The sequence below is a fragment of the Gossypium hirsutum genome, chromosome A10 (genome assembly GCF_007990345.1).
Source record: "Gossypium hirsutum isolate 1008001.06 chromosome A10, Gossypium_hirsutum_v2.1, whole genome shotgun sequence".
Classification (NCBI taxonomy): domain Eukaryota; kingdom Viridiplantae; phylum Streptophyta; class Magnoliopsida; order Malvales; family Malvaceae; genus Gossypium; species Gossypium hirsutum.
Window position 1 is genome coordinate 66,409,885 of NC_053433.1, and position 72,089 is coordinate 66,481,973.

At 35.7% G+C, this 72,089-nt stretch overlaps 1 protein-coding gene across 1 annotated transcript; it reads right to left on the bottom strand.

Moving 5' to 3' along the window:
- Window positions 1-12,531: 12,531 nt before the first annotated feature.
- LOC107897033 (extensin) lies at window positions 12,532-16,342 on the bottom strand. The gene is made up of 3 exons (XM_016822364.2): window positions 16,087-16,342; window positions 12,953-13,729; window positions 12,532-12,810 (listed from the first exon to the last, which is right to left on the bottom strand). Exons 1-3 carry the CDS (start codon window positions 16,151-16,153, stop codon window positions 12,779-12,781), a joined length of 876 nt encoding a protein of 291 aa, XP_016677853.1. The 5' UTR covers window positions 16,154-16,342; the 3' UTR covers window positions 12,532-12,778.
- Between the last annotated feature and the right edge of the window lie 55,747 nt (window positions 16,343-72,089).

Genomic DNA, 72,089 nt, shown 5'->3' on the forward strand with positions numbered 1-72,089 from the left:
CTTCTTCATAGCTCAAGTCAGATTGAATTTCAACTTCTGAGGATTAATCACATGTGACGGATCGGATCTATAACGTCGAAGCATTGAAACATGAAAGACATCGTGAATCTTTTCAAGTTCATGGGGTAAAATCAATCGATACGCAACTGGACCGACTCGTTCGGATATTTCGTATGGCCCAATGAATCTCGGACTCAACTTGCCCTTTCGGCCAAATCTGAGTACTTTTTCCAAGGCGAAACTTTAAGAAACACTTTATCTCCGCTGATATTCAATGTATTTTCATTTCAAATCCGCATACGATTTCTGATGATCCGTGCTGCTTTAGACTTTCGCGATACTTTACTTTTTGTTCGGCATCTTTAATCAATCAACTCCGAAAATTTTACTTTCACCAGCTCGGTCCAAAACAATGGGTACGGCATTTACGACGTACAAGCCTCATAAGGTGCCATCTTAATACTTGATTGAAAACTATTGTTGTAAGCGAATTCAATCAAAGGTACATACCGTTCCCATGAACCACTAAACTCAAGGATGCAGCATCTCAGCATATCCTCGAGTATCTGAATTATCCGCTCGGATTGTCCATCGGTTTGGGGGTGAAAAGCGGTGCTAAAATGCAGCTTGGTACCCAAAGCTTCTTGCAATTTCTTCCAAAATCGTGAGGTGAATCTCGGATCTCTATCCGACACGATAGAAATAGGTACTCCATGTAATCTCACAATCTGAGAGACATACAATTCGGCTAGTTTATCCAATGAAAGATCCGTACGCACGGGGATAAAGTGAGCCGACTTAGTCAGCCTATCAACAACAACCCAAATCGCATCCTTCTTACTTGCGGACAATGGCAGTCCGGACACAAAGTCCATTGTGACTCGGTCCATTTCCACTCGGGTATCATGATCGGCTGAAGTAACCCTGAAGGCACTTGATGTTCCGCTTTCACTTGTTGACATATTAAACATCTCGAAACAAAGTCGGAGATGTCTCGTTTCATACCACGCCACCAAAACTGACGTTTCAAGTCGTTGTACATTTTCGTGCTCCCGGGGTGAATTGACATTCGGCTACAATGGGCTTCGTTCAGAATCATCGGAATGAGTTCCGAATTCCTTGGAACACACAAACGACTTCTAAACCTCAAACAACCATCATCATCAATCTGAAACTCCGATTCCTTGTTCGGAACACACTCAGCTCGTTTTGCAACCAATTCATCATCGACCTTCTGAGCTTCACGAATTTGATGAGTCAATAATGGTTTGGCTTTTAATTCAGCTACTAACACATTGTCAGGTAGAACAGACAAGTGTACATTCATCGCTCGCAAAGCAAACAGTGATTTTCGGCTTAAGGCGTCCGCAACCACATTAGCCTTTCCCGGGTGGTAATCAATGACAAGCTCGTAATCTTTCAACAACTCAAGCCAACGTCTTTGTCGCAGATTCAAGTCTCGTTGAGTCATCAAATATTTGAGACTTTTGTGATCCGAAAACACATGGCACTTCTCACCAAACAAATAATGTCGCCATATTTTCAATGCAAACACAATGGCGGCTAGTTCGAGATCATGGGTCGGATAATTTCTCTCGTGTGGCTTCAATTGTCTCGACGCATAGGCCACAAATCGACCTTCTTGCATCAATACGCAACCCAACCCAAGTAGGGATGCGTCACTATACATGACAAACTCTTTACCCGATTCGGGTTGCACCAAAATTGGAGCTTCAGTCAAATGAGTTTTCAGTTGATCGAAGCTTTTCTGACATTTCTCCGTCCATTCGAACTTAACATCCTTCTGAAGTAGCTTCGTCATTGGTGTGGCTATCATCGAGAAACCTTTGACAAATCGTCGGTAATAACCGGCGAGCCCTAGAAAGCTCCGGACTTCGGTAACATTTCTCGGAGGCTTCCAATTAAGTATGGCTGAAATTTTGCTCGGGTCAACTCGAATACCCGATGCGGATACCACATGACCCAAGAAGCTAACCTCTCTTAACCAGAACTCACACTTACTGAACTTAGCATATAACTGCTTATCCCACAAAATTTGCAACACTAGCCTCAGATGCTCAGCATGTTCGGTCTCATCTCTTGAATAGACCAAGATGTCATCAATAAACACAACTACGAACCGATCCAAATACGGCCTGAAGATCCGATTCATCAAATCCATAAACACCGCAGGGGCATTAGTGAGCCCAAACGGCATCACTAAGAACTCGTAGTGACCGTACCTCGTTCTGAAAGCAGTTTTGGGTACGTCCGAATCTCGAATCCGCAACTGATAATAACCCGATCTCAAATCTATCTTTGAAAACACCGATGCTCCCTTTAATTGATCGAACAGATCATCAATATGCGGTAACGGATACTTATTCTTTATCGTCACTTTATTCAGTTGACGATAGTCAATGCACAACCTCATGGTTCCGTCCTTCTTTTTCACGAACAATACTGGTGCACCCCAAGGTGAGAAACTCGGTCGAGCGAAACCTCTATCCGTCAATTCTTGCAACTGAGCTTTCAACTCTTTTAACTCGGTTAGTGCCATACGATACGGAGCGATTGAAATTGGCGTAGTTCCAGGTACAAGCTCAATACCAAACTCTACCTCCCGAACAGGTGGCAAACCCGGTAACTCTTCAGGAAAAACATCCGGGTATTCACAAACCACCGGCACCGATTCGGGTTTCTTTTCTAACTCCTTGTCATCAAGTACATACGCGAGGTATGCTTCGCACCCTTTCCTTACATATTTCTGGGCCAACATTGCTGATATTACAGCTGGCAACCCCCTTAAGTCCGCAGACTCAACTCGGATTATTTCGTTATTTGCGCACCTCAAATCGATAGTCTTGCTTTTGCAATTCACAACCGCATCATGCGCGGTTAACCAATCCAAACCAAGAATAACATCAAACTCATCGAACGGCAAAAGCATCAAATCGGCCGGAAAACAGGATTCTCGGATTATTAGAGGGCATCTCTTACACACTTTATCAACAAGTACGCATTGACCCAAAGGGTTTGATACTCGAATTACGAGCTCAGTAGACTCAACAGGTAGAGTCTTACTGGTTGCTAAGGTTTCGCATACATATGAATGAGTAGAACCAGGGTCAATCAATGCAATCACATTAGTATCAAAGAGAGTGAAGGTACCAGTGATGACGTCGGGGGAGGATGCCTCCTCTCGTGCGCGAATGGCATATGCTCTAGCAGGAGTACGGTTCTCGGCGCGATCGGCCGTATCAGAGGCCCCCCTCTGACTACCACCCCTGCCTCCTAAAATTCTCGGTGGTCTACCTCTAGATGTCACTCCACTAGGTCTTGCACCTTGAATCTTATTCTTCTCATCCAGCTCCGTGCAATCTCTAATGAAGTGGTCCTTCGAACCGCATCCGTAACAGGCCCTGCTAGTAGACTTGCCCCAACATTCACCTAGGTGTCGTCTTCCACATTGGGGACATTCAGGTTTCTCGTGACGATTATTGCCCACACTAGCTACCGAAGTAGCTCGGGAGTCCATCGATGGTCTTGCCCTGATGGAAATTCCCGCAGTCGCCCTCGACTTATTAATGTCCTCCCTGAACTTCTTTACAGCTGAGAACGGAGCTTTACCCGTCGATCTTTTACGATAGTCTCTAGCTTCAAATTCAGCCTTCCTCTTCTCCTTTCCAAGTTCTTCCGTCTTGCAGGCTCGTTCGACTAGTGTTACGAATTCTTTTATTTCCAAAATACCCATTAGTAGCTTTAAATCTTCATTCAATCCTTCCTCGAACCTTTTGCACATAGCAACCTCATCAGCTACACACTCCCGGGCATACCTACTGAGTCTTACGAATTCATGTTCGTATTCAGATACAGCCATACGGCCTTGCTTGAGTTCCAAGAACTCCTTACGCTTCTGATCAATGAACCGTTGGCTAATAAATTTCTTTCGAAATTCCGTTTGAAAGAAGTCCCAAGTTACTCGCTCGTTCGGGACTATGGAAATCAAGGTCCTCCACCAATAGTAGGCTGAGTCTCGCAACAGAGATACAGCACATTTTAGACATTCGTCAGGTGTGCATGACAATTCATCGAACACCCGAATGGTGTTATCAAGCCAGAACTCGGCCCTTTCGGCATCATCAGTTACTATGGCCTTGAACTTCTCGGCCCCACGCTTCCTAATCAAGTCTACAAGTGGCTTACTCAGCCTCACAGGATCAGCGACTGATGGCATTACAGGCTCTTGGGGTGGATTATTCAAATTTGGGAATTGTTGGACAGCCGGGTTGGTTCGGGCATATTGCGCGACCCACTCATTCATCATGGTAAAGAAGGCTTGTTTAGCCCCCTCACCTTGATTATTCGCAGATGACTGAGGTTCAACAGGCGGCGTCCCTTGTGCAGGAGCAGCCGCTACGCTCTCAACGTCATCCGCTAGGGTTCTTTCTACACCGGGATCCATTTACTAATCAAAACAAAAACATTTCAACCGTCAGAAGTCATCACCCTTTTAAACATTAACATTAAGGCATGTATAGCTAGACTCATACGTGCTATGGTAGTCCTAGAACCGACTAAACCATAGCTCTGATACCAATCAAATGTAACACCCCGAACCCGAAACCGACACCGGAGTCGAACACGAGGTGTTAACTGACTTTAACCCCTTATAAAATTTATTTTCCAGACACTGCCCAATCTGTGTACTAGTCGTTATAAAAATCATATCTTGAGTTTCGTAACTCGAAAATCAGTTTTGTAATTTTTCCCAGAAACTAGACTCATGTGCCCATCTATGTATTTTTTTCTAGAATTTTTGGTCGGGCCAATTAGTACAGTTTATTAGTCAAAGTCTCCCATGTTGCAGGGGTCGACTACACTGACCTTTGCCCATTACGACTTGAATATCTCCCTGCACGGGCTTCAATACTGATGCCGTTTGTTTCTATGAAAACTAGACTCAGAGAGCAATCTATACATATATGGTACGACCCCTAATTATCTCTGGTTAATTTATAATGAATTTCCAAAGTCGGAGCAGGGAATCTAGAAACCGTTCTGGCCCTGTCCCACAAAAATCTGATTATCTCTTAATATACTGCCCATATGATCTTTTCGTTACTTCCTCATGAAAACAGACTCATCGAGCTTCGATTACATAATTTATTCATCAATTAATTCCACTCCTACTATTTTTAGTGATTTTTCAATCTCATGACACTGCTGCTGCCAGCATCTGTTACGAAAGTAACTAGGTCCATTTCATGCCTACCCTTGATCCAACTCAATCGAACATTCGTGCCATTTTCGCATGGCTTAAAGTTTACATGCCAAAGTTCAAACACAACGTAATAGCTTATACATGCCAAAATGTTCTTCTAAGCCAACTAAGAAGAAAGTACCAAAACTTGCTATCCGGTGTGATGACTTCGATGACGACCTGACCCCGCAAAAATAGATGAGTCCAAGCAACCTATAATGGGTGACAAGGAAACACCGAGTGAGTTTATAACTCAGTAAGTCATAAGCAATGTACTACCATCCATCAATAACATTATCACAAGAGGAAACAAAATGGAACGAGACCATTTACTCCATCCATACCGAACCATACCATAGTTCCTCCCACCTATCGATTCAATTTCATATCAATTCATGCATTCACATTCCATATACTCATCAATAGGACATTGAAGCATTTTCATAAATCAATTTATTTTCGTTACAATCAAACGACTAAACGGCCTTTCACCCATCCTACGATAAATTTTATGTACGTGACTTCAAGTATATTTGTCACATAGGTTCAAACTTACCGGGCTCAACACCAAGTATAAGCATAGCACCTATTAGCCATGTACTCAGGACACTTACCCGATCCGCTGTCCGCGATCGACTCAATGGTGTCGCACACATAGTGTCCATAATGATTCACGAATGTATATTGAGTCCGCACACTCAGTGCTATATAATCAACTCGCACACTTAGTGCTACGTAATCAAATCGCACACTTAGTGCTACATAGTCAAACTCGCACACTTAGTGCCGCATGGTCAATTCGCACACTTAGTGCATCATATTCGTTTCGCACACTTAGTGCAACATAGTCAAATCGCACACTTAGTGCTGTACAATTTAATCCCGCGCACTTAGCGCCAATCTCATGGTCATAAATGGTTATACCCGCACGTTTAGTGCCGAGATCAACAACTCAGTACATCTTACCTCTTTTCTTTTCATTCAACAATTTCATCATCACATACGTACATGCATATATATATATATGTATATTTATTCATTCCATTCAGCATCAATACATAAACATTATGACCATTTGAAATAATACCAACTACATGCTTAACGACTTACCTCGTGTTGGGTAAGACGGTTCCAACTCGGCTACTCGATGACCTTTTCTTTGCCTTTGCTCGATTCACCTCCTTTAACTCCTTGAGCTAAATCAATAATTTAACTAGTTTAACCACTACGATTATCACCAAATAAATCACATTCAATTAACACTACCCATTTACATATACATCAACTATCAAATTCTCACTCCTTAGCTAATGTCGAATGCTTATATAAGCCCTAAGTCATATTTACACATTTATCAACTTTCCAATTCAACTTAATACCAAAAATTAATGTCATTTAAATAGCCAACTCAATTTCATCCTTAATATTTCTTATAACAAAATTTATCAAAATTCAATAAGAAATACATTAAATTCCATGACCGAATTTGCATTTCACCATAATAGCCACTTGCCCTAAAACAATTAAGCCACAATCATTTACTTTACCTAGCTTAGACTTAGATTAATAATTATCTAAATTATTTAAACATTCAACACAAACTCTTGTTTAATTAAGCACATATTCGGCAAGGAAAAATGGTAATTTAGCAAACCTTAGTTTAACATATAATTTGTTTATAACACATTTTAAGCCTTCTTTTCATGCCGTCAACTCAAAACACATACATTACTCAAATATAACCAAGTTCATATTCGGCAATAGCATCCAACATGATAGCCGATTCTTTCTACTTAGCATCTAATGCATACATATGATCATTTGTTTGGCTCAAACGCCCATCCACCATGATTCGTCCAAATTAATATGAAACAACAGCCATATTCTTTATTGACTACTATGGCCGAAAGCTTTATTCATTCCCAAAATCAAATTTTAACATGAACTTTTTACCTTAGTTTAAGCCTAGGATGACCGAGTGGTGTTTCTCCCCTATTCTTCCTTCACATTCGGCTTAGAAGAAACAAAGATGAACACTTAGTTTTCTTCACCCATCCCCCCCTTCTCAAGCTTCAAGTGACCGAATGTTTTTGCCCCAATTCTTTCTTTCAATCCGGCCAAGAAGAACCAAAAAAACACAACTTGTTTTTCTTTCTTCCTTAGAACATTCGGCCAAGGGGAAATGAAGAAAGATGGACACTTTTTTTTTGTTTTTCCTTCTTACTTTCACGGCAATGGGGAGGGGAAGAAACAATTACACACATCCTTTCCTTTTTCCATTTCTTTATTTCCCCATACTTCTTATTATATTTTATCCTACATACCTCACTAGGCCAACATGTTCCCAACATGTTTCCACCCATAGCATGGCCGGCCACTACTTATTAGGAGGGGGAATTTGACATGCAAGTCCCCCCTTTTTTCCCACATGCACTAATAGGTCCTTACGCATTGACCTATCACATTTTAAAATTTTCTCACATAAGTCCTATTGACTTAATTCACATGCAATCGACTAAATCGAAGCTTGAAATTTTCACACATTCATAGTTACATATTCTAGACAATAAATATCACATTCAAACATTTTGGTGACTCGGTTTAACGGTCCCGAAACCACTTCCCGACTAGGGTCAATTTTGGGCTGTCACACTCATGGCTATTCTTCTCAGTGGACTCAATTGCCATTAGTCCCGTTCGATAGAGGAAAGTCGAGTTCATTTGATTTTTCAGATTCGAGGACGAATCTTTTTGAGGAAGGGGGGAATGATACGAGTCACAAAAGCCCAAATTCTTGAAGGCGAGGCCCAATAAGAAAATTCCCAGCCCAATCAAGAAATCCATCCATACTTAGTTGAAAATCAGGCCAAATTGTCAAAGTGGCCCAAGTTGTAAAGTTTTATTTTTATTTTATTTATTTATTTATTTATTTACTTAGTTTAAATTTTTATGTCAATATTCAGTCCAAGAGTCCCAGATAAAATGACCTTTGACCGAATTTCCATATTAAAATAATTAGGAGTTTTTTTTATTTTAGTTTTCTAATTAGATTAGGACTAGTTATAAGGCCTATTTAAAGGCATGGCTGTCCACCTTGTTAAACACTTATCATTATTATTAAAATTTCAGATTTGTTGAGAGCAGAATTTTCTTTGAGTTTTCTCCAAGATTTCTCTCTTGAATTTTCTTTAGAAGTTGTTTTAACAATCTTGTGATTGTGGGAGCCATCTTCAACCTTCTTCTTGCCATTGATATTCTTTGGAGGGGAGATTAGAGCCGTTTGAAGGGAGTTGTGAGATCTTTCAAGATTTCAAGGCTTCTTAGGACTTATCTTTTAATTTCTTACTGTCAATTCTTTCTTTATTTCTACTTGTGCTGAATCATTATCTAATCTATTTTCTGTTCTTATTGTGTTTTCAGCCTTTTTCTATCTTAAGGAATCAGCCCAAAAATCCCCAATTTCTAGGGTTTTTCCATACTCTTTTTGGGTGAAATTAGATTGTCGAAATTTGGGGAAAACTATCTTGGTGTTCAATTGGGCAGAATCACAATCTCCTTGAGGGTTTCAAGAACCCTAACACTTATTTCTATTCTCAATTTGATTCTTTGCTGATTTGGGGATTTTATTTTAGATCTGAAAATTCAAAAATCTAATCTTTTAATTTTCTGTTTCGTTTCAGATCTAATTGTTTAGGGTTTTCGTAGGAGTTTCTCGTGACTTGGCAACTCGATCTTGGTCCGCGCGCAACCCCGTATCAAGAGGCGTCCAACAAGGGGAAATCGAAGGTCATCGGGTAGCCGACTCGGAATTATTTTACCCAACATAAAGTAAGTCATTAAGCATATAGTTGGTATTAATTCAAATGGTCATAACGTTTATGTAATGATGCTGAATGGAATGAATAAATATATATATATGCATGTACGTATGTGATGATGAAAGTGTTGAATGAAAAGAAAAGAGGTGAGATGTATTGAGTTGTTGATCTCGGCACTAAATGTGCGGGTATAAACATTTATGACCATGAGATTGGCGCTACGTGTGCGGGTTTAAATTGTGCAGCACTAAGTGTGCGAATTGACTATGTAGCACTAAGTGTGCGAGTTTGACTATGTAGCACTAAGTGTGCGAGTTGACTATGTAGCACTAAGTGTGCGAGTTTGATTATGTAGCACTAAGTGTGCGAGTTGATTATATAGCACTGAGTGTGCGGACTTAATATATATTCTTGAATCATTATGGACACTAAGTGTGCGACGCTATTGAGTCGATCACGGACAGCGGATCGGGTAAGTATCTTGAGTTCATGGCTAATAGGTGCTATGTTTATAGTTGGAGTTGAGCTTGGTAAGTTGAACCTATGTGACAAATATACTTGAAGTCACGTACATAAGATTTATCGTGGAATGGGTGAAAGGCCGTTTAGTTGTATGATTGTAACGAAAATGAAATGATTTATGAAAATGCCTCGAATATTCTATTGATGAGTATATGGAATGTGAATGCATGATTTGGTATGAGATTGAACCGATAGGTCGGAGGAACTATGGTATGGTTCGGTATGGATGGAGTAACTAGCCTCGTTCCATTTTGTTTCCTCTTGTGATAATGTTATTAATGGATGGTAGTGTATTGCTTATGACTTACTGAGTTATAAACTCACTCGGTGTTTCCTTGTCACCCATACTAGGTTTCTTGGACTCGTCTCTTTTTGCGTGGTCGGGTCGTCATCGAAGTCATCACACCGGATAGCAAGTTTTGGTACTTTCTTCTTAGTTGGCTTAGGAGAACATTTCGGCATGTATAGGCTATTATGTTGTGTTTGAACTTTGGTATGTAATCTTTTAGCCATGCGAAAATGGCATAAATGTTCGGTTGGGTTTGGATTCATAACGTTAGGTCGCAAATCTTGATAATTCGACCTTTTTATGCCATACGTCATGGTTGATTATTTTGGTGTTAAAATTCATGATATGGCAATAGTGTAGTAGGGGGAAGTTTGACAATGATTAGCCTTTGGCATGGTTAGTCATGATCATAATTTGTGATATGCATGATGAATTATTAGTTAGATCAAGGAGTAAACACGAAGTGGGCATAGTTGCTTTCGTAACAGATGCTGGCAGCAGCAGTGACATGAGATTGAAAAATCACTAAAAATAGTAGGAGTGGAATTAATTGATGAATAAATTATGTAATCGAAGTTCGATGAGTCTATTTTCATATAGAAGTAACGAAAGGATCATATGGACAGTATGTTAAGAGATAATCAGGTTCTCGTGTGACAGGGCCAGAACGGTTTCTGGATTCCCTGCTCCGACTTTGGAAATTCATTATAAATTAACCAGAGATAATTTGGAGTCATACCATATATGTATAGATTCCTCTCTGAGTCTAGTTTCTATAGAAACAAACGGCATCAGTATGGAAGTTCTGTACAGGGAGATATCCAGGTCGTAATGCGCAAAGGTCAGTGTAGTCGACCCCAGTAACATGGGAGACTTTGACTAATAAACTGTACTAATTGGCCCAACCAAAAATTCTAGAAAAAAATATGTAAATGGGAATATGAGTCTAGTTTCAGGGAAAATTCACGGAACTGGATTTTGAGTTCCAGAGCTCAAGATATGATTTTTAAAGAGACTAGTATGCAGATTGACAGCTTGTCTGGAAAAATTTTAATAAGTGGTTTGAAGTCTGTTAACACCTCGTGTTCGACTCCGGTGACGGCCTCGGGTTCGGGGTGTTACAGAAAATCAATTCAACCGGTCTTTAGGTTAGTTCAACTCGGTTCAACTAGCTTACTGATCAATTAGTCCTATCCCTTATTCAGGACCAATACCTTGATCGATTCTTAATCCAATCAATTCAACTGCCTAGTCTAATTCAAAGAATAGTGCTTTTTATCTTATTAATCTTTTACATAATTTATTTTATAAAAAGGGATAGGAAACAAACTTTTATAATCATTTTATTTACTTTCTACAATTTAACAAAATTAAAGTTATAATTATTTCTAAACTTTACTAATTTTAATTAAGCAAACAATATATATATATTTCCATTAATCTTCCTTCCTTCATTTTCTTTTACTTTCATTTCCTTTATAATTATTTATAAAAACATAAGAGACATTTGGTACATGTTTAATGCAATAAAGTTGTGATACATTCCTTGGAATATAATATTCCCTTAAGAATTATTTCCGTAAAACAATTGAAGATAATTCTCATGATTATATGTGTGAAAGTAACTTTACGGACAATAAAAACAATTGCTAAAATAAAAATAACCATTATTTTATTCTAGTTTAAATTATTAACTTATTTATCATAAAATCTGATCCATTTGATTTTTCTAAAAAAAAACATATTTTAATATCTACATTTGTAAAGCAAAATTTGAAAGGGCTGCTAAAAGAATAAAATAATTGTTAGAATTTTTAATCGGCCATACACATATGTAGCTTCAAGTAAATGAAAATTATTTAATATATATATTGGAGAGTTTTTTAAACTTCACAAACGAGTAAATTTAACTAATGTATTATAAAATGGTGTAAAAAATAAAAAAAATTAATTATATAAATAAATGTGACACTTATCACACCTTCAACATGCTTATAAAATAAAAAAAAGATTCTACTAATATTCTATCAAAAGTAAATATTTATATTTTCTTTTCTAGTGATTTTTTTGGATATATTTTTTATGGTTGTCAATTGTTAGTATTAAAATAATTTCAAACTTTATATGTAATATGTGAATACATTTGAACTTAAAATTAGCTGCCTTTCAGTATACTCTCATGTATGCTATTTGATTAACAAAATGTGAGACAATCATAACTTGTAAATTAATTTGAGTGTTTATTAATAATAAATATTATTGAAAATATTATTAAATATTTAATTGAAATACTTATTAAATATAAAAAATTTAAAAATATATATATTTTATTTTATAAAGACAATTTTGTCAAGCATCATTACATTCATAAGAAAATATATTTTTTATCAGAATTTATTAGAAAGTGCCTAGTGAATCAAATATGTTAATATAAATTTTTTTTGATATTTTAATTAATATTTTTCTTTGTAAACTAATTTTTTTATCAAACACATTTTAAAAATCGTATTCTATTAAGATTTCAAACATGAGATAATATCTAACATTACGGAGTAAGCGCCTCGAAAAAAAATTAAATCTCAATTAAATCAAGCCCTTTGTCGTTTTTACATATTTTTAAGAGTTAATAAATAAATAAATAATCCAATTCCTTTTTATTCCAATAGTTTTGCAATGCATTGTACAATTTTCACGAGGGCAGGAACTATTATAAACCCAAAAAAACATCCTATATCCAAATAGGATTGCCTAAGAAAATTTATACTTACAAAATTTATGATTGGGTCAGGTAACGTGAAGGAAAATTTACTTTCTTTATTGAAAAAAGAAAAATAAGAAGGGAAAAAAAATTTCTAGCTGTCAAGGAGAGATCCCTATCTTCATCAATCAGTCGTACTCAAAATGGCAACTATCATAGCCTGTCGGTACAACAAAAGCAATTAATACAGAAACAAAAATGTCCAATTAAATAGCAATTCAATTCGTAATGTCTTCGCTGATTTCAAATTTTCATACTTAAAAAATAAATGATAATAATAAAAAAAAACAAAAGAAACTCACTTGGATCAACTGTGACAAGTATGGCAGTGCCTCCAAATTCACATGTACCACCAGAATACTTTGTTCTTTGCCAATAACTATTAAAAGCATAAGAAGCATGTGCATACAAAGTGTCAGGGTGAAAGCATGACCCACTAGGCTGAATGGAATTACAATCTGCTCCAGACCCACATGCATAGTTCATAGCTTCTTGAATTATTGGGTCAGGCACCGATGGCTTAGCCACGCACCATAAGGCTGTGCTTGGAGCCACGTTGGGAGGTGGTGGACCCGTTGGTGGAGGGTACACTATTGGTGGTAAAAACACTGGTGGGCTTGGATTAAACCCAATTGGAGATGGGACATAGAATGGTGGGCTAATCACAATGGCTGGTGGACTGGGCTCATAAATTGTCGGTGTTGGTATCGCTTGCGGTGTGTTCGGGGTGGCCGAGAATTCAGGCGGGCTTGGACTGGTCCCAGTGGTGCTTGGTGGTGGGCTTAGGCCCGGAAGAGTAGGAGGGAAGCTAGGAGTGGACATTCCGATGGGAGTTGGAAGGGTTGAAGCAGGGGCATTAGGGGGACTACAATAAGGAGGATAATTTACAGGAGGTAGAGAATCAAAAGGTGGCAAAGAAAATGGTGAGCTTACTCTATATGGTTGAGTATTGGATACATCAGTAGGTTCAATCACTAGACTCATGAGCTTACTCATTAGTTGCAATTTGTTTGTGTGCTTTGTCATTGAACTTCTTCCATGTTTTAGATCTTTGACTAGTCCCATTGGTTTTCTTGCATCTAACCAAAGCAAAAACAAAGATATTTACAATTAATATCTCAAACTTAGGATAATAAAAGAGTTATAAATATTAAGATTCGAATATTGAATTTATTAGATACATCTTATAAAAGTGATTATATGAACCAACTGGATTAAAGTTCGGGTTTCATTTAAAAAATATAAAATGATGCCCATAATAAAATTTTTGTTAATTAAAAAAAGATTTAGATTACAGGTAAAAGTATTATGGAGACTCTTGTGCTAAGAGTTAGATTGTATTTTTTCATCTCTACTCAAAAAATAGGCAAATTAGTCATTGTACGTTAGATCAAAGAGCAAATTAATCATTTCTGTTAAAACTTTCATTTATTTGTAATGTTAGAAACTAGTGTGGCTAACTGAATAACCAGACAGTAACACATGGCGTGCCATGTATATTTTATGATGACATAAAGAAACCAATTTTTAACCGTAGAAATTGATGAAATTTTTAACAAAAAGACTGGATTACTCTTTGATCTAATGTACATGGACTAATTTACCTTTTTCTTAGTAGAGGAGGCAAAATGCAATCTAACTCCGAGTACTTGGGTTTCCATGGTTCTTTTAGTGCAAATCACATGAAATTGAATGCAAGACTCAATCTTGATAGGCTAATTTTGGTAAAAGTATCAAGGAAGCTCATGTACTTAGGGGTAGATTGTATTTTGGTCACTCTATTGAAAAAATAGACAAATTATCCCTTATACATTTTGAAATAAGCAAATTAGCCCGTCCGTTAAAATTTTTTTTTGTGGACATGCTGAAAATTATTTTTTATGGGTAAAATAAAAACAGTCACTAAACTATGCTTTTCTTTCTATTTTAGTCACCAAACTATTAATTTTTTTGATTTAGTAACTAAACTTTTCAGAATTAAATATTTTTGTCACCCTAATGTGGGCTTTTTTATTGGTCTAGTAACAAACTTAGCCCTCTAATGTTTACACATTCTATCAATTTGATCCTAAATATAAAAAAAATCAGAAAATTTAGCCTCAATGTTTACAAAATTTGTCATTTAGTTCTAATTCTAAAAAATAATAAATTTGGCCCCAAACATTTAGAAAATTTGTCAATTTAGTCACAACTCTAAAAATTTAAAAATATTTTTAAAAAATCATTTTTAAACTTGTATAACCTATTGGCTAACCTACGTGAGATATTAACATAAGAAAAAAGGGTACCCTCTTTCAAGTCACTTGCAAAAAAAAAAAAAAAACTCCAAAAAGTTGCGATAAAACACAAAAAAATTAAGATCCAAAAGAAAATAAATGCATTAAAAATGTTAATAGTTCGGTTGTAATGCAGCCAAATATTTTAGATAAGTTCCAGATCAATTGGTTTGGTCTAGTGTGAATCATAAATTATAGTAAAATAAATTATTGCAAGTGACTTGGAAGAGAATACTCTTTTTCTTATTTTAATATCTCACATGGGTTAGCTGATAAATTATAAAGGGCTAAAAATGATTGTTTTTCAAAAATATATATTTTAAAATTTTAGAGTTTGGACTGAATTGTCAGGTTTTGTAAATATTGAAGCCCAAATTTATTGAATTTTTTAGAATTAGAACTAAAATGACAAATTTTGTAAACATTAAGGGCTAAAGTTGTTAATTTTTTTTACATTTAGGATTAAATCGATAGAATGTGTAAACATTAGAAGTTTAATTTTGTTACTAGAAAAATAAAAAAAGTTTACATCAACTCAGATGATTAAAATATTTAATTTTAAAAAGTTTGATGATTAAATTGAAAAAATTAATGGTTGAGTGATTAAAATAGAATGAAATGTATAGCTGAATGACTGACTATTTTTATAATTAATCCTTAAAAATTAATTTTTAACTTATTCATGTCATTCTTTTAATAGATAAAAGAGGGAATGCAATTTAGGCTTATCTATACTTTCACAGCTAATTTTCAATTGAAACACAAACTTAATGGCAAAGTAAGCTAGTATATTCCAAGTAACCCTTTTTGACATGTCAACCGACTAAAGAAAGTTGATGGCACATCAGCGAAAACGATTGATTTGTTAACTAAATAAAATATGATAGCTACACAACTCTTCGTGTTGAAGGAAGTTCAAGCTTCCATTCCATTCCATGGAATCGAGTTTACATTGAAAACATGGAAATTTTGAAATGGAAACTATCAAAAATCAAGATGACAATCTTACATAGTTGATTCAAAAATATAGATATTTGGGTGTAAATCTAACACAAAAATCTACATAGATCATCACAGTCTGCACAGTGAAGAAGTGGAAGAAAAACCCACAAAAACTATACATTTAACATTGAAGGATACTATAGTAGAGATGGGCTTACCGCAATGAATGAGCAAAGTGGCTGCCATTGTTGAATAAAGAAGGAATATCCAAATCCTGTGTTCCATGATTCAGTTTCAGCAATGGCGAAGCAAATATTAAAGAGGCGGAGGGGGGAGGGGGTAGGGGGGGAGGAAGTTCAAATTTCGGACCACTAAAAGGGCAGAAGACAAATATATAAAGACAAGGAAAATAGACAAGTAGCTTGGTTGGTCATTAAAGATTTGATTCTTGAGGAGCTTCACTTTGCTTGCAAATGTAAATCTGAATAGTATTAAAACTTTAAAATAAAAATTTATATATTTTTTATTGCTGTTCATGCAAAATTTTGGCATATATTCTTGCTTCATATCCGAAAATTTTATCAAAGCATGTTTTTGGTTTCCCTTTTGTATTGCTTGCTTTCTACTCAAAGCTCTCACTTTCTCTTTTCTTTCTCACTATCTTTAATGAGTATTTTTGCAAGGTTGGGGAAACACTTGAGCCACCTTAAATTAAAATAAACCTCATCTTTTTGTTTGGTAGTGTTGATTCAATGCATAACAAGGGAAGAAGACAAGGTAGTGTAGTGGAGATCGATTCATCTATAGAGGTTGAGAGCCAGAGCAAGAACAAGAGGACAGGCTGATTGAAAAGATAAATGCTTAGAGTAACTCTAGGGTATAAAAAGGATCGAGCCCTTGCCTATAGTTTTTCAGGGTATTTATAGGAAAAAAGTCTCATTGTCCACTGGTATGATATTGGCTATATAAGCGTTTAATCCCGTTAAATGCGTAATGGATGATCATGGACACATATTATAGGATTCTATCAGTATGAGGTAATTAAGCCTAAATAGGCTCCTTATTATCTTGGAAGTGTGTTTACCTTAAGATAACATTCTCCTATGAACACGGGTGGTAGGTTCCGTTTGAAGTGGGTTGGATGGTTATGCTTAAAGGGTCAATGTAGAATCAACAATACCTTTTGGGCTTGACACTTCTCTTTATTGCGAAAGGGTATTATTATAGCCCCCCAATAGAGTGGGAGATTAAAAAGTGGCCTTTTGAGAGACATGCTCCGAAAGTCTCTTAAAGGTTTATCTAGCCAGAGAAGAAGAGACGCCATCAGACAATTTTCATAAATGCGATGTTCTTTTAGGGAGTGGCAGTCATGGTGAGGAGCATCTGACATTGTTTAGGTGACCAGATGTTATTAGTCATGGCCTCTAGTCCCCAAAATGACATGTTTGTGAAGGATAACTAAGAAGTCTATAAATGGCTCTTCTGTTGTGCTTGAGACTACTTTTTTGTTTCAAAATATTATGCCTGAGATTCTTGTTCAGTTTTCTGGCTATTTTAAATTTTTTTAATGTTTTCCATTTTTGCATTTTTTAGTAAGGAGAGGGAGGAGAACTAATAGGTCTTCAACGAAGAGGGGTAGAAGTAGGTCTTCTACCACTGATAATAGGATGGAGATGACGATTAATAGGCCAACTATAGTTGATTCTAGGAGGCATTCGACGACGAGAGCCACAAGGGACAAATCCTAAAACATTTGAGGGATTACGATGAGCCGATGGTTGTCGTCGAATGTAAGTGCATGACAACAAAGTAGGAAATGAGATGGGCATTAAGATATAGGGGCCTTCTTACTAGGCATCCCAAGTATGAGTTTAGTTTCCCCAAGGGGAAGCATAGTTTAAGCTCTGTGTTTGGGCCATGTTTTAGCGAAGGGAGACCAGGATTTTACTTGTCGCTATTCTTGTTGGAAGCGAGGTTTCACCTGCTGCCTCACCAATTTGAAACGAATTTTTTGAATTCGTACTCTTTGACACCTGGGTAACTGATTGGGAGTTCTTGGTGGTTAATAATTAGATATATGATCAAATGTGGTCAGAGGAAGATATGGCCTTTTATGCCTCAGTTCCAATATATGTATACCCTGCAGGAGAAGGTAAGATACGATGGGGTGTACCTTATAGTGTGAAGGGAGGAGACTGAATAGCTTATTTATGGAGGAGTGGGGAGGTTGATGTAACACTCCTAACCCGTATCCGTTGCCGGAATAAGGTTATGAGATATTACTTGACTGAACAAAACTTCTATAAGATCAAAGATACTTACCAGACATAAATTATCAACAATACAAACATGTCTCATTGATTTTCCATAAGAGTTCTTATAAATTTTCAAAATGACTCGCTATCAAAACATAACCGAATATCTAATAACAATTTAACTACTATCAAGTTATAACTAAAACACTTCACCACATTAGTTCAATTATAAGGCTTCTCTAAACAAAATGAGCAAGCCATCTTCGCATGGCTATAATGTATACAAAGTCGAAATATCATTCTACTAATAGTCTATCCTATACATGCCTTAAACCATGATGATATACAATCTTCTCAACTCACATAATGACTTAATAGTGTGATGATATCTCCGGCACTTCCAACTCGAGCTAAAGTATAAACCTATTAAAAAAAAAGGGAAAAGAGAACACGGAGTAAGCTTCAATGCTTAGTAAGTTTTAAGCAATGCAAACAATTAATTTACTCATAGATCGATTATTTCAAATTCTCAAGAAATCATTCCTAGATAATTGCCATTTTGGCCAAGTATCCATGAACATAATGCATATTTAGCAAATTCACCTCACTTGAATCTGAACTCAATTAAAACCAAATATTGAAATCACAAATAAGATCATAAGAACTCGAAAAGCATCTCATTACAAGTTTTAACCATGTTTGCAACAAAATCACAAATTCACTACAAGCTGTTTTCCTGAGCAGCAGTCACTAAATTATTTATAACTGAAGCTAAGAAACTCCAAATCAAGTGCCGTTAATTTTTACTGAAAATAGACTCATATATCTTCCATTCATAAAATTTTCAGAATTTTTGGTTTGACCAATAAATACCAGATTTTTATTGAAGTTTCCCCTGTTTCACTGTTTAACTATTCTGACCACTCTTCACTACGAATCAATTTTCTCATTATACAGAACTCGAAATATGTTATCGTTTATTTCATTTGAAACTAGACTCATTAAGGAGTCTAAGAATATAAATTTTATCTTATAACCATTTTTTTACCATTTATATTGATTTTCTGAAAACAGAACAGGGGACCTCGAAGTCATTTTGACTCTGTTCCACGCCACTTCAAATATCTCATTATTGGAAATTCTTTTGCTTACACAGGTTCTTTTATAAGAAACTAGACTCATTAAGATTTCATGGAATAATTTATTCAGCCTCTAACTCAACTCCCACAATTTATGGTGATTTTCCTAAATCATGTTACTGCTGCTGTCCCAAGCAGATTTATTACCCATTCTTTGCATACATATTATTTAACATGTATATCACCAAATCAATCTCATATAACCTTCCACCATAACCGAATACACACATACACATATGAGATTTTCACATATACTTCTCATTTCGCATTCACAATTCAATTCCGATCTATCTAACATATAAAAGTATATTATACATACCAAGTATATAATACATACCTGACCAACTTAATGCATTGAACAAATTCAATGGTAGTTTACTACGAACATTCGAAATCATAATCTTACTCCAATCATCGGCATTAAGTTTGCTAGGTTTGAAACCCAAATCCAATCACCACCAGAAAGCATGCGGGACTTTAAGCCCGGATATAATACCAGCATAAAGCCTGCGGGACTTTAGCCCGGATATAATACCAGCATAAAGCCTGCGGGACTTTAGCCCGGATATAACACCAGCACAAATGCCTTCGGGACTTAGCCCGGATATAATACCAGCATAAAGCCTGCGGACCTCATGTCCGGATATATTTCTAGTCTCCTACATACTTGGTCATATTATAACACATCTCAACCATCTTATCACTTAATAGTCATATATTACATTCGAATATAAACTCAATATGCACATCATCATTCACATTTCAGCTCAAGAGTTATATCTCATATCACTCATTCTTTTCACCATTTAATCTTAAACTCAAAATGACCATCAGACTATAAGTCATATACATGCATTATCTGTTATTCAACTTTATTCAAGTGCAAACCAAAGATCGCAATTCACCTAATATACTCTTATAAAGACATTGTCAATTATATACTAGAGGAGACTACTTAAAACTTACCTCGGATATTTTGAACAGTTGTGGATAATCTACTCGACTGCTTTCTCCTTTCCCCTATCTGATTTAGACTTCCATTGCTCTTAAGCTTGATTAAAACAAATAGATTTATTTAAATTACTTACTCAACTTTACTTCTTAGTAGTCGCATTTGACAATCATATAAAACTCCAATACATATTATATTTTATAAAATATGTCATGAATCGATTTCATACTTATTTAATCAATATCTAATTCGCATACATAAACAAAGATTCATATAACTTATCATGCTCTCATATGCATGAATTTAATCATACATCTGATTGTCACTATAAGTATATGGTACATACATAAGACATATATATATTCATACCTATATATGATTATCATCACTTAATCATTTATTCATAATTATGCACAACCGCATATACACATGCACATATATATATAATGCATACTTTAATATTATACACTTTTATTTTCAAATTACAGTATAGTTCCAAAACATATAGCTAACTCCGAATGTCATCTTATGAACATTTACCACAATACCAATTTCCATTTAGCTTTAATGCTGCACACACAAATACCTACACACTCATATGCATACAATCCATTTAAGATCATTATATGACCCATTTAACCCTAACTACTCAAGCTTAAATTTTCATATACAAATTCCATCTCATGATCAAATGTAGCAAATTACACATAGGTTATATCATTGCCAACAATGACGAATATGCATATCAAATAATTAGGTTACTTAACACCTAACTCACATAGCCAAAGTATATATAACCTTAATGTCCAAATATGAATACCACCCAAAATTCTTATGACTTAACCCTTAAGCCCATTTTGCCGAATATTCATTAAATATTTAGTTCACATACTCATGCATAAACGATTGAAAATTTCCTTTAACCAAACATACATTCGGCAATAGCCACAACGACTTAACAAGTCTTAGAAACATTCTTTATCATTTTAACTTCATCTATTTACTCCCAAAGACCGAATGCACATATATATAAATGAAGAATAATGCCGAACGCCATTAACTAATAAAGCCACACATACATACACAACTTATATACAAATTTTATCTTTACATAGCCTATAGCTCATTCGGCCATTCATCCCTCAACCTATCAAAACTTCAAATCGAATTCATTTGGCCGAATACACATATACTTATATAATGCACATATAACATTTTTCTTCATGATACATTCGGCTTTGGCAAAATTTCATTATAGAACCCGAATAGCCACTTCACAATCTTATGTATCATCTACTTAATGCTTCACAATTAGCATGCTAATGACATCAAAGCAATCCACCATAATTTTTTTTTAAAACACCTTAGCCGAATCTTAACTCGTTCAAAACCTACCTTCAAACCATAAAATAGGTAGAATTTAAACTAATCATCCAAATGATGCTTAAGTTTCCAAGAATAACATTGAACTTACCTTAATTTAGCCAACCACCATAGCCGAATTTTCCCAAAGATTTTCTTCTTCTTCTTCTTCTTCTAGTTACGGCAATGGAGGAGCAAACATGGACTAACTTTGGTTTCTCCTCCCACTAATCAATATTTTATTTTTCTTTATTCATTATTTCCTTTTGTAATATAAAATATTAACATATAATAAATATAATATGTTTTAATCAACAACATGGCCGGCCACTATCTAAAAGAATTGGCTAATTTGACATGCAAGTCCAACCTTTTTGACAACATGTACTATTAGATCACTTTTACATTTGCCTAACACATTTCACAATTTTCTCACTTAAGTCCCAACTAATAAATTTCACATACAAATGACCAAAGTAAAGTATGAAACTTTCACACATGCATATTCACATATAATAAATATAGAATATGACGGTTAATTATTTTTATGATTCGGTTTTGTGGTCCCGAAACCACTTTCCAACTAGGGTCAAATTAGGGCTGTCATAGTTGAAGCCAGATCTTAAGAAATATATTTGGTAGAGTTGAAGTTAGGGGAGCCTTTCGGGTTTCTTATTGAATTGAAAAGACCAATGCCTTTTCGTTATCTTCATTGTCCAGTGTTGGAGGATATTCTTGATGGGGGGATACTTATAATCTTTTAAATCATACCAGTGTTTTGGTTATTCCTCATGACACCTCCCTTTGTAGGCTATTTCCCTATTGTCTTCAAATTAAGGGGGCTATGAGGTTGATTTTCCGTAATTTGATATGTCAAATTAGGTTATCCAAGAACATCACCTGAAAAGGGTTATCACGACATCGAAGCATGGAAGTCATGATACCCCTGACAGTGTTGAAAACAAGGAAGATGGAGCAATCAACAGTGGTATCACAATACTAGCCCTAAGTTAATGTGATACCTAAACTCCCGAAGGACCCCCATGTCAAGACTAATGAGGATACCACGATACCTAGCCACGGTACCATGATGTCACTGTCGAGGGAGAGAGAAAATGATGGTAGGGGTAATGTAACACCCCTAACTTGTATCTGTCACTAAAATAGGGTTACGGAGCATTACCATAGAAACAAAACATTTAAACATACATTTTATACATTAAACACATTATAAAACAATCATTTACGTACATATCGACCCTTAGTCGAGCCCTTGAGGCCCTACAAATAGCTTAGAAATGATTTGGGACTAAATCAAAAACATTTGGAAAGTGTAGGAAAAAGTTGCAAAATTTTGACTACAAGGGTCATACGGCTGAGACACATGCTTGTGTCTCAGGCCGTGTAAACTTCGAACTAGGGGCATATGGTCGTGTCCCAGCCTGTGTCCTCACCCGTGTAACTTTCGAAATAGCGCCACACGCCTATGTACTAGGCCATGTGCTAGGCCGTGTAACAGCTTGACTTGCATGCAAAATAACCTATAGGAGACACACGGCTGTGCCGTCAAGCCGTGTGTGTCATACCTTCGTGTCTCGGGATGTGTGGACATGAATTTGCCTAAAATCAAGTCATTTCAAACACCATACCATGCATACACCTTAAGGAATTTTGTGCACATAATCAAGACATAAAAACCTTACCATAACATACATATAATGACCAATTTAATAGCCTTAAATCAATCAACCAATATGCCATTTCAAGGCACCTCACAAGCAACATCAAAACTTACCTACACATGCACATTTGTTCACATTTCCATCATGAAACATAATTCAACTTCTAACAAAACATGCCACAATTATGACCATTAACACTTCCATCACAAAACATGCCATTTGAGCCATTCAAAACATGCAAGATGATATAGTCACATGGACAGAAATCAACAAGGTATCAAATGTACCAATATAGTTAACTTACCAATATAGTTAACTTACATAACATATACATACCAAATCACCTTTAAACCATTTTTAAACATAATAACCTAGTTCAAATATGAACTAAAACATGTCACAAGTAACGATTTTCTAATTATCATAAACATGCCAAGTGACTTATATCAACAAGCACTTTAAAGTAATCAACATCACATAACTTGGAAAGGTATCAAAATGTACCAAACCAATATATCTTTCCAAAGCTTACACATAGCAAAACATCATTAACACATGCTCTATAATACCAATACAATCGTTCTATACATGCCATTATAAACCATAACCAAAATACTCATCGACTACCGAATTGTCCACTGGATAGTGTGATAGATCTTCGGCGAACTTCCAACCAATTGAGCTTCCGATAATCTGTAAAGTAAAGGGAAAATTAATTACGTAAGCAATGACTGCTTAGTAAGCTCGTATAAATTTTAAACATAATATTCCATTTCAATAATGAACTTTATAGGATAAATATAAACCTATACCAATGCCATAAGATTTATAAAACCATATAACCATCAACTCACATACATTTTTCATTCATAACATAATAGGATTTTATAAAACATATTACACCATCATCAACCTTTTTTTAAGATTATGAACCATTCCATTTACTTACTCTCTATTCCATTCCAAATACTTAGATTAAGCCTAAACAACTTTATCAATTCACGAGTTAGTGCATACAAACATAATTCACTTGAACTAAACATATGATGATCCATTTCCATGTGAACATATTTCATTTGAATCATTTAACCTTTCCATGAACATATGCATATTGCCAAATGTTCAATCCTTTTCATAAATACATGATATAGTTCATTTGAACATCTACCGTTCCTTTCCTTTTCATGCCCGTTGAACTAGTTAGAATATCATCGAATACTTGGGAAAGCTCACACGAAGTGTACTTAAACATATAGCCATAACCTTTCCTTTATATCGTTGCTCACATAAGCTGTGGAGTATCCGAAACAAATTCCAAATATAGGACCTCAGCCATCGGTAGGACATTCAAGACTAGCACCCGAAATATGAAAACCCTAATGACATGTCATTTGTATCCTATGAATTTCTAAGGTTCAACCGGGACTCGATAACTGTCAATTCGTCATAATATGGACACATTCATATATATATTGATTCATTTACATTAAAAACAACATAATAAACATTTAATTTAATTAACATTATAATAATTATAGTTCATACGAACTTACTTGGCTAAATTGCAACAATGACTAAGTACATGGGCTATTTGGTAATTTTCTCTTCTCCTCGATTTCCACTCGTTCTTGATCTAAATTAAAAATTTCATTCAATTCATGAATTCAAACAGTAAAACCAATTCATTTTATGCAATTTAGCCTTTTTTAACATTTTTACAAAATTACCCTCAACTTTTAATTTGTATTCAGTTTAGCCCCTGTGCCCTAATCATGCAAATAAACCAATTTTATTGAAAATCTCATACCACCTGAATTTTAATAGCATCCATTACAGCCCACATTTGTAATAATTTCACATCAAGTCATTGAATTATTATTACTTTAGCAATTTAATCCCTAAACATTTAAATCATTAAAAATTACTTAACAAAATACTTATAAATAACAACTAATACTTCAAATTCATCATTTAACATCTAAAATCATAAATATTCATCAATGGCAACATTGAAAATCTTTAACAATTTCAAAAATAAAGGTACAAGCTAACTAGACCTAGTTGCAACGATCCCAAAAATATAAAAATTATTAAAAAAGGGTGAAAAATAGCTTACCATGCAAGAATATAACCATGGCTGAACCTTGAAAGCCTTTAAAAAAGGCTTCTCATGTTATGTTTTCTTATTTTGGTGGAAGATGGTGAATAAAAACAACATTTGGTTTTTATTTTACTTAATTTAACATATTAAATTAATTAAAATTATTTTAACATAAAAAAATTCATTTAACACAAGCATTATTGTCCACTACATTACACTAGGTTATAATTTCCATTTAGATCCCTATACCAACATTAATTATGCAATTTAGCTAATAAACATCAATAGCGATTAACTTTTACATCTTTACAATTTAGTCCTTTTCAATTAATTAACTATCTAAGCATTAAAATTTCTTAACGAAACTTTAATATGACCTTAATTATACCCCATAAATATTTATTAAAGTATTTACGGCTCGGTATATAGAAACGAAGTCTCGATATCTCATTTTCTAAAACCACTTAACTTTACGGTCATACCACTTGAACCTAATTATTCACTCAATTAGCATAAATTGCCAAATTAAAATTTATTTTAATACCATATTTGACTCGTTTATATTAAATAAATAACATTTACGAACTTACTCGTCAGATTTGTGGTCCCTAAACCATTATTTCTGATACCATTGATAAATGGGTTGTTACAGGTAGTCCTTGTCCAACATGTTTGCCAACCAAAATTAGATGATCAAGGGCAAATTGGTCACCTTTTTGGGTTGTAATCAGTTCAAAAAGCCTTCTTTTGGTTGAGAGAAAAAGGAGACCTTTTAGTTATTCATCTTTTTAGCTTAAGGTTTAATGTTTTTATCATTTTTTTAGGATTCAAACAGCTTCTTTTCTAGTTTAATGCTAAGTTAGTTAATTAAGTTTTATATTTCAACTTTCCTTGTAGTTACATGAAAGAAATTATTTATAATAGGTGAAATGCAAGAAAGCTGAATAAGATTAAATTAATGCCATTTGAGATTGATTATCTGCTAATAATGTGTTTAGATATAAGCATAAGTAGTTAAACCGTAGGTGGTTGGTTGATGGAAATATGGGGAAGTTGATTTTTGGGTTTAGGGACTAAATTGTAAAATTTGACTAAATTGAATAGACTTCAAAACTTAGTATTGATGCTCCTAAGGGAAAACTAAGGTAAGTGAAATTGAGATGAGATCTTATTGGGCACTAATTTGATAGCCTCAAGTTATCTTGGTGTGATCGAGAGATAAATTAGTCTAATTATTTTAAATCGATAAAATTGAGATCGAGAGGTACAATTGTACCAATTTAGGAGTATTAGAGATTTAAATCCCTAATTGAAAGGTTAACCAACCACACAGAAGTCAACCAACCCTTATTTGTTATCGTATTTGTTAGTTTTATACTTTGCTCAATTTACAATTTAGTCATTTTCTATTCTTACATAGTTAATTAGTGTAATTAACCCCTTGTATGACATGTCGTAATATAATTTCTTAGTGATTAGTCATCTAACTCTTTTAATTGCATGTTCGTAGGTTAGAAATCACTTAATCACCAACGCCTTTGGGTTTGACCCTTGGAATACTCCGGTGTTCCATTGGACACTATAAATATTACAACTGACACTGTACGTTTGAGGTTAAAACTGCACTTTCAAAATTGTTCTATAAAAAATATTTTTTTCTGTGCACGTGTGCAAGTGGTCAAGTTGTTGGCTCTGTTGCCATGGAACTTGTAACACCCCTATCCCGTAACTGTCGTCGGAATAGAAAAGGGGAGTCACTGGACAGACATAGCATTTTGGGCTAACACAGATTCACAGATATCATATAATATCAATGCATAAATATTCATCCACAATTCATCCATTAAGCTGGTCTACAAGACCTAAAACGTACATTTAGGGAAGGTTAGAACTAAACCGAACCCTTTCAGAAATTTCAGAACTTAATCAATATTTTCAAATGTGACCAAGTCACACGCCCGTGTGACTCACACGGGCACAAGACATGTCCATGTGGTCCAACAGTGCCAAAAAGAGGTCCTATACTGACTTTTTAACACGGCCAACAGACACGGCCGTGTGCCATGACCGTGTAAAATTTAGCTAGCTACTTTCTCACACGGCCACAAGGCACGCCTGTGTTCCTTGGCCGTGTGGCACAATGCAGGCTAGGTTTAAGCCAATTTGCCACCCTATATGGTTCCAATCCTACAAACATTAATATGCAACAATTATACCAACATTTCCAACCAATTCCATACTCAATTATGACCAAAACACATTAGAACATGGCACATTACCATATACACCAAAACAATACACAAACACATCATTTGCTAGCCAATTCAAATGGCATAACTTTTATACAATTCAAAACTTAATACATAGACATTCTAGCCTATACATGCCATACTTAGCAATATTTACAATTCAAAAGTACCAAAATAAGTTTGATGGTGTGGTGACGATCCTCGACTATCCCCGAGCCTTCAGTAGCTACGCCAACTGAAATACAGATAGAAATCACACAGAGTAAGCTACGAAGAGCTTAGTAAGCCAAACACAAATGGTCTAATTACTAAAGCATATATATGTAGTTCAAAATAACAATAAGAATTCATAGCCATTTCTCCGAGTTGTTCAAAAACTTAACCATGCTTATTTGCTTGTAAGAATATCATATTCATTTCCATGATTCCGAACCTACTTCGCAGAAACAGAGTCTTTCACATTCAAAAATTAAGTACAATACGAACGTACTTGTATGAATTATACATTTCATATCTCATACTTTATCATCGGACAATCTAGAAACGGAATAGATAATCATAGACAAGTACAATGCCGACGTCCCAGACGTGGTCTTACATGTAATTTAGTATTGATGCCTCTGTCCCAGACAGGGTCTTATACGAAAACAGATACGATGTCGATGTCCCAAACATGGTCTTACACGTAAATTTCAAATCGAGGCCTGTGTCCCAGACACGGTCTTACACGCTATCTCAGATCAATTTCGACATTCCTTCAGAATCATACAGAACTTCTCATACACCAGCATAATATCAGAATTTATTCATTAGGCTCTCAAGGCCATCCAATGCAGATAATAGTTGAACATAACACGCAAGTGTAGTTTGACTTACCTCATACGGATTTCAGACGAAAATGAGTCGACTATTCGACTACTTGAGACTTCCCTCGATCTAATTCAGATTTTATTTGTTCTTGATCTAATACAATATAAATTCAACCATTTAATCATTCATTTCATTCAATTTAATCTATATACACATATTTAGGGCACTTTACATTTTAGCCCTTACATTTTCACACTTTGACAATTTAGTCCATTTTTCACAAAATCACCAATATGTAAAATTTCTTTACAAAAAGGGCTAGCTGAATTTTCATGGCTTCTATATAAGCCCATACAACATGTTAAATTCACAAATTAGTCCTTCAAAACCTCATTTTTCACAAATTAGCCCAAATCGCTCATTTCATCAAAAATTCAAGAACAAAACATATAACTCATCTAACAAGCCTTCATAATTCATCCAAAAACATCACAAAACTCATGATATCAACAATGGCATTTGATGAAATATTTAACAAAAACAGAAATTCAGACATAGGCTTTGAAGAACACGAAGCAATGATCACAGAAACGTAGAAATTATCAAAAACAGACAAAAATTCGTACCTTAATCATAGATATTCATGGCCGAATGAAATAAAGCTTAAAACCCTTTCTTCTTTTCTAATTTCGGTAGAGAAAGATGAACAAAATGGCCACATTTTGTTTTTTATTAATATTAACATGTTAATCATTTTCCCATTTTGCCCTTGTTATTAAAACATAAATTTCCATCCACTAATGCCCATAATTGTCCACCATTTAAAAAAGGTACAATTGACATGCAAGGACCTTTATTTTAAAAGCCAAGCCAAAAAGGTTCTTTATCATTTAGCACTCAAGTTTTACACTTTTCACGATTTAATCCTTTTTCATAATTAAGCACAGAAACAGACAAATTAAATCATAGAAATTTTACAGATATAAATTCACATATCACAGACATAGAAAATAATATTAAAATATTTTTTTCAGACTCAAATTTGTGGTCCCGAAACCACTATTCTGACTAGGGTCAAAATCGGACTGTTACAGAACTGATGCTTGATTAAGTGATTTTTGTTTATGTGCATGCTTTTTAAGATAATTGAAAACTAAGTTTACAGATACGCCACTTGTTTTCTTTTGTGTTTATTTGTTATTTTGTATGGAAGATATTTGTTTGTTTATATTCTTTTTGTTTGCAAGGTGTAGTGTATGACTCGGATCAATAACGAGATTGTACCATATGAACCAAAATTGGAAAGAATCTTAACACATGCTTGAAGGGGTCAACCACCTAGAGGAGCCCCACTTCCACCAAAAAGTCCACCATTTGTCGGGCCTCTTATTGACAATCCTAAGAGAGGAGAGTAACCTTTTGAGAGATCGATGGGGGAACGTACATTACGAGACTACACCATGCCCAACCTAGATGTCATCCGGGGTAGTATTAATTGCCCCACTATTAATGTTAACAACTTCGAGATAAAGCTGGTCATGATCCAAATGATACAATGAAATCTTCAATTTGGAGGGTTGATGAATGAAGCCCCGAATCAACACCTTAAGCTATTTCTAACCCTTTTGTGATGCATTTTATTATAATAGGGTAACCGATGATGCCATACGTCTTCGATTAACACATGTTTTTGCGATAGAGATTAAAAACTTCCACTACCTTGAGGGAGAATCACTTTATGAAGTGTGGGAGTGCTTCAAATTAATGTTACGTAAGTACCCTTATCATGGTCTACACGATTGGTTGCAACTACAAACTTTTTATAATGGGCTCGATAGGAACTTAAGGTCGAGTCTTGATGAGTGTTTACGGGGGTATTCATGTCGAAGACTTACGTAGAGGGATGCCGATTAATTGAGGAAAGATAAAAAACCAATCATGAATGTCGTTGGTAACAAGAAAAATTCCAACAAAACCTTGAGAGGTTGAACAACCTTTAAGTTTGCTCCACTCGATCACAAGGTTCCAACTAGGCCTTTCTAATGAACTCAAATGTAGGGTACAATCATGATGGTGCTAATTAGGGGAGCCATCAAGAGAATACTCATGCTGAGGTAAATTACTTAGGGAATAGGAGGTATAATCCCTACTCTAACACCTACAATCTAGGGTGGCGAGATCACCCCAACCTTAGATGGGGAGGGAACTAAGGGGGACCCTCCAATCAAGGAGTAATGAAATACAACCAAACTCGGTTATCAACCTCTGCAATCTAATAGGCCACCCCAAGAGGACGAGAGAAAACCCATGTAACACCCTAGATTTTAAGGGTTAAGAGTTTTGTGGTATGTGTTTAGGGTCAGAGCATATCTTGACCAATTGTGCGTGTTTCTACATTCTTGTATCAGAATGGTCCCGCTGGTTTGGTGGTTGGTTGTGTGTTAGTTTAGTTTGGGGTCCCAGCTTCGAGCTCTCGTGTGGGTTTGAGTGATTGATTTTATTTTAGTTTGGCTTTTGTTAAGTTGCTAAAATCTCCATTTATTTTTATTTTTTTATTTTATGGAAAATCTCAAAATCAAAGTGGCACGTTTTTTTATTCTTCCACTTTCCCAAGATCACTTGTTTTCTCTTCACTCTGTTAGTTGGAACTCTGTTCTTTGCTTCCATTCTATTTATATTGTTTTGTTTGCAACTTCATCGATAGAGGTTTCGGAGTCTGTGGTTTTGAGGCGATTCGAACAATTTTGGGTGCTTAAATCATCTATTAAGGTATGGGTTTGGAACTCTTCTTTTTCATTATTGAAATTCTGAGTTGATTCTGTGAAACTTAACATATCTTGTATGTTTCAGAAACTGTGTGAATTCAGTAGCATAATGTTGAGGTATTTTGGGGAAACCAACAAATTTGGGAGGTGGTTTGGGCGTGTTTGGAAACCCTACAATTTTGATATTGAACTCTCAATTTGATTCTGTAAAATTTGACAATTACTGTATGTTTTGCAATTGTTTAAATTGGCGCATGCTCTTCTGTATAGTTTGATATATTTCTGAGTTATTAGGAGGTTGGGAATTATTTTGACATCAATTCATAATTTTTCAGCTATTTTTGGGTGGTTTCGTGACCATATTGGTGGCCATATAGGTGTGTGCTGGTTCACATGGGGTTTTTGGGACAAATTTGGTGCCACACAATAGTGTGGCTGATCTGGGGATTTTTTTCATTTTGCACATGGGTGTGTGTTTTAGACACAGGATCGTGTCCCATGGGCACACGAGTGTGTGAGACTTCCATACAATCGTGTCTGCCCGGTACCATAATTTAGTACAAATGGACAGAGAGTTACACGACTTGTTCACATGGCTATGTTCTTAGGTCACACGGGCGTGTGCCTCCTCACACGGGCATGTGCCTCCTTTCACATGGGCGTGTTTCCTTCCTTATGGGCATGTTAACCGTCACATGGCCTAGGCATTTCCACATGTTCGTGTGTCCTTGTTTCACCATTTTTGTTCTATGTCAATCTTTGTCACGTTCGAGTTTCTGTGTGTTTTGATTCTTAGTTATGCCTTAGTAAAATTGTTAGAGACTACATTAACTCGAATTAGTTCATCTGTGTGTAATTAGAGTGTGAATTTAAGTGTTTTGATTATGTGTCATATGATGTTTCTAGTAAATAGCTACTAACATAATTGATTTTGAATCTGGTCAATTAGATACGTGTATCTCTAATTCTGTGTATCTGTTTGGAAATTGTGTACATGATTCTGTAACTGATTGACTGAATATGAGTTTCTGGGTCTTTGTGACTGATAGTGTTGGTTTTCATTTTTGCACTTGCATTAAAATTTTGGGATTGGTTGCGAAGAGAGGGAAGTTTGATCTATTCTGTTTTGGCAGTTTTAACTGTAACTCATCGGTATAGCGGTTTACCTTACTATACGACACATATGTCAGCTCTGCTGCATATTATCATTTAAGTGACCTAGTCCACATACGTAGTGTGTAGGGTTGGATAGGCCTTTCGAGGTTTTATGTGGTGTGCATGGTTGGTTGAGCTTGATTAGCTCATATATGGGGTCGGAGAGGTGCTTGGCTGGATGGGTGGGTTCCATATTGATGCTTTCTTTTCACATTCTTTCTGTCTTTCTGATTGTGAGACTAACTGTCTATAGATTGATGTGTTCCTATACTGATACATTTGCTTGATTTTGTGGCTAATCATATATAGGATTGCCATTGAGATATTTTTATTGTGACTCTTGACTTTCGTTCTTCTATCGTATTCGGACTCACGCTGAGCTCTGTAGCTCACCCCTTTAGTTTTTGTCCTTTTCAGGTACTCACATTTTATGAAGCTTGGACTCAGCATGCCGGAGGTCTTAGACAGTTACATTTAAAAATTCTTTCAGTTCCTATTTTCATTAATTGTTTTGAACTATAAGAACTGTGGCTTAAGTTTAACTTCGAACTTTTACAAATTTTAACCTTAGATTATTTTTTTAAAGTACCATTTTAACTAAACTTTGGCAACTATAGAATTATAACTTTAAACATTTTTATTGTAATATGAAGTTTTATGTTTTAATCCAAAAATATTTAAATGGTTTAGCTGGAATCAAGCTAAACCATGTTGAAATGGATTTTCGACAACGTGTTTTGTAAAATAGTTTCCAGATCACTTTGATGATTAATGTAGCCTCCGAGATTCGGTATAAACTTCTAGGCTGGGTTTTGGGGTGTTACAACTCACTTTTAGTAGTGACCCTCCCATGCCTATCTAGGTTAGCAAGCTCGAGGAAGGTATGCATTTGGTGTAAGTGAATATACGCCAAATGCAAGGTCAACTAGACCAAATCCTTCATGTGTTGCAATCTAATGCCGCATCAAGTATCCCGCGCAACATCAAGAAAAACCAAAAGAGAGGGTAAATAACATGCAAAGGCTATCATTCTCCAGTCCAGAGTTGTGATAAAGGATCCTGAGACTGGTAAGTGGGGATGAGGTAGAGAAGGACCCGAACACCCGCACTCTTAGTGTTAGAGATGGGGAGTGAAAGTATTGAGAGAGAGAATGACCAAAACCCAGCTTAGCCTATAGAGAGGCCATCCCAAAACTCGAGCCAAACACCTGTTCCTTCCCCAACTTATTTAGATAAGAGAAAAAAGAAGGACAACAAAGAATTCTTAAATTTCTTAAATATTTTTAAAAGTCTGAATGTCAACCTACGTTTGCTGGAACTTTTGGAAAAAATGCCAAAGTACACTAAGTTCCTTTAGGAAATTACGTCCAGGCATAAACGGATAGGGAAAGGAGAGCAAATATCTTTAAACACCGAGTGTAGTGCAATGATAACTAGGAAGGTTCCCCCAAAGCTCAAGGACTTTTGTAGTTTACTAATCCTATAGAAATATGAGGGGTATATTTTGGCAAGGCCTTGTGTGACCTTGGATCGAGTATAAAATTAATTCCCTTGTTTATCTACCATAGGTTAGGCTTAAAAGACCTCTAGGAAACCACATTCACCCTGTAACTTGCTAATAGGTCTTTAGTTCACGCTAAAGGTGTTCTAGAGGACGTTCTAGTGAGGGTTACACAATTCATCCTACCTACTGATTTCATAAGTGTTGGACTTTGAGGAAGATGTTGAGATCCCTATCTTATTTGTAAGGCCATTTTTAGTAACCTCTAGGGCCACTCTTGATGTGGGAAAAGGGGATTGAACTATGGAAATTGACTAGGAGGTGGAGGTTTTCAAGTATGTTGATGCTTTTCCTAATTCTAAGGAACTACCACATTCTCAGTTTAAGATTATCGGTTGATTGATTCGGTATCTCGCCATGTTGCTAATCTTTAATCTTGCTTTGAGTGATTAAAATTTGAAGGATCACATTTTTTACCGAGAGGCATTAAGGTCTGGAAGAAGGTGACCATTTCAAGGTGTCCCTTAGACTACCTTAATCAATTGGAGAACAAATGGCGTGTTTGTGGGTCAAGGACACCTTGCAAGTACCATTTCGGGGGTGTAACCAATCGCCTCGAAATGCATTTGTAATTTTCCTTTGGGAAATTTGAGCAAAATTTGTAAATAATTGAATGATTTAAGCATAGACTCCCTTGAATTTCTATCTTTGTTTAGGTTTAGATTTGTTGCATGTTTAATTTTTGGACTTGGTAGGGATAAATTTTGTATAAATAGGAGTTAGAATGAAATTTGGGCATTTTTTGGGTACCACACAATGGAATCACGATACCCTGGGTAGACTCGAGGGTAGGCTAAAAATTCGATGGATATCGTGATATCGGTCTCATGGTATTGTGATATCCTAGCAGTTTTAAAATTTAAAATTTTAGCCAACACACTAAGGGTGTTAATTAGCCGAGTCGAGACTGAGCCTCGGGTCAAAAACCTAAAGGTCGAGCTCAAAACTCATCGAGCTTTAGAAGTTGAACTCAGCTTGAGCTCAAGACATTCAAGTGTTGGATTGGCTTGGCTTGAGCTCCACTTAGGTTAAGGCTTAAAGCGATATTTACACTTTGTTTTTACTAGCGTTACTATTTATCTATTCTAACGTCATTTGCTCCCTGTTTCCAACTATTGGAAGTAGGAAAGATGATCAATGAGCTTAAAAACTTGAAAAGAACAAATTAACATTTAAACTACTATGTTCAAAGTCAAATGTCTCACAATCCAAAAAAGTTATATTCAAAGTTTATACATAAAACAAAACAAATGCAAACACCATTAAAAAGTCTCAAAGTTATAGCAAATAGATTTTCACAAGTTCATAACTACTACAAAATAAACAACGAAGTAGTCTTTTTGAACCATTTTCCTATTCCCTGATATGCCCTTCTCTAAAAGTTTTTTTTATTCCAAAACTGCCATAAAACATTTCGAACACAATCATTATAATTATCAAAGTAAAAACTTTGAAAATCCATAAGCATTTCTTTTGGAAGGTCTTCATCAATAAATTGGAAATATGACTATATTACATTGTAATTGGATAAAATATATTCAAAATGATAAGAGAAATATAAAAATATAAAAATATAAAATATAAGATAATTATCCTTACTTTGTTCATTCTCTTCACTCCATAAGTGGACCTACACCATTCTCTTGTGAAAATCAACATTTGTACTGTTTCTAGAAGTAATGAAGCTCTATATGGATCGATCATGTGACTCTTTATACTAAATGTAGCCTCAGAAGTAAAGGTTGTAATAGGAATAGAGAAGACATCAATGGGCACTTTAGACAAAATGTCACATCCCAAGTTTGGTGGATCCGAGATTAAGCTATATAGTTGTGAAGTTATCTATTTCGCATAGTTGACATCCTCCGGGCATACTAACATCTAGAGTGTGAATACTGCAGTAAAAGATATAGATAAATGAGGTAGTATCTGCAAGTATACGGCTCCAGTTGTAATATAGTTACAACGGAGTAAGTGAGTACTCTGAGGATTGTACCTAAAGGAGGTGAGTGCTAGATTAATTTTAACCTAAACACCAAAAGATCTAATTAGTACTTTAATTTAGTTATAGTACGAAAGTAAAATAAAAGTGTTTTTAATATTTTTATAATAATAAAATAACATAAAGAAATAAAATTCAAGGGATCAAAGAATAGAATAAATCAAATTTGATTATAGGTGATTAGGTCGTTTTAGGAATCCCAATCATCTGTCACTTCGGGTTCCTTGTGAATCAACTAGTCGCTATCCCAGCAGGATATTTCAATCTTCCACTCAAATAATGAGTCATTAAGGACTATCTTCTGACCTTACATTCCATACCGGTTTCGGGTAAAGGTGTTCATGGATAGGCCATACCAATTTCGGGTTAATTCCTACTTTGATGACTTCCTAGGGTTCTTAGGCCTAGGATTTAGGTTTTCTTTCCCAAACAGTTGATCCATTGAGTAACCCTATAAAATAGTTAATATATTATACCTCCACTCATTAATCCCCCATAGAGGGATTAGTTCCTCATGGTTTTCAAAAGCAATATTGAATTGATTTAAAGAGAAAACATGAAAAATGAATTGAAGTGTAGAGTTTAGGAAAACGCTTGATTTGTATTAAAGATGAATATGGATCCAAAAATTTTGATTATCTTCACAAATTTGATCTCTTGATAAAACAAGAACAACTTGAAAATAAATCTAAAAACCTAAAAGAAGGAAAATCTAAACTAGAATTTAAAAGTAGAAAACTAAACTAAGGGATGGGGTCCCCACAATATATGAAAAAAGAGCTTATTTATAGATTTTAGGTGGTCGTTGTCCTTAAACCTAGGTTAGCTAATGATTTCGAGCTTTAAGTTTGATTGTGTGTACCAAAACGCCCCTTGGATTGCATTTAATTCTATCCAAAGTCAATGCTGCAACACACTAGGACCTATGTCGCGACAAAGGAGTCTGTATACTTCTCTTCAGTTATCTCCAGAGGTATGTCATGACACCTGTAACACCCAAACCCGGCCTAGAAGTTAGGCCCGAATCTGGCGTGTCACATTGAAGTGTTTTTCGAAAACCATGTTCTCATTGAAAACCCTTCTTACTACTCAAAACCTCTGGCTATTTTAAAACTTGTGAAACGTTAATTCCCTTAAAACCTCACTTGCTGCGGAAGCTTACTTTTAAACAGTTGCGGAAACGAGATATTTTGAAAACCAATTGTTGTTTTGGAAAACCGTGCCCTACTTCTAACAGATATTAAGCATACTAAATAAATTTCCCAAATAAAAGGTTAAGAAAATAAAGAGGCCTTAATACAACCCAAATCAAAAACCAAAGTGCTTAACTAAATAAACGAAATAGAAAAACATATGTAGTTGTGTGGTCGTCTCTGAGTTCTTCTGTGACATTGATCCACCTAACGCTGGGGATTACCTGCACAGTTAATAAACGAGGTGAGTTTACGAAAACTCAGTGTGTAATCCTCTTACTAGAGTAACAGTCAGTAAATAGACAGAATTCAGAATTAGTTTGGGCCAGAGCCCATTACAGTAACAGTATAGTCCAGTTCAGAGCATACGTGGGCCAAAGCCCGTTACAGTATCATTTGGGTCATAGCCCATAACAGAATCAATTGTGCCTAGCCCATCTTAGCCTCAGTTGGGCTGAAGCCCACATCACAATAATATCATACATGCAATGCTGTGCAACCCACCCCAATAATCCAACCGCTACACACCAACTCCGTCCCCCGGTACACATTATGTGGGGATATAAATATCGACCCACCCATCCGATACACATCAATGGTAGCCCGGTTGCAGTACTACCTTCATTGCAGCAAAGCTGTTAATCATATATTGGGCTTAAAAAGCCTTCAGTAGCGGTATTATAATTAGCACAAAGCCATTGGTAACTGTATTATGTTTGGCACATAGCCATCAGTGACGGTAATATAATCGACACACAGCCTTCGGTAAATATGATCGACATAGAGTCATCAATAAATATGTTAGGCACATAGCCACAGGTAAATACGATTAGCACAAAGCCATAATCAAGATGGCACAAAGCCATATTTAGGTTGGCACAGAGCCATAATCAGAATAATTGGCTTTAAGCCATCGATAGTTGTATCATGTCAGGCACATAGCCATCAGCGACGGTAATATAGTCGGCACACAGCCTAGGGTAAATATGATCGACACAAAGTCGTCAATAATCATACATTGGGCTTAAAAGCCACCGGTGGATCCATGATCGTTAAGCAACCATGCGATCCTCATATACTTCCTCCGTTCCATAATTCCAACCCCATGCAATATGTCGTGTATGTCATGCTCAATCATCACACGTGTATGCAAAATGGCCATGCTTAGTAACAATAATTTAAACATATATTAAAGCATACCTGTTTTACAACCACAGTCAAGTCAGTTAAAACACAGTCATACATTCAAAGTCAATTAGTCAAATTCATAATCCAAGTCAGTCATTTACCCACAAGGGCAAAACATTCATTTTACCCTACAAGGGTATTTCAGTAATTTTACACTACAAGGGTAATCCGGTAATTTTACAAACTGGGGGTATTTCGATAATTTTACACATTGGGGGTATTTTTATAATTTCAAAAATTGAGGGTATTTTAGTAATTTTACAAATCGGGAGTATTTCAGAAATTTTACAAACCGGGGGTATTTCAATAATTTTACAAATTGAGGGTATTTCAGTAATTTTACAAAATGGGGGTATTTAGATAATCTTACAAATTAGGGTATTTCAGTAATTTTTCAAATCGGGGGTCTTAACGACCTAACAGAAGGTCCACCGTCGCCTCGAGCGACTTAAGTAACCTAAACAGACCTAACGTTGAAAATGGGCTTAAGGCCCATTACTCGGTCCAAGACGGCCCACACGCTAGTGTGGCCCATTTAGCCCAACTACTTTCCAGCTAACAATTAGATTTACACAAGTAGGCCCACGGGCCCATTGGACCCATTTGGCCCATCAAGGCCCAGTACACGAGAATGCTTGTAGCGGCCTCTACAGGCTATTACCGATGGTTTGTGGGTTCGGTTACCACATGAGCGATTGCACACTTGTGAAGCCTCAAATGCCGAAGTTTCAGCTTTTCGACTTTTGTCGACTTCTAACAAAGAAGGGCGTGAATACACACCTGTTTATGAGAACGCGCCAAAGTCCACGATCACCAACTTTGGCACATCGTGCATTCAGTCTTCCTCCCCAACTCATCTGGTTTTCTCTATTTAAAGCCAGCTTCTCACCAATTCTCATGTTAGCTTCTCGATGTGGGATTGCTTTCAACCATTGGGTTGAAAAATCCTCATTCTTATGACCACTTCAACCACAGAGTTCCAGTCCAACTCCACCTCCTACACAGCTCAAATAGAAAAATAAATACTCCACTGCGCATCCCAAGACTTGAACCTCAGACCTCAAAATTGCACAACACGCCACCTTGCCACTCCACCACAGGCTCTTTTTGTGTTAAAAGCGTCATAATTAACTTTAAGACATATGTGCCAGTATCTAGATTCACTTAAGAAAAAAACCAAAATGAATTGTAAGAGCTAAGATTTGAACCCAGGCTCCCTTGCAACCTTAATGACGCCACAACCACTAGATCACATGCTTCCTTGTGTCATTTATTTAACACAATAATTTAAAAGGCCATCCTCCAAGCATCCAGGGTTTTATTCACTTAATACCAAATTTTTTTCTAAAGCCTAAGTTTGGACCTAAGATTTCTCCAACACTTCTCAAGGCCATTAACCACCAAAGTAGACATTTAATTGTGTCATTTCCTTGCACAATTAAATACTTATATTCAACCTCCTTACGGACCCATACTCAAGGCCCAACACTTCTAGGCCTAAATTTGGGGCGTTACAACATCCTTAGGTTGTATCGCGACATCGAAGGTAGTCTCGTGATTTCTCCATTTTGCTCTCTTTGTTGTTACATTGATCATTCTGTGTTACGACATAGCGACTAATATCTATTTATTACATATTCTAATGGTCTCCTGCACATTTACAAAGTTCATTAGCTCACCCTTAGGCCTCATTCGGCCCCTAAGGTCAATAAAAGACTCAATTTGCATATTTTATTAACTTAATGAAGACTTAAAAAAATATAACTAAAACCTAATAGAAATGCTTGCTTTCAAGCTCCTAAAATGCGGAAATTAGTTTAATCCACTACATTGAATTACGACAGATCAAACTCTTGCACACTTAAGTCACTGCTTGTCCTCAGGCAACACAAATGAAAACAAGTAAAATAAAAGACATCCCTTGAGAAAATATCATACAAGTATTGCCTTTGGAGCACATGACTAGGTATTTCATATTCACGAACAACTTTAGGATGAAGAATAATTGACTTACCACTTTTGACGAAAAACATCTAAGTTCAGTATAATACAAAGTATACAAACATTAAGGGTCTCATCTATAGGATCCATAAATAAATCATAAAAGTAATTTGATTATCTGAGCAGAATACAAATAGTAGTTTATGCGATTATTTAATATGATATTCATTCACGCATATAGATATTTAGGCCACATAGGACTTTTCAACTTGTAATGTTCTGAAGCTTAGAACATGAATGAAATTCAAAAATAGTAAACATCAAAAGGGTTATAAACACAAAAATAGTTTGACACATCATATGAATCCCTATTCTTCCCCCTTATTGTTCCTTACCCACTCACCACCTTATTTCTCCTTCTCTCACCTTCGTTGATTCTCCACAGAGGAAATCATAGCATAACATAGTAACGACAACTAGCCTATGAGTTTTTGTGTACTAATGAATGAGTTTTTCTTATTCTTGTGACTTTGTCACTTTTTTTTCAATTTATCTCACTCATGAATTTTTTTGAAGAACTTTTTCTACTCGTATTACTTTTTTTTTGAATTTTTCTTTTGTTTTCCACTTGCAGGCTAACCTATAGTTACCATATCACACCACTCTTTCCTATTCCACTATGTTTTTACAAACTCAGCTGTGATGTATCTATTTAACCCTCAATATGTATGGCTAGATGTCTATAGTTGTGAAGTTCAGGACCAAAAAAAAGAAAAAAAAAAGAAAATACAAATTAATGTTTTAGGCTTAGGTTTTGTAATAAGGTTCATCAAGAAGTGTTACCAGCTCAAAAATTGGTACTAAAGGTGGATGAATATAGGTCAGCTTTTTGGATCTGGGTATGTTCCAAACAATGCCTTAGGTTATCCCTTAATATCTCAACATGCGTAAATTTAATCAACCAAACAAACTCAAATTCAACCATTTATCATTCATACTAGCATGCTCTTTTCCTTGTATTTTTTTATATCATTTGGTACAATTGATTGCTTAAAGCCTATTTACAGTGTAACATATAGAACTTAGTAGTCTAATGATCAATAATTTAAAATCACCTATCATCATGCCAAATTTATGTGTAAACATGGACAACCTATGTACATGTTCCTAACAAATCACTTGTATTTTTATAAGCTTAAGCACACATAAGACAAGAAAAATCAAAGAAAAGCGTAAAAAAAATTTTCTATGTTACCCCTCAGACTTTATTTAACACATTGTCCTCAATGTGTAGCTCATAAAAAGATAAGAAAAGAAATTACTCGATTGATCATGGTCGTTCCAATTGCTAATGGTGGGTGCTTTCTCCTTTGTTTGTTAATAGCTCAAATTGTTGTGTCTTATCTGCATTGGGTTTCTACATAGAAAGTTTGAGCAAACTACAAGACAACTATAAATTTATATTCATTCTTAATCCTAAAAACAAATTTAAATCTTCTTTAAGGAGATTAGTACAATCCATTAAAGAAACATTCAATTCAACAATTAAAAATACAAATCCCTAATAATAAGAAACACATTTAATTTTCCTAAATTCGTCTACTCCTAAAAATTAAAACCCTACTGTCATGTCTGAATGTGTAATGCAAATGTACAAGTATACATATCGAATCAAGTAATAAAGTGATAAGTGACTATCGTCTCCACAGGGATCAAAACTGATTAAAATAATTGGTTATGCTATTACTTATGAAATTTACTAATTAAACTGTGTAAAAGAAACAGATGAAAAATTGATGAAGAGATTTAATGAATGGATTAATAAAATCAATTATGAATGAAAAAAATACTAGGGCAATTGAAATGCTGTGGCAGTTCTCAAAGAATAAGTAGGGAGGATTCGTACTGTTAATGATAAAGGTTGGAATTAATCAGGCTTTATTCTTATACCATAATAATGCCATGGAAAAATCTTGACCATTCTACTACTTAGGGATTCACTATTGCAGTCAACTTCTTTTGAAAGCCAGACGTTGAGCTACCATTCTGAGTTTTTTTTTTGTATATCTACATAACTCAAGAATGATATCAAGACTACTATTCCTTTCCCTGTATAGATCGTAACTTCTATGTCTAGTGTCTTTCGAATACTTTTCTGTATCAATCGATAATAATCGAATCTATTTAATCTTTTTAGAATTAAATCAGATCTACTAACATACCATACAATCATCTACGTCTAGAGCTTGCATGCATGTATTTAAAATAATCACAAAGTGAATTAAACAGTAATCTACTCAAAATCATACCATGGGCATTAAAGATAATAAAAATTCACCCAAATAATTCCAAACCAATGAGATTTAGCTCATGGATTGGGCTTTCAAATCCAAAGCAAAACCATTCCACATCATCATTTAAGTTCACGAATCAAAAAGTTTAAATAAAAAAAAGGTAGAACTGCATGAAGCTCTCACTACTCCAGCTTTTACTTTAATAATGAGATTTGATGGAAAACCTAGGCAGATTTCACTTTCTAATTCCTCTCTCTTCAAAAATCCTTTCTTCTTTTCTTTTCTCTTTCCTTCTTTATAGGGTATATCCTTCCCTCTCAGCACACACCTTTTGCTTTCTCTTTTTCAGGGTGGTTTATCTGGTACAAGTACAACCGGTTGAGAGTGACGTGGATTGAGTGCTGCGTCATCTTCTTGGAATTTCTATGGCATTCTTGTTGGTAACCTGCCAGCATTTTTCAATGGAAATACTTCACTTCCTTCATTTTCCTACTCTTTTCTTTCTTCTCTTATTCATCTTGCACCTGCTGCCAACCACAACCAACACTTTTCTTCTCCATTAATAAAAGTAACAAATAATAGCATTTATAGCACAATCCAAGCTTTGTTATGCAATGTTCTAAAAATATCCTAAAAATGCAAACATATTTACTTAATTTAAAACAATTAATTCACTCTAGAGGCTTGAAATATTTTCAAGAGTTATCACTTACTGAATTAACTCTAAATATTATTCATCATCTTCTTGAAAGCCTCTTTTTCTCCTTTCCTCTTTCTATTTTCTCCGCTGAAGAATAAATTGCTTGAATATGTCATCAACGAGTAGTTTTCTTAGGGGATTCATTGTTTTATCCATCCGCTCGATAGGGACTCCTGATCTCTTACACAATCCTGTAATCAAATGAGGGAAAAATATTCCCTTTCCTAAATTCCTTGCGTAGTCAACCATATATTTGTATATCCATGTACGGATATATATTTGTTTATTTTTGAGGATCTTATATCTTATGATAGCTTGAATTGGGCCAATATCGGACATCTTTATTATAAGCCATATTCTCGAACTAACAAATTTCATCCACATCTTGGCTTTTGGTGTCATTAGCTCTTGATTGAATGTTTTAGGTATTGCTATTCCTGTCCAATATGTCCACATCTCTTTCCTTTCTATTAAAAATTTCAATATTTACTCCGTGTCTATATTTTTGAATTCCTTTAGATCTAATTATAGAGAGATTCATCATAATAATATGGTGCTTCATAAAATTTTCAAACACTTATTTCAGTTACCCAAACATTAACTCCTCTGACCTTTACAAAAGAATCCATATCATAGAATGGTTTGGTTGTCTACCTTTTTTTTTAATGCTAGATAAAATTCTTGCACCATATGAATTATTGTAGGCTCTTCAGATGGCAAACAAAATTTTGTCCATTCTCTTTCTTTTGCAGTCTTCCATATCCCTTTGCAATTCCTCATTAGAGGATTGAATCCCTACTCTTGGATAAAGGTACACAACTGTAGTTGTTGCACATATTATCTATGTCACCTTCTTGGGACTTAACAGCTGGACTTGAAGCGTTTTCACAGAAACTAGCCATTTGATAATATATTTTTCCTGAAATTCCCTCCACAATCCATTGCGTCTGTGAGTTGATTTCTTTTTTCTTTCTTTGTTGGTGATAATAAAGAGGATCAATCTGACCTATTTATAGATTAGGAGAATAGAATAAAGTATTTAAGAGTTATAGTTTATTTCTACTAAGCAAAGAGTTAAAAAATAAGAATCCTAATATAATTAAACTACAAAAACATTAGCGGTTAATGTTAATTTAGAAAACAGAGTTAAGCAGTGGTGTCGCGACATCTTTGAGTGATGTCTCGACATCAAATTAGGTTCGATGATTTGAATGTTTTTCGTTGTCGCGACATTCGAGAGTAGTGCCATGACAAGCAAGCCATATTCCCTATATTTTGTAGAACCAACACTTTGGTCACCTTCTTCGTCATCACTCTTTTCTTTTGTTGATTTCCTCTTGATTCCTAGTAAATCCCATAGCGCGTTACAGTGCAAGATGTTTTCATCAACTATTGTGTTGATAATTCCTCCAAAATAATGTTTTACTATTTGTCCATTTACAAGAAAAAAGTTGTCCTCCTTTTCCAATTAACTCTATTGTTCCATGAGGAGTTACCTGGTGTATGCTATATGGGCCTGTCCATCTTGATTTAAGCTTGAAGGAAATAATTTTAATCCTGAGTTGAACAATATAAATTTTTGTTCAGGTAGAAATTCTGAAGTCTACTCATCTTCTTATATAGTTTAGTATTTTCATAAGCCATAAAATGAAATTCCTCTAATTCCTAAAGTAGAAATAGGCTTTTTTTCTTAGCTAATTTCTAGTCCAGATTTAACTATTTGATGGCCCAATATTCCTTCTTTTCCAATTCAATTAGTAAGTGGCAGTTTTTACTTAAACTAGCTTATAGGAAGACATATCTAAATGAGTCTTATATGCGATTCTGTAAGCCCACAATGCATTGTCTAGCTTTGCTACCTAGTCCTTTTGACTTAGGTTTACTATTTTCTCCAAAATCTATTTTATTTCTCGATTAGAAACTTTTCTTACCCATTAGCCCACGGTGATAGGTCATTATTATTTGGTTTTTTATGCTATAATTAGCCAAAGCTGCTTTGAACTGCTTGCTACAGAAATGAGATCCTTCACCACTGACCAACGCGCATGGTGTACCAAACCTAGCGAATATGGTTTTTCTCAAGAATCTTACTACTGATTTTGTAAAATTGGTAGGTAAAGTGACAGCTTCAACCCATTTTTATACATAACCAACATCTAAGGGAATGTATTGATTCCTAAAAGAACTTGGAAAATGTCCCATGAACTCAGTCCCCCAAACATCAAATATTTCAACCTCAATTATCCTTGTTTGCAGCATTTCATCCCTTTTTTATATATTCCCAATTTGCTGACATCTATCACACCCTTGTATGAATTCATGGGTGCTTCTAATCATAGTTGGCCAGTAAAATCCTAATTGTAGCACTTTTTTTGCTGTCCTTTCTCGACCAATATGCCCTTCACATGGAGATGTATGGTATCCTTGCAAAATGTCTTATATCTCTTCCTCCACTACAAACCTCTAAACCAATTGATCCACACATTGTCGAAACACATATGGTTCCTTCCAAATGCAATTTTTGATTCGTGGGCAATCCTCTTTTTTTGTTTCCAAGATGCTTATAATTGAAAGACCCCTCTTGTAACATAATTAACATAATTTGCATACCATGATGTTATATGCTTGATAGGCCTGGTTGAGGATGTCTACTCTAAATAATTGCTCATCTGCGAAAGTGTCTTTAATTTCTTCAATATTCTTTGCTTTTAAATTATTCTCGATTCTAGATAAATGATATGCAATTTGATTCTCAGTCCCCTTCCTATCCATTATCCATAAATTGAATTCCTGAAGAAGTAAAACCCATCTTATTAGTCTGGCTTTTGTTTTTTTTCTCTTCATAATGTATTTTAACGCGGGATGGCCAATATACACATATACTCTATTCACCATTAAGTAGGGTCAAAAATTTTCACAAGCGAACACTACTGCCGTCATCTCTTTTTTAAATGTAGTGTAGTTGCATTGTGCTAGATTTAGCATTTTGCTAGCATAGTGAATAGTGCCAAAAATATTATTCTACTTTTGTCTGAAAGCTGTACCTACTTCATAATCACTAGCATCATATATAATAAAAGGTTCTGACTAGTTAGGGGTGGTGATTATTGGAGCAGATATGAGTTTTTATTTTTTTACCTTAAGGGCTTTGACATAGCTTTGGTCAAATATGTAAGGTGTCTCTTTTTGAAGGAGTTGATTTAGAGACTTAGAGATGTGAGCAAAGTCTTTTATAGACCTCCGGTAGAATCCTACATGGCCTAATTTTTTTTTTACTTCTTTAACATTTGTTGGATTGAGAAGATTTTTTATAACCTCAATTTTGAATTTATCTACTTCCATACCTTTTCCTGATATCTGATGCCCCAATACCAATCATTCTTTTACCATGAAATGACATTTTTCCTAGTTAAACACTAGACTAGTCTCTTCGCATCTTTTTAGAACTTTCTCAAGGTTACCCAAACATTCTTGAAAAGAGTCTCTGTAGATTAGAAAGTTGTCCATGAATATATCCAATCCCTCTTCTCACATATTCTCAAAGATAGCGGTCATGCATCTCATAAAGTTTGTTTGGGCATTACTGTAACAACCGATTTTCTGTGGTGTTAGAAATAATGGTTTTGGGGTCACAAATTCGACGAGTAAGTTTGTAAATATTATTAGTCAATATTTGTGAGTCAAATATGATTTTAAAAGGCTTTTGATTTGATAATTTAGGCTATATAAATGATTTATTAAGTTCATGTGGTAAGACCCTAAAGTCAAGTGGTTTTAGAAAATGAGCTATCGAAACCTTATTTTTATAGACAAAGTTGTAAATATTTTTATAAATATTTACGGAGTGTTATTAATGTTGTATTAAAGTTTCTTTAAGAAATTTTAATGTTTCGATAGTTAATTAATTAAAAAGGACTAAATTGTAAAAGATGTAAAATTTGATCACTATTTGATTTGAGTGATTAAATGGCTTATTGAATAAAGGAAAAGGGACTTAAATGGTAATTAAACCATTTAAGGATTTAGTGGACAATTTTGGGAAACTAAAAGCATGAAATTTGGATGATTTTGAAGTGGCCAAAATGGTAATTTTATAATTAAATTAAATTAAATAAAATAAAGTTTGTATCATCTTTTCTAATTCATTTCTTTCACCGAATTAGGGAGAAGAAAGCCATTGTTAAAGGATTTGAAGCTTCGACCAAGCCTCAATGTGTGTATATAAGTCCGTTTTAGCCATGTTTCTAATAATTTCTATGTTTTTGAGATCGTTGCAACTAGGTCTAGCTAGTCTGTACCTTCGTTTTTGAAACTGTTAAAGATATTGAATTTTCCATTGATGAATCTATGTGATTTTAGATATTAAATGGTGAATTTGAAGTGTTAGTTTGTATTTAAAAGTTTTTTGTTACGTAATTTTTGATGAATTTTCCAATTAGGGACTAAATTGTTGAAATATTAAAAATGTAAGGACTTGATATGAAATTTTTATAAATATGGGTTGTATTGGAATTTATGAATATTCAGCTGGTATGGGTTTGTAATAAAAATGGTTAATTTGCATATTTTAGGCTCAAGGACTAAATTGAATAAAAGTAAAATGTTAAGGGAAATTTTGTTAAAATGTCAAAAATGACTAAATTGCATTAAATAAATTGTTTTACTATCTAAATTAATAAATTTAATGAAATTATTAATTTAGATCACGATCGAGTGGAAAATCGAGGAGAATAGAAATTACCAAATAGCCCCTGTACTTTGACATTTTTGCAAATTTAGCCAAGTAAGTTCGTATGAACTGTAGTCACTTAAATGTTGATTAAATTGAATGTTTAACTTGTGATTTTATTGTAAATGAATTAATATATATGTGTGTGTGTGTGTGTGTGTGTTATTATACAATTTATCAAGTAAATAAACAATGGAAATCCAACGATGTTTGATGACTATCGAGCCCCGTTTGAACTTTAGGAATATATAGGATACAAATGACATGTCATTAGTGTTACCATGTTTTGGGTCCTGGTCCTAAATGTCCTAATGATGGATGAGTTCTGGCATTTGTTGCGGACACTCGTCAGCTTGTGTGAGAGGCATCATGTAGCTATATTTTGACTGTCAACTTGTGTGAGTAGACCCAGGTTACCATATTTCGGGTGCTGGTCCTGAATGTCCTACCGATGGTTGAGGTCCAGCATTAGTTGCAGATACTCATCAGCTTGTGTGAGCAGCATCGTGTAGCTTACATTCCGACCGTCGCTTGTGTGAGCAGGCCCATTTTACAGGTCTTGTGAGCTATGACTATATGTTTACCACACTTTGTGTGAGCTTTCCCACGTATCAAATGTTATTCTAAATGGTTCAACAATCATGAAAGGGGAAGGAACGATAAGTATTCAAATGACTTATATTATGAAAACTATGACAAGGTATGAAAAGAAAATGTTAAATGAAAGTATGACTATGTTGATGGAATTAATGATTTCAAGTGAGGTTTATGAATTGATGTATTAACATGTGTTGTTGATGATGCTTGGGCTTCTGCCAAGCTATTGGTTGGATTCTATTATGTTAGTTTTAAAGATATGCATTGAAATGGTAAGTGACCAAATGGAAAGATGCTTATGTGCATGAAAGAGTGGTAAGAATCAAAGTATGTAATTTCTCATGAAATAGTTTATTGTGTAGTTGATTCTAAAAGAGTTATGCTTAAATGCACTAGCTTGTGGCTATGGTTAATGTTATGTTTATGTCTTGTATGTTATGCAAATGAAATGGGTGAGAATAGGTAATGAAATGATAAGGTCATAGTTGAGATGCAATATGATGAAATAAAAGGATTGTTCAGTTAAAGGACTTACTTGTACAGAAGAAATTTACTATGCTATATGCGAGTTTACTTATGTCATGAATAAGTACACTAATTTGCGAATTGATAACATAATTAAGCTATTGCTAAATAATGTAATAGTAAGTATGTAAATGAGATGGTTCATTATTTTAAGAAAAGGTTGACGATTATGTAATTCAACTTATAAGACCCTATTATGTTAAATGGAATGTATTCGGGATGTTAATGAACTTATCCATTTGTGAGATGATAGTTATGTAGTTTGATAAATCTTGAGGCTTTGGTATAGGATTATTCTTGACTTATAAATCTATATTTGAAATGGAATGTTATGTTTAAAGTTTATAAGAGCTTATTAAGCATTCATTGCTTATGTAGTCATCTTTCTCTTACTTTGCAGAATATCAGAAGCTCGATCAATTTGGAAACTCGTCGGAGATCTATCACACTATCCAGCGATTATATCGGTAGATTTGGATGCTTTGGTTATGTTAAATGGCATGTATAGGTTGTAACAACTCATTTTTAGTCAAATCAGAATAGTGGTTTTGGGACCACAAATATGAAGTCAAAAGATTTATTTTATTATTATTTTAATGTTTACAACATGGTTGAGTGATTGTGTGAAAGTTTCGTGAAGTAATTTTATCATTTAAATGGTCAATTTGAGAAAAAAAAGACTAAATCACGTAAAATGCAAAAGTGTTTTTCTATAAGTTAAAAGGGTTCAATAGCTATGAATTTAAATGTTTGAAGGGTTTATATTGTAATTGTACCTTTGTTATATTAAATGGTCAAAGATGGACAAGAGATTATTAATAGTCAAGGTTAAATAAGTAATTCAGTAATAAATTAATAATAAGTAAAACCAAAGTTAAAATTTTGTTCATCTTACTTTATTATTACCGAAATTGAAGGGAGAAGTAACCATTTAAGGGTTTGAAGTAATAGGTCAATTTGGAGATTAATTGTAAGTTCGTTTTTGCTTAGTTTTTAATGATTTCTATGTTTTTGTGATCGTTGCATCTAGTACTAACTAGCCTAGGGACTATTTTGCAAAACTGTTAAAGATTTTGAAATTTTCCATTGATGAATAAGCATGTGTTTTTGAAGTTTCTTGATAGATTATGAACGCTTGGAAATAGATATACAAGTTTTGTTCAGTGATTTTTAGTGAAAATGTAAAATAGGGATTAAATTGAGAAATGTTGAAACTTTGTGGTTAAAATGTGAAATAAACGAGAAATATGAGCTTCTAGGGACTAATTGGTAAATTGGCTAGCATGGGTTAGTTTGAATTGCATTACTTTGTGATTTTATGAAATAAGGACTAAATTGTAAAAGTGGTGAAACATTAGAGGAAAATGTGTAAATGTGTTTAAATATGTGTTTTGGATTAAATTGAATGAAGAGAATATTAAATGAATTAATTTTGAATATATTTAGATCAAGAAAAGAGAAATATAGACTTAGATCGGGGAAAGAACAAAGTTAAGGAATAGTTGACTCGTTTTACCGTTTCAGCATCCGAGGTAAGTTTGTATGTAATAAATTTTAATACAAATGTATTTTATATGCTTTGATATTGCATAAATTGAAAATACGAGACAGTGGATGTGAATGATAGTGTTTCGATGACGATTTGACATTTGAAATCCTGATTGAACCTTAGGAATAGTTTAAGATGCTAGTGACATATCATTAGGGAATATATTGAGTTGGCTTCGGGCCATGCATATCGGCTGATTTGGCTTCGGGCCATGATACCAGTACTTCGGAGATAAGTTACCTTGATTTGGGTACGGGCCATGGTATAGGCACTTATTGTATGAGACCCTTGGGTATCTGACTTCTATTCTAAATGGTTCAACAGGTAAATGAAAGATGAGAACGTGTATGAGATTGTTATAAGTTGGTAGAAGTATGTGTATACATCATATTAGTTTTGAATCAAAGAAATGGTGAAGAATGTATATAACTTGGTGAATGAGTAATCGAAAGGTTTGTTAGTTGATGTGAATTCATGTATCTATAATCAATTGTTGAATTATGTTTTTATGATTTTATTTAGTTTAATTTATATGAGCTTACTAAGCTTTATAGCTTACTTTGTTTATTTTTCCCGTGTTTCATAGTGTGATCAAAGCTAGTTTGGATTCGGGGACAGTCGAAGATCGCACCACACTATCCACCTATCTTTTTGGTACCTATGAGCTTTGGTAGTTTTAATAAATGGCATGCATACGTACTTGGCCTTTTTGGTATTGATATTGTTATGGATTTGGCCATTTTTATTGGCTTATAAAAGCTGTGTTTATAATGTTGTATTTTGCTATGTAAGTTGACCTATTTGGCTTGGTTGTTGTTGTATGTATATAGGGGTGCTAATGCCATGTTGTGATGTGGTTTATATTGCTTGTGGAAGGGTTGATTGTGGATTAGCAGCTGGTGTAGTAATGGTTGAATTTTAGATTTGGTATGTTTGTGGTTTTAAGTAGATGAACGGTGGAAATGCTTGAGAGTATAGATCAAATAATGCTTAATTGTTAATGGTCATTTTGTTGATTTGGGAAGATAAGGTTGGTATAAATTTGGATGGTATAATGTGGTATTTATGTTTTTTATTATTTGGTGTTTGAAATGGTATAAGTCATGCTTGATTTGGAATTGAATTATATGTCTATTGGTGTTATGTTTTGTGCTATATGGGTTGTGTAGGTGTGCCTAAGTTTGGGTGGTAGATTGGCTTGGTTAATAGCCTATTTTTGTCCACACGGGCAGAGACATGAGCGTGCGTCTAAACTGTGTGTGACACACGGTTAATTACACGACTGTGTGTCCCCTGGTGTGTTTTTAAAAATTAAGTTAGTATCCTCCACACGGCCTCACACACGGGCGCGTGACTTGGCCATGCCACATTAGTCAGTATACCCTACAGGTTTGGCACGGCCTAGCACACGGCTTGGCACACTGACGTGTATGGTCATTTTTAAGGCACACAGACGAGCCATACGGGCATGTGTGTTGGCCGTGTAACCCAAGTTCGAGAGTTAGACGGGGTCAGACACGGGCTGGGAAATGGCCATGTGCTCCCATTTCGAATGTCCACATAGCTTGTGACACAGGTGTGTCTGGTGGCCGTGTGTCCACACGGGCGTGTGTCCCCTGTTTTGAGAAAAATTTTCAAAGTCTCGTGAAAGTTTCTTAAGTTATCGGTTTGATCTTAAACCACTCCCAAAGCATGTTTAGGGCCCCGTAGGCTCGTTATATGGACATTATGATTGATTTTGATTATGTAACGCCCTAAAAATTTAAGTATCTATTTTTGTATGTGGTGTTGCATAAACACATGCCTGCTTCAGTGGTTGAGTGTCTTGAGGAGTGTTGGAGAAGTCCTGAGTTCAAGCTTTGGCTTGTAGAAAACTTTGTTTTTGTGTGAATAAACCCTGTCTCTTGACAGCAGAGTTTTTTAATAAATATGGTTAGGATGTGTCAAAAAAAGTTGTTGGTTCAGGGGATAGTGGCGTGTTACTTCTGCTAGGAGACCTGAGTTCGAATTGCTGCATGCGCAAGGGGATTAATATTTTGCCGAGCTGGACGGCTAGAGTTTATGTTCCATTAAAAGTTTGAGTAGTGGGAATGTTGGAGGGATTTTAGGAGGAGATTTGGGAGGTGGATAGAGGAGTGTTCGGTTTGAATGAGTGTGGAGGGATTTGGGGAGGAAATCATGGGGAGTTGAGGGGAAAGAAGGAGTTGTGCTGCATTTGGGATTGTGGGCACATAGAATTTTGGCGGAGTTTGGCTCTCTTTCAAGTTTTGATTTCTGTGTGCTTTTGGGGTTTCTTTTGCTTGGTGGTCAATTGTGTTGGTTTTTCCTTTAAGGTATCGTGCAGTTTTGCCTACTTTGATTTTGGCAACTGTTTCTACTATTGATTCTTTCTCCTTCTGGCCGAACTCTCTCTTTTCCCCTCTTTCTCAATTGTGCTTTTTGGAATCGAGTGCTTCTTACTTTTCCCTCTCTTCATCTTAACTGTTGTAGCCGAATACTCTGTTCCCCTTCTATTCTTTCGGTTGCTTGCCCTTTGTTTGGGCTGATCCTCTTATCCTTTTCTCTCCCAATCAGTTTTGTTCCTTGGTCGACTATCTTGTTTTCTTTTTCCCTCACAACTCTTTCTTCATTGCAACTAGGGATCAAGCCGAATACTTCTCCTTCTACTCTTTCGGTTCTGGGCTTTTTTATTTTGACTTGTGTGGGTAAGTGGTAATTCTTCCTCTCTTTCGGTCACACCAATAGCTTCATCTAACACCTTCCGGTATTGATGTTTTCTAATTAAGGTACAATCATTCCATTTTGCCTCTGTTATCTTGTGAATCCCACTCTTGTGTGGGTAGGCCGATTACTCCTATCATCCATTCTTAGTTTACATAGTGGTAAGTTTTTGATATTTTGGTTATAGTTATTTTTTTTCATTGTGAAATTTAATAAGACTAGGATGTAATGCAAATTCTGTCAGGGTTTTGGAAGTCAATTGAGATCACTGGTTTAAAGGGGGAGTAAACCGTACTTGCTCAAACAAGGTAAGTAACGTGTATTATTGAGGATTAAGTGCTTGTAAGAGGGCGTTTAACCCTAATGGTTTAGGGACTGATACTGGGCCGTGTTTGATTTTATGTTGGTGTTTGTGGGGATTGCGCTCTTTTCGCAAACAGGTGTGTAATCACACTGCTTTAAGTGTAGTTCGACAAAAGCCGAAAAAGTACAACCAGTGACGCTACACAACTGTACGCTCGCTTGTGTGGTGGTTCAACGTGTAAACGTGAGCGTTCGATCATAGAGGCCACCATGAGCGATTTCATGAGCTTAGGCCGTTCTGGGCTGTGTGGGCCTCACAGGCTCGTGGGCTTTCACGAGTAAATCACACAAATGTATGAAAATTATTGGGTTTGGCTGTGTGGTTCGCACTGCCAAGGCCATTTTTGGGCTTATTGAGCCACACAGGCTTGTGGGCCTACATGGGCCATGTTATGGGCTTTGGGCCCATTTTCACTGATTGTTAGTTAAGGTTGCAAGGTTCGTCCTAGATGACTCTAGACCTATTGTTGGGCCGATAAGTGTACCTGGACCCATATTTTTCTAATTGTCTGATATGCCCTTATGTGATGTATGACTATTTGAGCATGCCATGGGTACTGTATATACATTTATATTATGTTACATTGCATGGGGTGGGATATGATTTTGGAGGAAGTGTTCTGAAAGGCTATAAGTCTATTACTGGCAGCTCTGCTGCGAATACCGTTTTAGTGCCCAGCGATGCTACTTAGAGTGTAGGGTTGGGTGGGTCGATTTTATCCCCACATGGTGTGTAGGGTTGGTACAGAGATGGTGTGTAGAGGCTGGATTCGGTAGGAATTTCTGATTGCATATTGTACAGATACTGTAATGGGCTTAGGCCCCACTAATATTGTTACTGAAATGGGCTCACGCCCAGACTATTATTGTTATTGAAATGGGCTAAGGCTCTAACTGAGACTGCAAGGGTTTAGGCCCAAAATGTGTTTACTCTGATTGTTTGTTATTATGGGATTACACACTGAGTTTCGTAAACTCACCCATCTGTTAACTGTGCAGGTAATCCCCAGACTTAGGCGGATCGTTGCGACGAAGGACTCAGCGGTGGCCACTCGCTTTACTTAACTTTTATTAATTTACGTTTTAGTTTTATTTTGGGTTTACTTTATGTAATAAGACCTCTTGGGTATTTATTTTTAATTTGGTATTTTCTTTTTATTTTATTCACTGGATATATATATTTGCTAGTAATAGGATAGTCGTATGATTTCAAAAGTCAAATGTTTCAAAAACACCACGAAATCACAACTAGATTCAAAAGCTTCTGCGAATGAAAACCTTTTTACAAAATTAATAACGTTTTAATATAAGTAAACTTTAAACATACAATCAATGAACAAACACGACTTTCAATTGGCTTTTCAAATTATACAAAGAGCCTGGCTAAAGTTTGGATTTATGCTTTTAGAAAAACACTTCAATGTGATATCGCCAGATCTGGTCATGACGTCTGGGCTGGGTTTGGGGTGTTACAGATTAATGCTTGCATGAAACGTGAAATTATATGTGAATTGAATGTTTAAATGTGTTGTAAATCCGGTAATGCTCTGTAACGCTATTCTGGCGGTTGAATACGGGTGAAGGTTGTTACATTTATTAGTATCAGAGCTACGATTTAGTCGATTGTAGAAATAACGTAGCGTATGTGAGAGTCTATCTATACATGTCATAGATAAACTGTGATAGTGTGTGATTGTAACACCTCAAACCTGGCCTGGACGTTATGGCCGAATCTGGCGATGTCATATCGAAGTGTTTTTCGAAAAACATAATTTCATTGAAAATTCAATCTATATTAAAACCTCTTTGTGACTTTAACGAAAATTTAGAATATCTCATTCATTGTTAAAACTCAAGTCATTTTAGAAAAATAGTAATCATAGTAGATTGTTATTACACTTTAAAGCAATGTTTGTTGCGGAAGCTTTTAAAATATGTTACGTAAACGTGGTGTTTTGAAAAGCATTTATCTTTTTGAAAACTTGCATCCTATTGCTAGCAGATCAAAATAACAAAACCCCAAATTAAAGATTAAAAATTCAAAGAGGCCTTATTATAAAATACCCAAATTAAATTACTTATAAATTAAAACCGAATATAGAAGCATGAGCGGTTGTGTGGCCACCTTCGAGTCCCTCGCAGCATCGATCTGCCAAGGATTACGTGCTGAGACAAGCAGAAGGGTGAGTTTACGAAAACTCAATGTGTAATTCCTTAATAAACAAATAGTCAAACATACAGTGAGCAAATATAGTCTAGGCCTAAGCCCTTTTTATTAACAGTGACAATATCAGTTTGGGCTTTAGTCCATCTCAATACAGAAACAATCATATGTTTGGGCCTTAGCCCATTGCAGTAATAGTAAACAGTGGAATAACAGTAAACAATATGCAAGTCCTACCCATCCAGCCTCTACACTCCATCTCCGTCCAATCCTACACTACATGTGGGGATAAAATCAACCCACCCATCCTTACACTCCAAGTAGCACCGGTTGCGGCACTATACAATATTTACAGCAGAACTACCAGTAATTTAGGCACGAAGCCTTTCAGTACACTTCCTCTGATCAATATAAACCCATCCCCATTCAATGCATCATACAGTCATGTCATGTCATATCATAGAATCATACATGTGTCCATTAAAGTTTAAATAACATGCTAAAATACGGTCATACATGTACACACATATATATACTGCACATAAGGGCAAAATAGTCATCTTACCACATAAGGGCAAAATAATCTTTTTACCACATAAGGGCAAAACAGTCATGTTACCACATAAGGGCAAATAGTCATTTTACCATTTAGGGGTCCAGGTACACTTATCGACCCAACAAAAAGTCCACAGTTGTCTCGGGCGACCAGTGCAAAATTAACAGTCAAACGGAGAAAATGGACCCAATGCCCATATTACGGGCCCATGTGGGCCCACATGCCCGTGTGGCCCATACAGCCCAAAAATGGCTTTGGCCGTGTGAACTACACAGCCTAGCTCGATAATCTCGCCCACAAGCCCTTGGGCCCACACGGTCTATTTCGACCCAACTTGACCTAAAACATCCTAAGCCCATGAAATCACTCATGGTGGCCTCTACTATCAAATGCCTATGTTTTACATGTTAGGTTTACCACACGAAAGAGCACGCGAGCGTCAATATTTGTATTTTTTGGCTTTTGCCGATTTACAGTTTAGGTAGTGTTTACACATCTATTTACGAGAATAGCGTAAACCTCCACGCACACCAACCTAGATTCAAACATGACCCAAAGTCAGTCATTTAATCGTTAGGGTTAAACACCTTCTTACTAACACTTAATCCCCAATATGGTACATGCTACTTACCTTGGTTAAGCAAGTACGGTTTAATCCCTCCTTAAACCAGCGATCACTAAATCCTTAGTACAACCTGCATTGTATCCTAATCTCTTTAACTATCACCATGAAGAAAATAAGTAGAACCAAAAGAATGATAACTTACCACCACGTATAACTAGGAATGGTTGATAGAATAAATTGGCCTATACCCACACAACAGCTGAAAGTACACAGGATAACAGAGGCAAAACGGAACGATTTTACCTTTATTAGGAATCAGTAACACAAAAAGATGTTAGAAGAAAGATCACAAAGGTAGAGAGAAACGAAAAGGGAATCATGGACACTTACTAACTTGTCAGAGAACTCTTACATAATAAAAACCTAAACATAAATAAAAGATTAAATAGCAATCAGCCAGGGAGGAGATATCCATCAACAGTACCCGAGATGGAAGAATAGAGAAGAGTTGATAGAAGAAAAAGGGGAGAAAGGTATTCGGCCCAAAGTAATAATTGGTTTGAGAGAGAGATGTAGAGAAAAGAGGAGATGAGAAACATTCGGTCAAAAAAAAGGTAAAGAAAGGGGAAGGTGGAATAATCACTTAAAAGAAGAATTGATTGGAGGAGGAAGAGAAAGAATCGGTCTAGAAAGGTCACAAAAAGAACAAAAATTGAAAGTGAAAAGAGAGCAAGGGAGTGAGAGTTCAACCAAAAAGAGGGAACTCAATCGCATGTGAAGAGAAATAATGCCAATTTCGAATAAGCAAAACAACAAGAAACCCTTATGGAACTCGTACCACATTCGGCCTTCAGCAAAAAAGAGCAACAAAATCCCCAAAGCTGAATTCATTGGGTACCTGCAATCCCAATTTGGCACCAACACTCCTTCCACTTCAAATCCCATTAATTTCCTTTTAAAGTCCCTCCATCAATATCTCATCAACAACTCAACCACTTAATTTGAAATTCAGTCAAACTTTTCAATGTTTCAGTCAAACACAACTACCTACACGCTTAGGCAGCAAAATAGAACCCCCATTGTGCAAACTAGGACTCAAACTTCAGACCTCAAACATTAGTAACACGCCACTTATCCCCTGGGCTAGCAGGCTCTTTTCTTTCATGCTTTTCCCTTATTTACTTAAAAGCCTATTGCCCAGAGACAATGCTTATTCCTTTAAAAACAAAACTTTTTACACTTGCTCATGCTTGAACCCAAGACTTCTCAGACACTTCCCAGAACACTTAACCACTGAAGCAGATACACAGTTGTGTCACTTTCTTGCACAACTAAACATTCATGTGCAGTCTCCTAACTACTCCCACTCAAGACTTAAAACTTCTAGGCCCAAAATTCGGGGCGTTACAATGATGACTCTTGACATTTTAAAATGTGTTTTAATATAGTAAATAGATCCCAATCGTTTTATAGTTGATGAGGTTAAAAGTAATGCGCTTGCTCCTACTCAAGGGATAGCGCCATCTAATTCTAGACGCGTGTCAGGTAGCCAGGGAGCAGAGGCTAAAGAAGCCTTCCTTCAAATGATGAATGAATGGTTCACACAAAACATTCGGACAAATCTGGCTGCTCAGCAACCTCCGCCCCTTCCTAATCCCCAACCAATTCTCGTAGCTCCTCATGGTGTCGAGCTTTTAAGATTGAGCAAGCCTCCAGTTGATAAGATTCGTAGACATGGGGTTGAATAGTTCCGAGCTAATGTTGATGATGATCCTGAAAGAGCCAAATTTTGGCTTGAAAATATGATTCGAGTGTTTGATGAGCTTTCTTTTACACCGACTGAGTGCTTAAAATGTGCTATATCATTCTTGAGGGACACTGCGTACCAGTAGTGGAATACTCTAGTGTTTGTTATACCTAGAGAACGGGTTACCTGGGAATTCTTTCAGACAGAGTTCAGGAAGAAATATATAAGCCAACCGTTTCTGGATCAAAAGCATAAAGAGTTTTTAGAACTAAAACAAGGTCGTATAACTATAACCGAATACGAGAGAGAATTTGTGAGGTTGAGTAAATATACTCGAGAGTATGTTTCGACTGAAGAGATTATGTGCAAGTGGTTTGTTGACGGGTTGAACGAAGACATTAAACTTCTGGTCGGGATTTTAGATTTGAAAAAATTTGTTGTGTTAGTCAATCGGGCTTATAAAGTCGAAGATTTTAGTTGAGAAAAGAGGAAAGCTAATTCAGAGGCTAGAGATTCGAGAAAAAAACTGTTGAATAAACCTTATTATTCTTCATCAAAGAAATCTCGAGATTTGTATAGTGATCAAATGCATCAGTGGGATCTCAAAATAGAGATCCTGGAAATTAACATGTGAATTCTAAAGCTCAAGCTACTTTTGTCTCGAGTGTTGGTAGTGCAAAAAACAACAAACTCGAGTGTCAATAATATGGGAGAAGATATTTTGGAGAGTGCTAGAATAAGAGTGTTAAAGCTTGTTTTAAATGTGGCTCGCTAGATCACTTTATTAGAGATTGCCCAGAATTATCTGATAAATATAAATTTCAGAACGCAAGACTGAGCAACACGACTATGAGAGGAAGACCACTGAGGAATGTGGGAAATATGTCCAGTGGTAGAGGTGTGACTAGGGATTCAGCTTTGAGATTTGAAGTTAGAGCACCAGCTAGAGCTTACGCTATTTGCGCTCGCGAAGAAGTGTCGTCGCCAGATGTTATCACGGTACATTTTCTCTTTTCGACACTAATGTGGTTGATTTAATTGACCCTAGATCAACACATTCGTATGTTTTTAAAAATTTAGTGTCTAGTAAGAAATTGGCTGTTGAAATTACTGAGTTTATGATTAAAGTATTGAACCCCTTAGGCAAGTATGTTCTAGTTGACAAAGTATGCAAGATCTATCCTTTAACGACTCAGGGTTATTATTTTTCGGATGACTTGATGCTTTTGCCATTTGATGAGTTCAATGTGATTCTGGGTATGGATTGGTTGATTCTACATGATGCCATTGTGAACTGTAGAAGAAAGATTTTGAAATGTCAAAATAATGAAATTCTTCGGATTGAATCTGATAAATCGGGTGGATTACTAGTTGTGATATTGACTATGTTAGCTCAGAGATATGTGAGAAAATTTTTTGATGCTTAGCTCGCTTACGTTTTAGATTTCAAAGAATCTGAAAAGAAGATTGAATCAGTCAGATAGGTTGAGTTTGCTATTGAGTTAGTACTGAGAACTTCACCAATATCGATAGCTCCTTACAGAATGGTTTCGACAGAATTAAAAGAATTGAAAGCTCAGTTGCAAGAATTAACAGATAGAGGTTTTGGACGAACGAGTTTTTTGCCGGGAGGTGTGCCAGTTTTGTTTGTTAAGAAGAAAGATGGATCAATGAGAATGTGTATCGACTATCAACAGCTCAACAAGGTTATGATAAAGAACAAGTATCCGTTGCCGAGAATAGATGATTTGTTTGATCAGTTGAAAGGAGCAACAGTGCTTTCAAAGATTGATTTGAGATCGGGTTATTATCAGTTGCGAGTTAAAGACTCAGATGAGCTAAAAACTGCATTCAGAACAAGGGACGGACACTATGAATTCCTTGTTATGCCTTTTGGATTGACTAATGCTCTTGCAATCTTTATGGATTTGATGAATCCAATTTTTAGACCGTATTTAGACAGATTTGTTATTGTGTTCATTGGCGACATTCTAATCTATTCACGAGATGAGTCTGAGCATGTCGAACACTTGAGGATTGTGTTGTAAACCTTAAGAGATAAGCAACTGTATGCTAAATTTAGTAATTGTGAGTTGTGGCTCTAGGAAGTCAGATTTTTGGGACATATTGTTTCGGCGGATGGCATTCGAGTTGATCTGAGCAAGATTTCTGCAGTTATTGATTGGAAACCATCTAGAAATGTGTTTGAGGTCAGAAGTTTTTTGGGATTTGCTGGTTACTATAGATGTTTTATTAAAGGGTTCTCGATGATTGGTACTCCGATGACTAGACTGCTACAGAAAGATGTCAAGTTTGTATGGTTCGAGAAATGTCAATAGAGTTTCGATCAATTGAAAGTGTTGTTAACTGAGGCACCAGTGTTGGTTCAACCTGAGTCGAGTAAAGAATTTGTGATTTACAGCGACGCGTCATTGAATAGTTTAGGTTGCGTATTGATGCAAGAAGGAAAAGTTGTAGCTTATGCCTCCAGATAGTTGAAACCGCATGAAAATAATTATCCGACGCATGATTTAGAGTTGGTTGCTATTGTATTTGCATTAAAAATTTGAAGACATCATTTGTACGGTGAAAAATGCCATATCTTTACCGATCTCAAGAGTTTGAAATACCTAATGACTCAATAAAATTTGAATTTGCAGCAATGAAGGTGGCTAGAGTTGTTGAAAGATTACGAGCTAGTGATTGATTATCATCCAGGGAAAGTGAACATAGTCGCGGATGCTTTGAGCAGAGAATCGTTGTTTGCCTTGAGAGCAATGAATATATAGTTGACATTATCTAGTGATGGTTCGATTTTAACTGAGTCAAGGGCTAAACCAGTATTTCTTTAGCAAATTTGTTGAAGCTAAAAAATGTGATAGTGAGTTGCAAGCTAAAAGAACGCAATGTGAATTGACTAATGATTCAGAGTATCAAATTGGATCTGATGATTGTTTGATGTTTCGAGATAGAATTTGCGTACCGAGAAATCCAAAGTTGATTCAAAAAATTTTGCATGAGGCACAAAGTAGTAATTTATCTGTTCACTCGGGGAGTACTAAAATGTATAATAATTTGAAACAACTGTATTGGTGGTCGGGTATGAAATGAGACATTTCTGAATCTGTAGCGAGATGTTTAGTTTGTTAGCAAGTTAAAGCTGAACATCAAGTGCCTTCGGGTTTGCTTCAGCGTGTAATGATATGAGAGTGGAAATGGGACAGAGTTACACTGGATTTTGTATTTGGATTATGCCTGTCTCCGAAGAAGAAAGATGCAATTTGGGTTGTCATTGATAGACTGACGAAATCTACACATTTAATTTCGATACGTACTGACTATTCGCTGGAACGATTAGCTGAGCTGTACATTACTGAGATTGTTAGATTGCACGGAGTACCAATTTCGATTATTTCAGATAGAGATCCGAGGTTTACATCACGATTTTGGAGGAAATTGCAAGAAGCTCTGGGTACGAAATTGAATTTTAGTACAGCTTTTCATCCTTAAACTGATGAATAGTCCGAACGAGTAATTCAGGTCCTCGAAGATATGCTCCGATTTTGTGTTTTAGAGTTCAAAGGCAATTAGGAGAAATACTTGCCATTGTTTAAATTTGCGTATAATAACAACTTTCAATTGAGTATAAAAATGGCACCGTACGAAGCTTTGTATGGTTGCAAATGCCAAACTCCATTGTACTAGACTGAACTTAGCAGGAAACAAATTCATGGGGTTGATTTGGTTAGAGAAACCGAAGAAAAAGAAAAAGTAATTCACGACAGTTTGAAAGCAGCTTCAGATTGTCAGAAATCATACGTGGATTTGAAATGAAAAGACATTAAATTTTAGATCGGTGATAAAGTGTTCTTGAAGGTATCTCCGTGGAAAAAATACTTTGTTTTGGTCGTAAAGGCAAATTGAGTCCGCGATTCATCAGGCCGTATGAGATTATTGAACGAATAGGACCAGTGGCTTATCAACTAGCGTTACCTATTGAGTTAGAAAAGATCCACAATGTGTTTCATGTGTCGATGTTGTGTCGATATAGATCAGATCCATCACATGTAATTTCTCCGTCAGAGATTGAAATTCAACTTGATATGATGTACAACGAAGAACCGATTAGAATTCTAGCACTTGAGATAAATAGTTGAGAAATAAAAGCATAGCTCTTATCAAAGTACTTTGGCAATGACACGGTGCCGAAGAGGCTAGTAGGAGCCCGAGGAAGCTATGAGAAAACAGTACCCTAACCTATTCATTGGTAAGATTTTTGGGGACAAAAATCCCTAAGGGCGGAGAGTTGTAACAACCCGTTTTTAGTCAAATCGGAACAGTGGTTTCGAGACCATAAATTCAAAGTCAAAATATTTATTTTATTGTTATTTTAATGTTTACAGCATGATTGAGTGATTGTGTGAAAGTTTCATGAAGTAATTTTATCGTTTAAATGGTCAATTTGAGAAAAAAATCTAAATCCTGTAAAATACAAAAGATCTGTTCAATAAGTTAAAAGGGTGTAATAGATATGAAATTAATTTTTGAAGGGTTTATGTTGTAATTGTACCATTGTTATAATAAATGGACAAAGATGGACAAGAGATTAAATGTTTTTAATATTAATATTCAAGGTTAAATAAGTAATTTAGTAATAAATTAATAATAAGTAAAACCAAAGTTAAAATTTTGTTCATCTTTCTTTATTATTGCCAAAATTGAAGGGAGAATAAACCATTTAAGGTTTTGAAGCAATCGGTCACTTAGGAGCTTAATTGTAAGTTCGTTTTTGCTCAATTTTTAATGATTTCTATGTTTTTGTGATCGTTGCATCTAGCACTAACTAGCCTAGGGACTATTTTGCAAAATTGTTAAAGATTTTGAAAGTTTCTATTGATGAATAAGCATGTGTTTTCATGTTTCTTGATAGATTATGAATGCTTTAATAAATATATAAGTTTTGTTAAGTGATATTTAGTGAAAATGCAAAATAGGGATTAAATTGAGAAATGTTGAAACTTTGTGGTTAAAATGTAAAATAAATGAGAAATATGGGCTGCTAGGGACTAATTGGTAAATTGGCTAGCATGGGTTAGTATTGAATTACATTAATTTGTTATTTTATGAAATAAGGACTAAATTGTAAAAATGGTGAAACATTAGGGGCAAATGTGTAAATGTGTTTAAATGTGTGGTTTGGATTAAATTGAATGAAGAGAGTATTAAATGAGTTAATTTTGAATATATTTAGATCAAAAAATGAGAAATATAGACTTAGATTGGGGAAAGAACAAAGTTATGGAATAGTTGATTCGTTTTGCCATTTTAGCATCCGAGGTAAGTTCGTATGTGATAAATTTTAATAAAAATGTATTTTATATGCTTTGATATTGCATAAATTGCAAATGCGAGACTGTGGATGTGAATGATAGTGTTTTGGTGGCGATTCGACGTTTGAAATCCTGATTGAACCTTAGGAATAGTTTAGGATGCTAGTTACATGTCATTAGGGAATACATTGAGTTGGCTTCGGGCCATGATAAAGCACTTCGGGTTTGAGTTATATCGATTTGGCTTTGGGCCATGCATATCGGCTGATTTGGCTTCGAGCCATGATATCAGTGCTTCAGAGATAAGTTACCTTGATTTGGCTACGAGTCATGGTATAGGTACTTATCATGTGAGACCCTTGGGTATCCGACTTCTATTCCGAATGGTTCAACGAGTAAATGAAAGACGATAATGTGTATGAGATTGTTACAAGTCGGTACAAGTATATGCATAAATCATATTAGTTTTGAATCGAATAAATGGTGAAAAAAGTATATAACTTAGTGAATGAGTAATAGAAAGGTTTGTTAGTTGATGTGAATTCATGTATCTATAATCAAATGTTGAGTTATGTGTTTATGATTTTATTGAGTTTATTTCATACGAGCTTACTAAGCTTTATAGCTTACTTTGTTTATTTTCCCATGTTTCATAGTGTGATCAAAGCTAGCTCGGATTTGGGGACTATCGGAGATCGCATCACACTATCCACCTATCTTTTGGTAACTATGAAATTTGGTAGTTTTAGTATATGGCATGTATAAGAACTTGGCCTTTTTGGTATTGATGTTGTTATGAATTTGGCCATTTTTGTTGGCTTATAAAATTTGAGTTTATAATGTTGTATTTGGCTATGTAAGTTGACCTATTTGGCTTGGTTGATGCTGTATGTATATAGGTGTGCTAATGCCATGTTGTGATGTGGTTTATATTGTTTGTGAAAGGGTTGATTGTGTGTCCCCTGGTGTGGTTTTAAAATGTAAGTCAGTATGCTCTACACTGCCTCACACACGGGTGTGTGACTTGGCTGTGTGGTGTAAGTATGTATACCCTACAGGTTTGGCACGGCCTAGCACACGGCCTGGCACACGGGCATGTATGGTCATTTTTAGGGCACATAGGCTAGCCACAGGGGTGTCTGTGTTGGCCGTGTGACCCAAGACTGAGAGTCACATGGGGTCGGACACGGGCTTGGACACGGCCATGTGCTCCCATTTCAGATGTCCTCACGGCCTGTGACAGAGGCGTGTGTCCCCTATTTTGAGAAAATTTTTCAAAGTCTCATGAAAGTTTCTTAAGTTATCAGTTTGATCCTGAACCACTCTCAAAGCATGTTTAGGGCCTCGTAGGCTCATTATATGGACAGTATGATTGAGTTTGATTAATGCTTGCATGAAACGTGAAATTATATATGAATTGAATGTTTAAATGTGTTGTATGTCTAGTTGTAACACCCCGTGCTCGAGACTGTTGCCGGAGTCGAACACGAGGTGCTAACGGACTTAATTCATTTACTTACACAGTTCATTTTAAAATTTCCAGTCAAGCTGATTAACTGCGTCACTGTCACCTTAAAAATCATATCTCGAGTTCCAAAACTCGAAAACTGATTCCGTAAATTTTTCCTTGAAACTAGACTTATATGTCCATCTACAAATTTTTTTTTAGAATTTTTGGTCGAGCCAATTAGTACAGTTTATTAGTTAAAGTCTCTCCTGTTTCAGGGTTCGACTACTCTGACCTTCATTCATTACGACTTAGATATCCCCCTGTACAGGGCTTCAATACTTATGCCGTTTATTTCTAATGAAACTAGACTCAAAAAAAATCTATACATATGAAGCATGACTTCTAATTGTCTCTGGTTAATTTATGGTAAATTTTCAAAGTCAGAACAGGGGATCCAGTAATCGTTCTGGCCCTGTTTCACAAAAACTTAAACATCTCATAAAATACGGCTTATATGGTCGTTTCACTTCTTCCATATGAAAATAGACTCGTCAAGGTTCGTTTACATAATTTATTCATTATTTAATTACATTTCTACTATTTTTAGTGATTTTTCAAACTCACATCACTGCTGCTGTCAGCATCTATTTTAAGGCAGATTTCACCTATTTCATAGTTTTCCATGAATCAACAAGCAAATTGACATACATTATTATCAAAGGTAATCCCGATTAGCCATGACGTACGTAGCACCAATAGGACCATGATTGGCCATTCCAATGGCTAGTCATTACCAAACATTTCCACACCACTTAATAACCATATCACAAGACCATAATGTTATACTTTGAAATATACGAGCCATTTTCGCATGGCTATACGAATACACATTACAAAAGGGTACTTAATTAACAACGAGGGTCAGCCCTATACATGCCGTTTTCAAAATTGAACTAAAAGAGTACCAAAAAGTGGCTTAGATAGTGTGGACGACTTCGACTTTGACAATCCCGAGTCTAATAGCTGACGAGCAAAATCTATAAAACAGAGAATTAAAGCAGAGAATAAGCATTCCGATGCTTAGTAAGTTTTAAGCAATGAAATCATTTAAAGGAATGGCATAATAATATCAAGTTTATTTGTTCATCCTTTGGCCGAATAGAAACAGAACCGAGATATCACTTTTATCATTAATATCACAAAGGTGAAACCAATTTATCCGGCCAACTCCAATCCACAACCGAATGCTCCCATCTCAAATGTCCCTGTCCATTTCATGCATATGCACACACATTCATAACTATGACATTGAACTCTCATATTCGGAACTCATACATCATAATCAGATCACAAACGTCGAATGATTTAAATAATGTGCTAAGCATTCCCATCGAATTTCAAAGTCATAATTGAAGTATATTCACATTCTCAACAAGGGTAAATTACTTACCTGGTTGTCTTACAGTAAGTAGTGCATGTGATTAAAATTATTCCAGCATGTATTATATGATTTCTCGTAAGAACACTTACGGGTTTTCACCCTCAAATATTATGCTGGTGCAACATCCTTCGGAATAAAGTCCGACTCTTAGCACCGGCTCAAAAGCCCTTCGAGACCAAGCTCGGATTAGACTACTGGCTCGAAGGCCCTTCGGAACTAAGTCCGGTTATGACACTGGCTCTAAAAAGCCCTTCGAAACTAAGTTCGGTTATTAGCACTGGCTCAAAAGCCGTTCGAGACCAAGCTCGGATTTAGACCCCGATTAGCATTCACACGTATATGCATATATATATATATCATATCACATCTCGATATCATTCCTGATACTCGAATACAATTACAACATTTTTACTAACCATACATCGATCGATTCATTAATCCCACACAAATAACATAATCCCTTTTCATTAATCCACAAGATTCCTATAACCATTCGGCTACAAGTAAATACCTTACTTATTTATTTTACCACGTAATTCAAGTAGAATCGTCAAGTCACGAGTTAATTATTATGCTCATAGACAAATAATTGCCTTATTAAATCGTGAGCTAAATTTCATTACTCAAAGACTTACCTCGGATGTTGTCGAATGATTTTAACGGCTATTCGATCACTTTCTCCTTTCCCTTATCCAACTTTGATCCTCTAAGCTCTTGAGCTAAATCAAACAAATTTACTTCTCAATCAAACACATACATACGGCAACCATATACATTTCAAAAACCAATTCATTCGTATCATTTGTCCATATATTAGCTTTTAGCATATTTGGTCATTAGAGCGACCTATTTAACTTTCAAGCATTCATTTCTAATTTTAATTAAACAATGCCGAATCTCATTAACTACTAATGCCACACACACATATGCATAAAATTCATCCATACATAACCTATAGCTCATTTGGTCATTCATCTCTCAAACCTATCAAAGCTTCATATCAAACTTCCCTGGCTGAATACACATATAAGCACATAATGCACATTTAGCATTTTTATTTACTTCATGATACATTCGGCCTTGGCATAATTTCATTAAAAATCCCTATTAGCCACTTCACCAATCAATTACATCATCTACTTAATATTTCATAACTTATCATGCTAGCTGAATATTATTTATTCAAGTTCATCATCTTCATATTCGGCATTAGCATCAAATATAATAGCCAATTCTTCCCCCTTTGAATCTATGCATCCATTTAATCATAGTTTGTTCAAGCACTCATACAACAAGATTCATCCAATTAAACAAGAAACAAAAACTTTATTCCTCCATAGCTACAATGGCCGAAAGATCTAGACATCTCAATACCGAAATTTCTAACATGGGTTGCCTAAAGAATTTGGTAGGGAGTTCAAATTTATCTAACATTTCAAGTAACTTAACACATCCATATAGCTAACATGCTAGTAGTATCAAGGCATCAACTAAAATTTTGAAGCCTCTTAGCCGAATCCTAACTCTCCAACAACCCCAATTTCATCCATGAGATAAATAGAAGTAGGCTAACCCTCCAAAGGATGTGTAAACCTCCAAAAGCAACATTGAACATACCTTAATCTAAAGAACCACCTTGGCCGAACTTCCCCTCTTATTCTTCCTTCAATTCAAGGCAATGGAGGAGCAACCTAGCTAATTTTTTTGTTTCTCCCCTACTAACCACTATTATTTTATTACCCATGTTCTTTATTTTATTATTTCTAACATAAAACACTAACATAAAATGTTTATAATACATTTTAACCCATAGCATGGCCGGCCACTACTTGTCATAGGTGGAAATTTGACATGCAAACCCATTATTTTCATAACATGCACTAATAGATCCTTATAGATTAACCCATCACATTTCAAAAGTGTCACACATAAGTCCTATTAACTAAATTCACATGCAATTGACCAAATCGAAGCTCAAAACTTTCACACACTCATATTCACATATTTTAGACAATAAATATTATACTAAAATACTTCGGTGACTCGGTTTAGCGGTCCCAAAACCACTTTCCGACTAGGGTCAATTTAGGGTTGTCACAACTCTCCCCCACTTAAGAAATTTTCGTCCCCGAAAATCTTACCGATAAATAGGTTTGGGTATCGTTCTTTCATAGAGTTCTCAGTTTCCCAAGTAGCTTCTTCGATTCCGTGTTTGAGCCACAACACCTTTACTAACGGAACCCTTTTGTTTCGCAACTCTTTCACTTCACTAGCTAGGATATGAATCGGTTCTTCTTCATAACTCATATCGGATTGAATTTCAACCTCTGATGGATTAATTATGTGCGATGGATCAGATCTATAACGTCGAAGCATCGAAACATGAAAGACGTTGTGAATCTTTTCAAGTTCAGGGGGTAAAATCAATCTATACGCAACTGGACCAACTCGTTCGGATATTTCATATGGCCCAATGAACCTCGGACTCAGTTTGCCCTTACGGCCAAATCTGAGTATCTTTTTCCAAGGTGAAACCTTAAGAAACACTTTGTCTCCCACCTGATACTCAATATCTCTTCGTTTTAAATCCGCGTACGACTTCTGACGATCTGATGCTGCCTTCAGAATCTCACGAATTATTTTTACTTTCTGCTCAGCATCTTTAATCAAATCAACTCCGAAAATTTTACTCTCACCGAGTTCGGTCCAAAACAATGGTGTACGACATTTACGACCGTACAAAGCCTCGTAAGGTGCCATCTTAATGCTTGATTGAAAACTATTGTTGTAAGCGAATTCAATCAAAGGTAAATACCGCTCCCATGAACCACTAAACTCAAGGATGCAACATCTCAACATATCCTCGAGTATTTGAATTATCCGCTCGGATTGACCATCAGTCTGTGGATGAAAAGCGGTGCTAAAATGCAACTTGGTACCCAAGGCTTCTTGCAATTTCTTCCAAAATCGCGAGGTGAACCTCGGATCTTTATCCGACACAATAGAAATAGGCACCCCGTGTAATCTCACAATCTGAGAAACATACAATTCAGCTAGTTTATCCAATGAAAAATCCGTACGTACGGGGATAAAGTGAGCCGACTTAGTCAGTCTATCAGCAACAACCCAAATCGCATCTTTCTTACTTACAGACACTGGCAACCTAGATACAAAATCCATCGTGGCTCAATCCCATTTCCATTCAGGTATCATGATCGGCTGAAGTAAACCTGTAGGCACTTGATGTTCCGCTTTCACTTGTTGACATATTAAACACTTCAAAACAAATTTGGAAATGTCTCGTTTCATACCATGCCACCAAAACTGACGTCTCAGATCGTTGTACATTTTCGTACTCCTCGGGTGAATTGACATTTAGCTACAATGAGCTTCGTTCAGAATCATCGAAATAAGTTCTGAATTTCTTGGAACACACAAACGAGTTCTGAACCTCAAACAATCGTCATCATCAATTTGAAACTCTGATTCCATATTCAAAACACATTCAGCCCATTTTACAACAAATTCATCATCAACTTTCTGAGCTTCACAAATTTGATGAATCAACAATGGTTTGGCCTTTAATTCAGCTACTAACACATTGTCGGATAGAACAGACAAGTGTACATTCATCGCTCGTAAAGCAAACAGTGATTTACGACTTAAAGCATCCGCAACCACATTAGCCTTTCCCGGGTGATAGTCAATGACAAGCTCATAATCTTTTAATAACTCAAGCCAACGTCTTTGTCGCAGATTCAAGTCTCTTTGAGTCAACAAATATTTGAGACTTTTGTGATCCGAAAATACATGGCACTTCTCGCCAAATAGGTAATGTCGCCATATTTTCAAAGCGAATACGATGGCAGCTAATTCGAGATCATGGGTTGGATAATTTTTCTCATGTGGCTTCAATTGCCTCAACGTATAGGCCACAATTCGACCTTCTTGCATCAATACACAACCCAACCCAAGTGAGGATGCATCACTGTAAATGACAAACTCCTTGCCTGATTCGGGCTGCACTAGTACTGGAGCTTCAGTCAAATAAGTTTTCAGTTGATCGAAACTTTTCTGACACTTTTCTGTCCATTCGAACTTAACATCTTTCTGAAGTAGTTTCGTTATTGGTGTGGCTATCATTGAGAAACCCTTTACGAACCGTCTGTAGTAACTGGCAAGTCCCAAAAAGCTCCGAACTTCAGTAATATTTCTCGGAGGCTTCCAGTTAAGTATGGCTGAAATTTTGCTCGGATCAACTCGAATACCCGATGCAGATACCACATGTCCCAAGAAGCTAACCTCTCTTAACTAGAACTCACACTTACTGAACTTAGCATATAACTGCTTATCCCGTAAAATTTGCAACACTAATCCCAGGTGTTCAGCATGATCGGTTTCATTTCTCGAATAGACCAAAATATCATCGATAAACACAACTACAAACCGATCCAAAAACGGTCTGAAGATCCGATTCATCAAATCCATAAATACCGTGATGGCATTAGTGAGCCCAAACGGCATCACTAAGAACTCGTAGTGACCGTATCTCGTTCTGAAAGCAGTTTTGGGTATATCCGAATCTCGAATTCGCAATTGATAATAACCCGATCTCAAATCTATCTTTGAAAACACTGAGGCTCCTTTTAGTTGATCAAATAGATCATCAATGCGTGGTAACGGATATTTATTCTTTATAGTCACTTTATTCAGCTGACGATAATCGATGCACAACCTCATGGTTCCGTCCTTCTTTTTCACAAACAATACTGGTGCACCCCAATGTGAGAAACTTGGTCGAGCGAAACCTCTATCTGTCAACTCTTGCAACTGAGCTTTCAATTCCTTTAATTCCGTTGGTGCCATACGATACGGAGCTATCAAAATCGGTGTAGTCCCAGGTACAAGCTCAATACCAAACTCTACCTCCCGAACAGGTGGTAAACCCGGTAATTCTTCGGGAAAAACATCCAGATATTCACAAACCACCGGCACAGATTCAGGCATCTTTTCTAACTCTTTGTCATCAAGTACATACGCAAGGTATGCTTCACACCCCTTTCTTACATTTTTCTGAGCCAACATCGATGATATTACAGCTGGCAAACCACTCAAGTCAGTAGACTCAACTCGGA

Bases quoted from the DNA above. Each gene is read 5' to 3' on its own strand.
- LOC107897033 (XM_016822364.2), bottom strand. From the start codon at position 16,153: ATGGAACACAGGATTTGGATATTCCTTCTTTATTCAACAATGGCAGCC. The intron at 13,730-16,086 runs GTAAGCCCATCT...TGCTTTGGTTAG, and splicing joins CACTTTGCTCATTCATTGCG to ATGCAAGAAAACCAATGGGA. The intron at 12,811-12,952 runs GTGAGTTTCTTT...TTGTACCGACAG, and splicing joins ACTTGTCACAGTTGATCCAA to GCTATGATAGTTGCCATTTT.